Source organism: Triticum aestivum, chromosome 4A (assembly GCF_018294505.1).
Source record: "Triticum aestivum cultivar Chinese Spring chromosome 4A, IWGSC CS RefSeq v2.1, whole genome shotgun sequence".
NCBI classification, from domain to species: domain Eukaryota; kingdom Viridiplantae; phylum Streptophyta; class Magnoliopsida; order Poales; family Poaceae; genus Triticum; species Triticum aestivum.
The window spans coordinates 212,284,868-212,356,956 of record NC_057803.1 but is presented as its reverse complement, the minus strand read 5'-3'; the positions used below and the strand labels follow the sequence as shown (position 1 = coordinate 212,356,956).

At 44.9% G+C, this 72,089-nt stretch overlaps 1 protein-coding gene across 3 annotated transcripts; it reads right to left on the bottom strand.

Annotated features, from left to right (window-relative positions):
* Positions 1 to 13,627: 13,627 nt before the first annotated feature.
* On the bottom strand, positions 13,628 to 26,012 carry LOC123085853 (ubiquitin carboxyl-terminal hydrolase 5). 3 transcript variants are annotated; one of them, XR_006440025.1, is made up of 14 exons: positions 25,583 to 26,012; positions 24,429 to 24,671; positions 20,449 to 20,593; positions 20,176 to 20,235; positions 19,972 to 20,091; positions 19,409 to 19,822; positions 18,538 to 18,678; positions 18,293 to 18,463; positions 16,964 to 17,221; positions 16,725 to 16,873; positions 16,057 to 16,536; positions 15,482 to 15,582; positions 15,312 to 15,398; positions 13,628 to 14,214 (listed from the first exon to the last, which is right to left on the bottom strand). XR_006440025.1 is itself a non-coding variant. In XM_044507567.1 (13 exons), the coding sequence occupies exons 1-13, from the start codon at positions 25,711 to 25,713 to the stop codon at positions 14,032 to 14,034; spliced, it is 2,766 nt and encodes a 921-aa protein (XP_044363502.1). In that variant the 5' UTR covers positions 25,714 to 26,011; the 3' UTR covers positions 13,628 to 14,031. The 3 variants fall into 3 exon arrangements, 2 of the variants coding, with proteins under 2 accessions (XP_044363502.1, XP_044363503.1); XM_044507567.1 differs by having other exon boundaries at positions 15,312 to 15,582; positions 25,583 to 26,011; XM_044507568.1 differs by having other exon boundaries at positions 15,312 to 15,582; positions 19,996 to 20,091; positions 25,583 to 26,011.
* Positions 26,013 to 72,089: the final 46,077 nt, after the last annotated feature.

Genomic DNA, 72,089 nt, shown 5'->3' with positions numbered 1-72,089 from the left:
AGAATCCATCCGGTGGCTTAATACGGATGAACTCCTCTTCCTCTCCCTTATATAAATCGGACAGTATTTTCGCCAGAGCGGCGGCGGTGTCCAGACCTTTACGGCCGCAGCGGGTGGCATCGTCTTCTCAATTGAAATGCCACATGGGTTCTCCTCGATATTGAAGTGGCGCACCCCCCGCATTATACATATTGACATAACCTCGATTAGTGTCAGTCCTGATTACCAGTGTCTTTATCCGGTTCATCAGGTAAAGGACTTCTCTGTTATCTTCCTCCTGGGGGCTCCGAGGGTGCCAGCTACGGCGTTTCTTCAAAGGGGCGTTGTTGAACTCAGGAAGGCCCATCTGAATAGGGTCTGGGAGGGGAACGTCCTCCATATAAAACCACTCCGAAGGCTAGTCTTCGGATGTCTTCTTTGGAGTACCGACAGGTATCCGGTCCCGGCGATGCGCCATATTTCGGCTCCGCCCACTTGAAATATTGACCCCTTCTGTGTACGGGGCACGAGGTAGAATAGCCTCAGCCATAGCTCAAAATGAGCTTCGCATCCCAGAAACAGCTCGCAAAGGGCAACGTAGCATGCGATGTGTAATATGGAGGCGGGAGTAAAATTATGCAGCTGGAGGCCATAGAACTCCAGGAGCCCACAAAGGAATGGATGGATTGGAAATCCTAGTCCCCTCAATAAATAAGGGACGAGGCATACCCGCTCCCCCGTGGATGGGTTGGGAAAGCTTTCTGTTTGCTCCCCGCCATTATAAGTGGCTAGTCCGGCTCGGGCGGGGACCATGTACGCAGGAGGGAGAAACCCCTGGGTATGCAACTCTACTAGTTGGCTATGGGGAATAGAACACTTCTCCCAACTACCTGGCTTAGGGCTACAAGGGCGAGAGGAGGAGCTGCGGTGGTCGGCCATGATGGAATGGATTTTTCCGGGCACGCTCCGATGGATACTCGTTGTGGGAAGGTGGTGTCATCTAGATCTGAAGATCCCCGACTGTTTAAATAGATGATTCATCTACCTAGTTAGGGTGGTAAATGTAAAACACCACGACCTCTCGCATTCGCTCGACACGTGGAAGATAGCCATTATTAAGGCACAGAAGCCGAGGAGTGCAACATGAAGAAAATATGCCCTAGAGGCAATAATAAATGTTATTATTTTATTTCCTTATATCATGATAAATGTTTATTATTCATGCTAGAATTGTATTATCCGGAAACATAATACTTGTGTGAATATATAGACAAACCAAACGTCACTAGTATGCCTCTACTTGACTAGCTCGTTAATCGAAGATGGTTATGTTTCCTAACCATAGACATGTGTTGTCATTTGATTAATGGGATCACATCATTAGGAGAATGATGTGATTGACATGACCCATTCCATTAGCTTAGCACCCGATCGTTTAGTATGTTGCTATTGCTTTCTTCATGACTTATACATGTTCCTATGACTATGAGATTATGCAACTCCCGTTTACCGGAGGAACACTTTGTGTGATACCAAACGTCACAACGTAACTGGGTGATTATAAAGGAGCTCTACAGGTGTCTCCAAAGGTGAATGTTGGGTTGGCGTATTTCGAGATTAGGATTTGTCACTCCGATTGTCGGAGAGGTATCTCTGGGCCCTCTCGGTAATGCACATCACATAAGCCTTGCAAGCATTACAACTAATGAGTTAGTTGCAAGATGATGTATTACGAAACGAGTAAAGAGACTTGCCGGTAACGAGATTGAACTAGGTATTGAGATACCGACGATCGAATCTTGGGCAAGTAACATACCGATGACAAAGGGAACAACGTATGTTGTTATGCGATCTGACCGATAAAAGATCTTCGTAGAATATGTAGGAGCCAATATGAGCATCCAGGTTCCGCTATTGGTTATTGACCGGAGACGTGTCTCGGTCATGTCTACATTGTTCTCGAACCCGTAGGGTCCGCACGCTTAAGGTTTCGATGACAGTTATATTATGAGTTTATGAGTTTTGATGTACCGAAGTTAGTTCGGAGTCCCGGATGTGATCACGGACAAGACGAGGAGTCTCGAAATGGTCGAGACATAAAGATTGATATATTGGACGGCTATATTCAGACACCGAAAGTGTTCCGGGTTATTTCGGAGAAAACCGGAGAGCCGGAGGGTTACCGGAACCCCCCGGGAGAAGTAATGGGCCATATGGGCCTTAGTGGAGAGAGAGAGGGGCAGCCAAAGGTGGGCCACGCGCCTCCTCCCCCCCTGGTCCAAATTGTACTAGGAGAGGGGGGCGGCGCCCCCCTTTCCTTCTCCCTCCCCACTTCTTTCCCCCTCCTAGTAGGAGTCCTACTCCTACTAGGAGGAGGACTCCTCCTGGCGCGCCAATAGGGGTCGGCCGGCCTCCTCCCCTTGATCCTTTATATACGGGGGCAGGGGGCACCCCTAGACACACAAGTTGATCCACGTGATCATATTCTTAGCCGTGTGCGGTGCCCCCTTCCACCATAATCCTCGATAATATTGTAGCGGTGCTTAGACGAAGCCCTGCGACGGTAGTACATCAAGATCGTCACTACGCCGTCGTGCTGACGGAACTCTTCCCCGACACTTTGCTGGATCGGAGTCCGGGGATCATCATCGAGCTAAACGTGTGCTAGAACTCGGAGGTGTCGTAGTTTTCGTGGTTGATCGGTCGGGCCGTGAAGACGTACGACTACATCAACCGCGTTGTGCTAACGCTTCTGTTGTCGGTCTTCAAGGGTACGTAGATCACACTCTCCCCTCTCGTTGCTATGCATCACCATGATCTTGCGTGTGCGTAGGAATTTTTTTTGAAATTACTACGTTCCCCAACAGTGGCATCCGAGCCTAGGTTTTATGTGTTGATGTTATATGCACGAGTAGAACACAAGTGAGTTGTGGGCGATATAAGTCATACTGCTTACCAGCATGTCATACTTTGGTTCGGCGGTATTGTTGGACGAAGCGGCCCGGACCAACATTATGCGTACGCTTACGCGAGACCGGTTCTCCCGACGTGCTTTGCACAAAGGTGGCTAGCGGGTGACAGTTTCTCCAACTTTAGTTGAACCAAGTGTGGCTACGCCCGGTCCTTGCGAAGGTTAAAACAACACCAACTTGACAAACTATCGTTGTGGTTTTGATGCGTAGGTAAGATTGGTTCTTGCTTAAGCCCGTAGCAGCCACGTAAAACTTGCAACAACAAAGTAGAGGACGTCTAACTTGTTTTTGCAGGGCATGTTGTGATGTGATATGGTCAAGACATGATGCTAAATTTTATTGTATGAGATGATCATGTTTTGTAACCGAGTTATCAGCAACTGGCAGGAGCCATATGGTTGTCGCTTTATTGTATGCAATGCAACTGCGCTGTAATGCTTTACTTTATCACTAAACGGTAGCGATAGTCGTGGAAGCATAAGATTGGCGAGATGAGAACGATGCTACGATGGTGATCAAGGTGTCGCGCCGATGACGATGGTGATCACGATGGTGCTTCGAAGATGGAGATCACAAGCACAAGATGATGATGGCCATATCATATCACTTATATTGATTGCATGTGATGTTTATCTTTTATGCATCTTATCTTGCTTTGATTGACGGTAGCATTTTAAGATGATCTCTCACTAATTATCAAGAAGTGTTCTCCCTGAGTATGCACCGTTGCGAAAGTTCTTCGTGCTGAGACACCACGTGATGATCGGGTGTGATAGGCTCTACGTTCAAATACAACGGGTGCAAAACAGTTGCACACGTGGAATACTCAGGTTATACTTGACGAGCCAAGCATATATAGATATGGCCTCAGAACACGGAGACCGAAAGGTCGAGCATGAATCATATAGTAGATATGATCAACATAGCGATGTTCACCAATGAAACTACTCCATCTCACGTGATGATCGGACATGGTTTAGTTGATTTGGATCACGTAATCACTTAGAAGATTAGAGGGATGTCTATCTAAGTGGGAGTTCTTTAGTAATATGATTAATTGAACCTAAAATTATCATGAACTTAGTACCTGATAGTATCTTGCTTGTTTATGTTTGATTGTAGATAGATTGCCCGTGCTGTTGTTCCGTTGAATTTTAATGCGTTCCTTGAGAAAGCAAAGTTGAAAGATGATGGTAGCAATTACACGGACTGGGTTCGTAACTTGAGGATTATCCTCATTGCTGCACAGAAGAATTACGTCCAGGAACACCAAATGTTATGAACGTCTGGCAGAGCAAAGCTGATGACTACTCGATAGTTCAATGTGCCATGCTTTACGGCTTAGAATCGGGACTTCAATGACGTTTTGAACGTCATGGAGCATATGAGATGTTCCAGGAGTTGAAGTTAATATTTCAAGCAAATGCCCGGATTGAGAGATATGAAGTCTCCAATAAGTTCTATAGCTGCAAGATGGAGGAGAACAGTTCTGTCAGTGAGCATATACTCAAAATGTTTGGGTATAATAATCACTTGATTCAATTGGGAGTTAATCTTCCAGATAATTGCGTCATTGACAGAATTCTCCAATCACTACCACCAAGCTACAAGAGCTTCGTGATGAACTATAATATGCAAGGGATGAATAAGACTATTCCCGAGCTCTTCGCAATGCTGAAAGCTGCGGAGGTAGAAATCAAGAAGGAGCATCAAGTGTTGATGGTCAACAAGACCACTAGTTTCAAGAAAAAGGGCAAAGAGAAGAAGAAGGGGAACTTCAAAAAGAACAGCAAACAAGTTGCTACTCAAGAGAAGAAACCCAAACCTGGACCTAAGCCTGAAACAGAGTGCTTCTACTGCAAGCAGACTGGTCACTGGAAGCGGAACTGCCCCAAGTATTTGGCGGATAAGAAGGATGGCAAGGTGAACAAAGGTATATGTGATATACATGTTATTGATGTGTACCTTACTAATGCTCGCAGTAGCACCTGGGTATTTGATACTGGTTCTGTTGCTAATATTTGCAACTCGAAACAGGGACTACGGATTAAGCGAAGATTGGCTAAGGACGAGGTGACGATGCGCGTGGGAAATGGTTCCAAAGTCGATGTGATCGCAGTCGGCACGCTACCTCTACATCTACCTTCGGGATTAGTATTAGACCTAAATAATTGTTATTTGGTGCCAGCGTTAAGCATTAACATTATATTTGGATCTTGTTTGATGTGAGACGGTTATTCATTTAAATCTGAGAATAATGGTTGTTCTATTTATATGAGTAATATCTTTTATGGTCATGCACCCTTAAAGAGTGGTCTATTCTTATTAAATCTCGATAGTAGTGACACACATATTCATAGTGTTGAAACCAAAAGATGCAGAGTTGATAATGATAGTGCAACTTATTTGTGGCACTGCCGTTTGGGTCATATCGGTGTAAAGCGCATGAAGAAACTCCATACTGATGGGCTTTTGGAACCACTTGATTATGAATCACTTGGTACTTGCGAACCGTGCCTTATGGGTAAGATGACAAAAACACCGTTCTCCGGTACTATGGAGAGAGCAACAGATTTGTTGGAAATCATACATACAGATGTATGTGGTCCGATGAATGTTGAGGCTCATGGCGGATATCGTTATTTTCTCACCTTCACAGATGACTTAAGCAGATATGGGTATATCTACTTAACGAAACACAAGTCTGAAACATTTGAAAAGTTCAAAGAATTTCAGAGTGAAGTTGAAAATCATCGTAACAAGAAAATAAAATTCCTACGATCTGATCGTGGAGGAGAATATTTGAGTTACGAGTTTGGTGTACATTTGAAACAATGTGGAATAGTTTCGCAACTCACGCCACCCGGAACACCACAGCGTAATGGTGTGTCCGAACGTCGTAATCGTACTTTACTAGATATGGTGCGATCTATGATGTCTCTTACTGATTTACCGCTATCGTTTTGGGGATACGCTCTAGAGACGGCCGCATTCACGTTAAATAGGGCACCATCAAAATCCGTTGAGACGACGCCTTATGAACTGTGGTTTGGCAAGAAACCAAAGTTGTCGTTTCTGAAAGTTTGGGGCTGCGATGCTTATGTGAAAAAGCTTCAACCTGATAAGCTCGAACCCAAATCGGAGAAATGTGTCTTCATAGGATATCCAAAGGAAACTATTGGATACACCTTCTATCACAGATCCGAAGGCAAGACTTTTGTTGCTAAATTCGGAAACTTTCTGGAGAAGGAGTTTCTCTCGAAAGAAGTGAGTGGGAGGAAAGTAGAACTTGACGAGGTAACTGTACCTGCTCCCTTATTGGAAAGTAGTACATCACAGAAACCTGTTTCTGTGACACCTACACCAATTAGTGAGGAAGCTAATGATAATGATCATGAAACTTCAGAACAAGATACTACTGAACCTCGTAGATCAACCAGAGTAAGATCCGCGCCAGAGTGGTACGGTAATCCTGTTCTGGAAGTCATGCTACTAGATCATGATGAACCTACGAACTATGAAGAAGCGATGGTGAGCCCAGATTCCGCAAAATGGCTTGAAGCCATGAAATCTGAGATGGGATCCATGTATGAGAACAAAGTATGGACTTTGGTTGACTTGCCCAATGATCGGCAAGCAATTGAGAATAAATGGATCTTCAAGAAGAAGACTGACGCTGACGGTAATATTACTGTCTACAAAGCTCGACTTGTCGCAAAAGGTTTTCGGCAAGTTCAAGGGATTGACTACGATGAGACCTTCTCACCCGTAGCGATGCTTAAGTCTGTCCGAATCATGTTAGCAATTGCCGCATTTTATGATTATGAAATTTGGCAAATGGATGTCAAAACTGCATTCCTGAATGGATTTCTGCAAGAAGAGTTGTATATGATGCAGCCGGAAGGTTTTGTCGATCCAAAGGGAGCTAACAAAGTGTGCAAGCTCCAGCGATCCATTTATGGACTGGTGCAAGCCTCTCGGAGTTGGAATAAACGCTTTGATAGTGTGATCAAAGCATTTGGTTTTATACAGACTTTTGGAGAAGCCTGTATTTACAAGAAAGTGAGTGGGAGCTCTGTAGCATTTCTGATATTATATGTAGATGACATATTACTAATCGGAAATGATATAGAATTTCTGGATAGCATAAAAGGATACTTGAATAAAAGTTTTTCAATGAAAGACCTCGGTGAAGCTGCCTACATATTGGGCATCAAGATCTATAGAGACAGATCGAGACGCTTAATTGGACTTTCACAAAGCACATACCTTGACAAAGTTTTGAAAAGTTCAAAATGGATCAAGCAAAGAAAGGATTCTTGCCTGTGTTACAAGGTGTGAAATTGAGTAAGACTCAAAGTCCGACCAATGCAGAAGATAGAGAGAAAATGAAAGATGTTCCCTATGCTTCAGCCATAGGCTCTATCATGTATGCAATGCTGTGTACCAGACCTGATGTGTGTCTTGCTATAAGTCTAGCAGGGAGGTACCAAAGTAATCCAGGAGTGGATCATGGACGGCGGTCAAGAACATCCTGAAATACCTGAAAAGGACTAAGGATATGTTTCTCATATATGGAGGTGACAAAGAGCTCATCGTAAATGGTTACGTTGATGCAAGCTTTGACACTGATCCGGACGATTCTAAATCGCAAACCGGATACGTGTTTACATTAAACGGCGGAGCTGTTAGTTGGTGCAGCTCTAAACAAAGCGTTGTGGCGGGATCTACATGTGAAGCGGAGTACATAGCTGCTTCGGAAGCAGCAAACGAAGGAGTCTGGATGAAGGAGTTCATATCCGATCTAGGTGTCATACCTAGTGCATCGGGTCCAATGAAAATCTTTTGTGACAATACTGGTGCAATTGCCTTGGCAAAGGAATCCAGATTTCACAAGAGAACCAAGCACATCAAGAGACGCTTCAATTCCATCCGGGATCTAGTCCAGGTGGGAGACATAGAGATTTGCAAGATACATACGGATCTGAATGTAGCAGAACCGTTGACTAAGCCTCTTCCACGAGCAAAACATGATCAGCACCAAAGCTCCATGGGTGTTAGAATCATTACTGTGTAATCTAGATTATTGACTCTAGTGCAAGTGGGAGACTGAAGGAAATATGCCCTAGAGGCAATAATAAATGTTATTATTTTATTTCCTTATATCATGATAAATGTTTATTATTCATGCTAGAATTGTATTATCCGGAAACATAATACTTGTGTGAATATATAGACAAACCAAACGTCACTAGTATGCCTCTACTTGACTAGCTCGTTAATCGAAGATGGTTATGTTTCCTAACCATAGACATGTGTTGTCATTTGATTAATGGGATCACATCATTAGGAGAATGATGTGATTGACATGACCCATTCCATTAGCTTAGCACCCGATCGTTTAGTATGTTGCTATTGCTTTCTTCATGACTTATACATGTTCCTATGACTATGAGATTATGCAACTCCCGTTTACCGGAGGAACACTTTGTGTGCTACCAAACGTCACAACGTAACTGGGTGATTATAAAGGAGCTCTACAGGTGTCTCCAAAGGTGAATGTTGGGTTGGCGTATTTCGAGATTAGGATTTGTCACTCCGATTGTCGGAGAGGTATCTCTGGGCCCTCTCGGTAATGCACATCACATAAGCCTTGCAAGCATTACAACTAATGAGTTAGTTGCAAGATGATGTATTACGAAACGAGTAAAGAGACTTGCCGGTAACGAGATTGAACTAGGTATTGAGATACCGACGATCGAATCTCGGGCAAGTAACATACCGATGACAAAGGGAACAACGTATGTTGTTATGCGGTCTGACCGATAAAAGATCTTCGTAGAATATGTAGGAGCCAATATGAGCATCCAGGTTCCGCTATTGGTTATTGACCGGAGACGTGTCTCGGTCATGTCTACATTGTTCTCGAACCTGTAGGGTCCGCACGCTTAAGGTTTCGATGACGGTTATATTATGAGTTTATGAGTTTTGATGTACCGAAGTTAGTTTGGAGTCCCGGATGTGATCACGGACATGACGAGGAGTCTCGAAATGGTCGAGACATAAAGATTGATATATTGGACGGCTATATTCGGACACCGGAAGTGTTCCGGGTGATTTCGGAGAAAACCGGAGAGCCGGAGGGTTACCGGACCCCCCCCCCGGGAGAAGTAATGGGCCATATGGGCCTTAGTGGAGAGAGAGAGGGCAGCCAAAGGTGGGTCGTGCGCCTCCTCCCCTCCTGGTCCGAATTGGACTAGGAGAGGGGGGGGCGGCGCCCCCCTTTCCTTCTCCCTCCCCACTTCTTTCCCCCTCCTAGTAGGAGTCCTACTCCTACTAGGAGGAGGACTCCTCCTGGCGCGCCAATAGGGGTCGGCCGGCCTCCTCCCCTTGATCCTTTATATACGGGGGCAGGGGGCACCCCTAGACACACAAGTTGATCCACATGATCATATTCTTAGCCGTGTGCGGTGCCCCCTTCCACCATAATCCTCGATAATATTGTAGCGGTGCTTAGGCGAAGCCCTGCGACGGTAGTACATCAAGATCGTCACCACGCCGTCGTGCTGACAGAACTCTTCCCCGACACTTTGCTGGATCGGAGTCCGGAGATCGTCATCGAGCTGAACGTGTGCTAGAACTCGAAGGTGTCGTAGTTTCGGTGCTTGATCGGTCGGGCCGTGAAGACGTACGACTACATCAACCGCGTTGTGCTAACGCTTCCGTTATCGGTCTACAAGGGTACGTAGATCACACTCTCCCCTCTCGTTGCTATGCATCACCATGATCTTGCGTGTGCGTAGGAAATTTTTTGAAATTACTACGTTCCCCAACACAACATTCATGGGAGGCCGGACACAACTCGTTACGAGAGGTGCTCAGGATTTGGAGGAGAACCCGACTTGCAATGCCGAAGACAATATGCGCGCCGGACTCATCGTCATTGAAGCCTGGTTCGGGGGCTACTAAGGGAGTCCTGGATTAGGGGGTCCTCGGACAGCCGGACTATATACTTTGGCCGGATTGTTGGACTATGAAGATACAAGATTGAAGACTTCGTCCCGTGTCCGGATGGGACTCTCCTTTGCGTGGAAGGCAAGCTTGGCGATTCGGATATGTAGATCTCCTCCCTTGTAACTGACTCTGTGTAACCCTAGCCCCTCCGGTGTCTATATAAACCGGAGGGTTTTAGTCCGTAGGACAACAACAATCATACCATAGGCTAGCTTCTAGGGTTTGGCCTCTCCGATCTCGTGGTAGATCAACTCTTGTAATACTCATATCATCAAGATCAATCAAGCAGGAAGTAGGGTATTACCTCCATCGAGAGAGCCCGAACCTGGGTAAACATTGTGTCCCCCGCCTCCTGTTACCATCCGCCTTAGATGCACAGTTCGGGACCCCCTACCCGAGATCCGCCATTTTTGACACCGACACTCGGTCCTGGACGCAACGCGCTCTGCATCCGGCTGGGCCGGTGCCGTGGTGATGAGCGGTACATCCACCAGCGGGCGCGCTGCCTGGGGTTGGGGGAGCGCTGAACCTCGCGCATTGCCCATAGGAGGATGGTCGCCGGAGGGACGTTGAAGCCGGCGGGGAAGGCACGGAGCTTTTCAGCATCCGTCATCACCTTGACGAGACCGTGCGCATGGATCCTCATCATCTGAACACTTTGGAACCACCGCGTGATCTCCCTGTATTGCGCGCGTATCTCCTGGTTGTCGCCGGCCAGCTCTTCGACGGCCTTCTGCCAGCCGAGACTCTGGTCCATGGCGGCGGCGGTGGCGTGGTCGTCGAGACGCGTGTCTTGGGTGGTTGGTAGAGGAGAGTGGGGGAGGAGTGGGGTGTGTGAGAGGTGAGTGGGGAGGGACAATGGGAGGTTGCCACGTCTTAAAGCATGGGAAACCGAAATGACAATGGTATAATGCTACGCACGGTCGTCACACAGCGGCTGTAACGCACGCTAAACTGCATGGCCCACTATCTAATAATGTTAAGATAAGAAGGTGTACAACAAATCAATACTTCTATCCCATTGGCATTGCACGCAGCGTTATAAACCCCAGGTCCTGGGTTCGAGCCCCAGGCCATATTTTTTGGTTTTCCATTTTTTTTTGCACTACAGCAGTCAATCAGATTCGGTTAACTAGAACAGCAGCCAAAAAAATTCAGTTAACTAGAACTGGCCAATATGCACTAATCTTCATTCTACATTACTACCCCCCCCCCCCCTTGAGGAACTTCCCTCCAAATGTTAAGTTTACAAAAAGGGCAATGAATGCCACTGTTTTGCCACAAAAATAGGCAAAGCTTACCACTTGATGCCACTATTTGGCATCCTTAACAGGCCAGTCATTAAGTTACATCACTCTATGCCTTTACAAAAAATGTCACTAGCAATAGCCAGATAATCAGGGAGCAGGTGCATTGACATCTTCAGGAGGAGCATTGAGATCAGGTATTTGGCTAATCATGTCATCTCCAAACAGCAGCCAATATGCCCTCTCACCTGGAATACCTCCTCTCCCTGCAGTAGCTGGACCTGCACCTCTTCTTGTGCTTGTAGCTGGACCTGCACCTCTTTCTCTGCCTGTAGCTGGAGGTGCACCTCTTCCTCTCCCTGCATTTGGAGCTACTCCTCTTTCTCTGCCTGCATTTGGAGCTGCTCCTCTTCATGTGCCTGCATCTGGAGCTGCACCTCTTCCTCTGCCTGCATATGCATTTCTTTGTCTTTTACTTGCTCTTCCTGCAGTAGCAACTTCTTCTCTGTGAGCTACTTCTGTCCCATCAACTGAAACCTCTGAAATTGGATCTTCAACATTCACAGAAATGATGCTGTGAGTAGATGTTGCACTGCTTGCACCAACAATTGAGTTGGCCATTCTAACAAGACTTTCAGCAGATGGCATCTTCAATATCAAATCTTCTCTAAAATTGTTGATGAAGTCTGGATGGTCAACCATAATTGCAAGAACTTTATGCTAAGCACTAGCTGTGATAAGATGTTGCAAATCTTCATCACCTCTAATTATAACCAACCCATCTGAAATTGTTTTCTCAGGTAAGCACCAGTAAAGTATGTGCTCATTGGCAGGATATCCCAACCAATTTAGGTGCTCTTCTAAGACTGCATATGAAAATGTGCAAGCATCAAAATAGTCAAAGACCTCCAAAGAAGAGTTATGGTACTCTAGGGCACTGATAGGTCCATAGAAAATACCACCATATTCCGGCTCTAGTGTAAAGAAAGGAGTGTGAACACTCTATCCCATTGCTGAGTCACACACTGCATCCAAAAAGGTCAGAAATTCGGTGCAAAATTTAGTTAACTTCATATAACACTGACCAGTTAACTGCACAAATTCAGTTAACTGAATATAACACTGACAGTTCACTATGATTCGAAATCCAACACTACAGGGATTGTAAGCGAATCTACACAAAACAAAATACCAAATTCACATAAGAAATACAACATAGGGTGCTTCCACGCAACAGCACTATCTTCATGCCTGAAACCCAGAACTTTCTACATAAACCCTAGACTAAATGCATCGCTCAAAACCCTAGCTTGCTTTCATGGTAAGAATGTCACATTGCAAGATCAAAGCAATTCAGAACCTTGAATCTGCTTCCAAATCGCACGGATCCGGTGTACTAGGCCGTACTTGGCCGGGCACATACAAGAAAAGGAACATGGAAGAGGAGATGCAGGGCAGAGGACTGCTCGCCATAGTCTGGAGGAATGACAGCAGGCGGCCAGACTAGATGAGCGGAGGGAGGCGGCACTAGACCGCCAAAGAGCTCCGGCGAGGCAGCCATTGTTGCTGACGTTAGCAACAGCCACGCGTGCCCCGACAGGGGGAATGATGGAGAAGGGGGGCAAGTGGGGATAAGCTACAGGAGTTCCCATCGACATAATTGTTGCTGACGTCAGCAACAGCTGCGCATGCCCCGACAGGGAGAAGGATGGAGAAGGGGGGCGAGTGGGGATAAGCTACAAGAGTTCCCCTCGACATAATAAATTCAGGTGCTCCCCCGTTGCTGTCCAACCTGTACTGCGGGTTGATTATAAGGAACGGCAGGGGCTCTTTGCAAAAACGCACGCGCTGACCGGCTTGAGGCCAGTTCACTTGTCGCTTTGTGATTGGTCCAGAAACTAAGTTGCACATTGGGCACAAGTTCTGAAACTAGATAGGGTCGTTTTGCAAGTTTTAGGACCAAACCATCACATTGTGAGAAAGTTGAGGGACTTCCAATGCTTTTAACTCTTTTAGATACGAGAACTCCAACGTATCATTGCAATTTTGTAACCATCAGGTTTTACATTATGGGTTGAACTTTCGCCATCGATATTAACTAAGAAAATATGAGGTATATGCTAAAAAGGAATACTATAGGATTTGTATTCAAGAGATCTACCGTACAATTTTTGTGACATGCTAGTTTATATTTCATTTGCTAAACTTAAGATGTAGGTTTGACACAAAAGACAAGGGGTCCAATAAACCAAGACAAAGGGAGCAGAATTGCAGAAACGACAGCTTACTGTAAAAATAGGACTAGATAATAATAATTCAAGGGAAAAAAAAGAGTAATGCACCAACTTCTCCATGGCAAATTCACGGTTCCACAGATCAAAAAAAAAATTGTACCTCAAACAAGCATGACACAGGTAAAACAATGCCCTGTGGCATAGCATTAATGATAAAAACAGTAAGGTGTACACTAGCTACGTACATATAACTGAAATATAAAACTCTAATCAACTTGAACAAGGCGGTGCAACCTAATGGCCCATCTTTCATTTCTCTTCTAGGCAGAACTAGAAAGATGAACATGGCAAGCAAACCTACACTCTGTCCAAGCTATATAGCCGCAGCAATATCCACCTAGTTAACCATTCGCTATGTTCTCACCATTCCCCATCTGTATTGACAGCCAACTTCTAATGGTATTCCTCCCGTCCGCTGTATAGCCACAATATCCTATGGTCTCACACCGAAACCTTGCAATTCCACACACAAAAAAGGAACCCAAAGGGTTCTTCTAAAATTGCAAAGCTATGCAACAACTCAGATTATCTTTGGCTAGATCTGCGGCTTCGTTTCACACATGACTGGGTTCCATTGCTTGCTGCTCCATCTGCTTCTCTAACTCTTCTGTAGAACAGCACGTAAGCTGCACCTGACTTCACTTCTTCTTCATTGATGGCAGAAACATGGCTATCATCAAAATTGTACCACCTGTTCTCATCCAAGAGCTGCACAAAATACAACTCCCCATTAGACTTCTAGATTAGAGCCAACACACAGGCAAATAAATAGCTCTACAACACAATAAGTAGAACTAGGAACTCTGGAAGACAATGTGGTACTATAAGTTTCTATAACCAATTTCTCCTTTCTGACAATGCAGATTAAATGAATGTATGTGCTTAGGCAGCATAGCTAGCAAAGTCTGCTATATATCCAATAACGAGATTGAAAGAGCAACTAAGTAAGGGGGTGTTTGTTTCCAGGGACTTTTTTGTGTAGGGACTAGAAAAAGTCCCTCTTAGAGACTTTTTTACCAAACGGGAGGGACTTTTTAGGGACTAAACTAGGCATTTGGGACTAAATGAAGAAGACTCTCAAGGAGAGTCTTTTTTGGGACTTTTTGGGACGTTTCCAACAATGCCCCTCCATGCATTTAATGGCCCGCCACCCCATGGTGTTGTTTGATTGTTATTTTTCTATATACTAGGGGCAATATGGTCATTTAATAACCCCTAGGAAGGGACTAGGGACTTTTTAGTCTCTGCAAACAAACAGGGAGGGACTTTTTAGGGACTAGAGACTTTTTAGTTGGGACTAGAAAAAGTCCTAGGACTTATGAACCAAACAGGGCCTAAGCATTGCAGGAATAACTGCAGTTAAAGATAGAACACCAACAATTTAAAACAATGCATTAGTATGATACTTCGGCCCCTACTTCCAAATACATAAGGACATGCAATAACAAGTTGGAGGTCCTAAGAAGCTACCACTGGTGTCCTTCAGAGAAATAAACTGAAATTGCGGAAGCAATATTACTCCCTCTGTTTTTGTATACAAGGCCACTTTGTTTTCATGTCATACTTTGACTTATAATTTTGGTCGACAAAATATGGCTTATATGTCAACAAAAATGTATCATCGGAAGGTTATTTGAAATGTGTATCAAATGGCATGCTTTTTGTGGCATACAACTCACATTTCAATAAAATGGTCAAAGTTAGACATAAAAATATGAAGTGGCCTTGTATACAAAAACGGAGGGAGTAGAATTTGAGAAATTAACCTTTTTTAGAATAATTAAAAAAATGAAGTAGAAAATAACCTTTATGTAAGCAGTATAATGCCCACTCGCCATGCTGCCATAATGATTGCTAACAGCATACAGCTCATAAGTTTGACGCTGAGGTATCTTGTTAGCAATATAGTTTGTCAAATCCAAGTCATGTATTGGGAAATTAACAAAAGTTTCCAGCTTATGCTTAGTTGACCTACTAAATGAAAATCTCTTCAAATGAATAACTAACACTTCTGGTAGTCTCCATAAATCAAGCTTTTTACTAGCTTGCCTTTGCTCCTTGCACCTTGGACAGTACCTAATTCAATTAACATAACTCTGTTAAACTAAAATGTAAAATTAAAGTTCTAGGCACTTGAAAGGAACAGTTATAGCATGTGCCTGTTATAAGATATTTCTAATAATCTGTAATGGGCTAAAAGTGATGCTTTCAAGATCAGTGCACAGGAAAATAATATAACAACCATGCAGCGCCATTATTTTCTGCATCGAAGAGGACACTGATATTTTGATTTTCCAGTTCTTTCTCATTTACATAGATTCATATTTAGCAATGCAAGGTATCCATGAAAATACTAAATCCTAAGCCTACGAGTGAGATTATATCAAGTGAAATGCAAATGCAGATAACATAACTACTACTTGACATACTGTAACCCCTATGTTGACTGAAACTGAATATCAGCTAAGCTAGAGTTAGCAACACTTGCATGAACAACATATTTGCAAACATCAAAGGTATCTTCAGGGGGGGGCAGTATTGAATACTAACCACATTTCTTCAGGAACAAGTGGTTCTTCTCTCAAGAAAGCATCCAAGCATGCATAGAGTGAGAGAGGTTCACCACGGGTTCTCTTGGCGGGAGGAGCATACTTAAACACCTCTGGAAGGTGATGGTTTGTGTTCAACTTTTTAAGATCTAACTTGGACCAGTTGACAAAAATAACAGTTGCAACCGAAGACTGCGGAACCCTGATAACATAATCAGTTTGCTCAATCACTGTGTTGCTATCATCAATCAACTGTAGCTGAAATTTGCTGCTGTCGGTGTGATAGCTTTGTGTTCTTGTGGAAAGAGAACTTTGAACTGCCGAATGTTGTGCCACATGATTTCTGAACATGGGCACAAGCATTTTACGGGCCATCTCATGGATATCAGAACCGGTGACAGTTTCATTGCGAGATATTTGTGCAAGAAGAGGAACACCATATGGCTTCCAAGAGGTTGAGCTGCTATTGTTTCCAAGGTCCCTACAGAAGCAAAGCTATTATTTAAGAAGAATTTGATGCACAAGAAGTGCTTTCCCACTATTGCATGTTAACAGTTAATGGAAATGGCATATGTTGTGTTTGTTGTTATATACAGCAAGCAAGTTACTAAAGCTATCGCCCTAGCAGAATAAAAATGCAACTTATGTCTTTTTTGTCTCTTTGCTTACAAGTCTTCACGGCGATGCACAAATTGAACATAACTTGCCCTTTTTTCCAATCTTGGAAGCCTATAAACTGCCAGGTGATCATCATCTTTAATTGTAGAAAGCTGGAGCACTGGATCCTCGAGAATAAGATGGATCCTATGATTACGTATCTGCAAATACAATACAAAGAAAATAGATTTACTAACACGATGAAATACAGCAGCATATGCTTGTTAAAAAATGGGTATTTTGTAACAAACCTCGGCAATTAGAAGTCTCTCTTCATTTCTAAGCGAGCATGCGTTGCTGAGTGCTTGGATAAGGTCCCTGCACCTACCTTGCTTGGGTACACTTACAGTGTATGGTATTGGTGGAGCACTCCCATCACAAGTGAAAACCACAACAGTCATGCTCCGCGTTGAAGCAAATTGTAGAGGTAAGGAAAGATACATGAATGGGTCAAATGTCACTGAAACCTTTCCACATACTGGACAGACCAAAGTTGACTTGTACTGCCCCTGGAAATTAAAAGGTAACATTTAGCAAAAATACCTCTGCCCAGAAGTCAGAGATCAATACACCATAATTTCATGCTAGACGTCTCAACCTTGTACTATTTCACAAGGCTTTTTTAAGCGCTGGGCGCTGGGCGAGTGTTCCACCTGGCCTAGTGCAATGACAGCTTAAGAGGCGCCTATGCACGCTTAAGCATTTTGTACGCATAAGGCAGCAAGGGGCGGCTGGGTGCATTTTTCAGAGAATACAGGCTCTAAACTCTGCAACACTAGCCCAATAAGGCCCATTATGGAACCCTAGCTTGCAAACCCAATCCGAACCATGCTCTAATCTGAACCATCCGTCTATACTCCTCTGTCTCTTTCCCTTGCCTGATCCCCTTCCAGACACACACCAATGGTGGCGCTGCAGCTCCTCCACTGCCTACTCCCGTCCAGGCACGCGTCAATGGCGGCTGCAGCTCCTCCTCCGCAACTAAATCTGTTTCCCCACCTCAGTCCCTCTTTCCCCATAGCTGCCTCTCTTCCCCATGGTCGTCGCCTCATCAGCGCTGGAGTACCTTGTCAGCCGCCTAATTCACTGCCTAGGGCCAAAACAAGGCGTTTTACCTCCGCCTAGCGCCTAATCGTGCGCCTAGGAGCACCTAATTTTTCCACGATATTTCATTCTAGCAACATACTGCATTGGCTAGCAATGGAAAGCATTTGACCGTCAACAACATAAAACATAACAGCCAATAAGAGGACTGTCACATTTATTGCAGAACTCCCATCTCATACGCGGAAACAGTGGAGCATACATTAAACATGGGTGTCTTTCTGCTACCTTGCTGCATAGCAGAAACACAAAAACTGCAAGAACATGCACTAGCATCAGTTGTTTTTCCATGTCTGTTTTCACTATCATGGGGTCATCCAAATTTAATCAAAATATCACTTTAAACTGACAAAGGTACAAAAAATACATAACGACTGCAAGAAACTAAAACATGACCAGAAGGCCATGAACCACCTCTTTACAGCATCGAACAAAGCGATTCGTACAGATTTGGCCATTTGGGAGTTGAGACTAACCTGGCATACATCAACAATGATAGAATCATTTCTGGCAATGTGATTTGCCCAATACTCATCAGCAACCTCTTCATCTGATCGTCCCTCAGCATCTTTGGATTTTAAGTAAGGTCTATGTTTCACACGGTTCAAGTCTTCATGCAGTCCATCCAGGAGGAATGCCAACAGCTCCTGGAAGTATCAAGATACAGATTTTTGAGAAAAACTGCAGATGGATAAGGAGCTGTCTAACGAAAGAATCAAACCTGTGAATCGTGTTGGTTGTATCCACTGAACTGAGGTGCAAACCGAGACAACTTTGTTTTGAATGGTCGTGGAGACACTGGGGTGCGGCTAGGAGCCCAAAGTTTTCTCAGTAGCTCTCCAAAAGCTAATGCAAGTTCACCCTACAAGACTACCATCAGATCTCAGTAAAATTAATAGGACACATAGATGCAAATGATCATGAGGTCATAAAAAATATAGCCATTGTTACAAAAAGCAAAGTTATTTCTGTATTAACAAGCAACATTGATGCATTAAAACTTCAGCATGTTCCACAAACCTATTTATACCAACTGTAATGTGTAAAGATGTGAGATCTCAATGGAAATACACATGAGATTTTGTCTCTCCAGCAAATAAACTACTTCTGGTTTAAACACAACTATGTATGCAATAAAACTAGACAAAGCTGCTGTAACAACAGAAAGGGTGCACTCTGCCAGATGCGATGATGGTATACAGAAACACACAAATTTCATCCATATTTAAGATAAACTGACAAATTTGTTTTAGTGAAAAAATTATGAATCTGAACCACAATAAAGATGAAGGTACAGGAAACAATAAACGATAGCAGTAAGACTACAGTGGTGAAGGTACGCAATGCCCACAGAGATTCAAGGTAAAATTAACTGAATCTAAAAAATCTAAACAAGACGCAATTTTACTTCTGTAGCACATTCAGTATCTGACATTTTTATGGTTGTTACATCAACACTAACAAGTATTTCTTACAAATATAATCATGCTCACAAGTTATACTGAATGCATAACAGTATGTCCAGTTGCTTCACCAGATAAGGGCTAAGTAAAGCATCAAGATTTCAAGGTCGCGCTAGAGAGAGTACTTACCACCATACCCAGAGGATTGTGCCAATTAATTTCACAGTGGTAATCTTCACGAAAATATCTAGCAAACTCTGGTGTGTGCACAAGACATTGTACAGCACTGTTCATGAAACATGTGTTTCCCAAGTTAAGTAGCCCAGTAAGACCTGACGGAGATCCCCTGGTGGTCACACCAACAGTACCAGGAACATTATCCAAGTCACCACTGGAAGAGCGCAGGTACTGGCTTTGCATAAGACTCGAGCTGTAGCTTCTGGAACCATAACAGAGTGATGCTAAATTCTCATTTGAGAATCCTGATTTCGAAGCATCTGTCATCAAATAAGTTGATGCGCTTCCAAAATAATCTTCTTGGATCGAACTCATGCACGCACCATCCAAACTACCATTTGCATCAGTGGCGACTTCAACGAGAATCTGCCATAATAATATAAACATTTCGTAGTTAGGATCATTTACTCTGGAAACGGACAGACATAATTGCCCTACAAATTAGTGTCATTACCACCCAGCAGAAAGTGACAAGAAGTCAAAAAATATTTTTAAAACAGCTCACGACTACCAACAATGATGTAAAGTCCAGTTCTCACATCTTGATCCATTTGAATGTTGGCATCATCAAGAGTTTTCTCCAAGTTATCCATCAAAGCATGCTTTGTTCGACCATAGTAGTCCCAAATGCACACCTACCAATAACAACCATAATGAGTAAGCAAAACTTATACGTGCAGTAAAATCCATAGGAATAGACATTCGAATACAACAGCTACCTCATCTGGTACCAGATCAAAAACCTCACACGCCTTCTTACGGAGCTCATCAACTGTAACCTGCATGAATTTTCAGATTATAAGTTTTTACATTAATTCACAAGGGTTCATCTAGTCTACTTCTACAATGAGTAGTGTCATTACACGAATTCTACAGAAATGTTTCTGTATAAAGGATCTATCGTCTCATAATTTACATAATTCATTACTATGAATAAATGGAAATGAAATTATTTTATATATTTTACAGTGGACAAAGATATAAGGGCGTACCTTCTTGCTTATCCTTACTACAGCTTGCTCTCCTTTCGGCATCAGAAGTAACTGCAGACGTAAAGGATAAACTTCTATGGCTAGATCAGTTTGAGACAAGCCAGTATTGATTGCCTTTCTTGGTAGTGTTGGCCCTCCGCCATACCTGTTAACGGGTTTTGATAAAAATGAAAAGGTTAAGCTAAGTTAATATGAACAAGATTTCAAAGTTTACAGTGTCAAGCAAGCAAACGAAAAAATGGAAGCTCCGCTTGCCAGAGAAGATTTCAACTTCTTTTGTCGGATAGTTATCCACCACAGGCTGTGAAATATGTCGCTTCCAAAACAATCGTTCTACGGATAACAATGCCTTCTAACAACAACAACAACAACAAAGCCTTTAGTCCCAAACAAGTTGGGGTAGGCTAGAGGTGAAACCCATAAGATCTCGCAACCAACTCATGGCTCTGGCACATGGATAGCAAGCTTCCACGCACCCCTGTCCATAGCTAGCTCTTTGTCGATACTCCAATCCTTCAGGTCTCTCTTAACGGACTCCTCACATGTCAAAATCGGTCGACCCCGCCCTCTCTTGACATTCTCCGCACGCTTTAGCCGTCCGCTATGCACTGGAGCTTCTGGAGGCCTGCGCTGAATATGCCCAAACCATCTCAAACGATGTTGGACAAGCTTCTCCTCAATTGGTGCTACCCCAACTCTATCTCGTATATCATCATTCCGGACTCGATCCTTCCTCGTGTGGCCACACATCCATCTCAACATACGCATCTCCGCCACACCTAACTGTTGAACATGTCGCCTTTTAGTCGGCCAACACTCCGCGCCATACAACATTGCGGGTCGAACCGCCGTCCTGTAGAACTTGCCTTTTAGCTTTTGTGGCACTCTCTTGTCACAGAGAATGCCAGAAGCTTGGCGCCACTTCATCCATCCGGCTTTGATTCGATGGTTCACATCTTCATCAATACCCCCATCCTCCTGCAACATTGACCCCAAATACCGAAAGGTGTCCTTCCGAGGTACCACCTGGCCATCAAGGCTAACCTCCTCCTCCTCACAGCTAGTAGTACTGAAACCGCACATCATGTACTCGGTTTTAGTTCTACTAAGCCTAAACCCTTTCGATTCCAAGGTTTGCCTCCATAACTCTAACTTCCTATTTACCCCCGTCCGACTATCGTCAACTAGCACCACATCATCCGCAAAGAGCATACACCATGGGATATCTCCTTGTATACCCCTTGTGACCTCATCCATCACCAATGCAAAAAGATAAGGGCTCAAAGCTGACCCCTGATGCAGTCCTATCTTAATCGGGAAGTCATCGGTGTCGACATCACTTGTTCGAACACTTGTCACAACATTATTGTACATGTCCTTGATGAGGGTAATGTACTTTGCTGGGACTTTGTGTTTCTCCAAGGCCCACCACATGACATTCCGCGGTATCTTATCATAGGCCTTCTCCAAGTCAATGAACACCATATGCAAGTCCTTCTTATGCTCCCTATATCTCTCCATAAGTTGTCGTACCAAGAAAATGGCTTCCATGGTCGACCTCCCAGGCATGAAACCAAACTGATTTTTGGTCACGCTTGTCATTCTTCTTAAGCGGTGCTCAATGACTCTCTCCCATAGCTTCATTGTATGGCTCATCAGCTTAATTCCACGGTAATTAGTACAACTCTGAACATCCCCCTTGTTCTTGAAGATTGGTACTAATATACTCCGTCTCCATTCTTCTGGCATCTTGTTTGCCCGAAAAATGAGGTTGAAAAGCTTGGTTAGCCATACTATCGCTATGTCCCCGAGACCTTTCCACACCTCAATGGGGATACAATCAGGGCCCATCGCCTTGCCTCCTTTCATCCTTTTTAAAGCCTCCTTCACCTCAGACTCCTGGATGCGCCGCACAAAACGCATGCTGGTCTCATCAAAGGAGTCATTCAGTTCAATGGTAGAACTCTCATTCTCCCCATTGAATAGCTTGTCGAAGTACTCCCACCATCTATGCTTAATCTCTTCGTCCTTCACCAAGAGTTGGCCTGCTCCGTCCTCGATGCATTTGACTTGGCCAATATCCCTCGTCTTCCTCTCCCGGATCTTAGCCATCTTATAGATGTCCCTTTCACCTTCCTTCGTGCCTAACCATTGGTAGAGGTCCTCATATGCCCGACCCCTTGCTTCACCAACAGCTCGCTTTGCGGCCTTCTTCGCCATCTTGTACTTCTCTATGTTATCTACACTCCTATCCAGGTATAGGCGTCTGAAGCAATCTTTCTTCTCTTTAAGCGCCTTCTGGACATCATCATTCCACCACCAGGTATCCTTATCTTCGCTTCTCCTTCCCCTGGACACTCCAAACTCCTCCGAGGCCACCTTACGAATGCAAGTCGGCCATCTTCATCCACACATTGTCCGCATCCCCTCCCTTCCTCCCAAGGGCCCTCCTTAAATACCCTCTCCTTGAACACCTGAGCTACCTCCCCCTTGAGCTTCCACCACTTCGTTCTAGCGACCTTGGCACGCTTATCCCGCTGGACACGAATCCGAAAGCGGAAGTCAGCAACCACCAGCTTATGCTGGGGTACAACACTCTCCCCAGGTATCACCTTACAGTCTAGGCACGCACGCCTATCTTCTCTTCTCGAGAGGATGAAATCAATCTGGCTAGAGTGTTGGCCACTACTAAAAGTCACCAGATGTGATTCTCTCTTTCTAAAGAGGGTGTTAGCTACAATCATGTTGTAGGCTAGAGCAAAGCTTAAGACATCTTCTCCTTCTTGATTCCTGATGCCATAGCCAAAGCCCCCATGCGCCCCTTCAAAACCTGTGTTAGATGTACCCACGTGGCCATTGAGGTCTCCTCCTATGAAGAGCTTCTCACCAATCGGTACACTCCTAACCATGTCTTCCAAGCCTTCCCAGAACTCCCTCTTGGTGTTCTCATTGTGGCCTACTTGCGGGGCATATGCGCTGATAACATTGAGAACCAAGTCCTCAGCTACCAGCTTGACCAGGATAATCCGGTCCCCACGTCTACCACTCCATACTTGAGGCTCTTGTTGATCAAGATGCCTACGCCATTTCTGTTTGCAGCCGTCCCCGTGTACCACAGCTTGAAGCCAGTATCCTCCACCTCCTTCGCCTTCTGTCCTCTCCATTTGGTTTCTTGGACGCAAAGGATATCAACACCTCTCCTCACTGCTGCATCAACTAGCTCCCGAAGCTTCCCTGTCAGAGACCCTACGTTCCAGCTACCTAAGCGAATCCTCCTAGGCTCGGCTAGCTTCCTTACCCTTCGCACTCGTCGAGTCAAATGCGAAGACCCTTGCTCATTTTCCACTACATCCGGGCGCCGATGTAGCGCGCCACTAAGGATGCGACGACCCGATCCTCGCTCACTTGCCACCGTATCCGGATCAAGATACGGCACGCCACTTGGGGGGTGACGGCCCGGCCCTTGCCCATTTTCCACCACACCCGGGTTCCGATGTGGCGCGTCGCTGAGAGGGTTACGCCCCAACGAAAATCTTTTGGGTAGATAACAATGCCTTCTGTTCTCAAGAATTTGCGCGACTAGGATATTGTGACCAAAAACCATTTGTTCACCAGTATCTTCATACAATCATTTTAGAAAGAAATATATTTGGTTATGTAACAAATAGTTGAGTCAAAAAGGGAGTCATAATATAACTTTCTAATATAATGAACCGAAGTTTGATGCTTCACTTAGCATGACAAATAAAGTGAATGAATTTAGTTTACAGTAATACAGGTAAATGGACTGACTGTAAACAGCCCGATGAACAATTAATCCATAGAATCAAATAAGGTGGCACAAGAGCGATAGGTCCATATTTTCAGACAGAGACACGTTGCTTTGTTGCTACCACAAGAAAAACAGTATCACGTAATTAAATGCACAGTGGCATTAGATTCTCGGAATCAGATTCGCATTCTGCACAAACGAGACATACCAACCATGCAGCTTTTCCCAGACTTGCTGAGGGAGCAATATATAATCACGGCCTTCAACCAAGGTATCATGTAGCTCAATCTGCATGTCGGAGACTTCAGATGCCATTTCATCCAACAAATTTGTATTGTCAATAGCTCCTGGCCTTCTAGGAGTATTTGAACCAAACTCATGATGATGAGAACCATTACTTGGTACACCAGCCAAATCTTGAATAACATAATCAATCCAACTTTGCCACCACCTATTTGAGTCAACCAAGAAACATATATGTCTAAGATCCAAAAGAAGAATACAAAAATGACACAGCAGGTCAGGATCAGTCAAACATAAGATGTGAATGCTATGTAAATCTGTATTTCAGATGACGCCTACAGAAACATAGTTTCGATGACATCTATCTACACTGTACAGCCAAGTATTACCTCCGTCCCAAAAATCTTGTCTTAGATTTGTCTAGATACAGATGTATCTAACACTAAAACGTGACTGGATACATCCATATCTAGATAAATCTAAGACAAGAACTTTGGGACGGAGGGAGTACATAACACACAAATCAAAGGAACAGCTAAAGCAATTGTATATCAGAATGAAAGTTGTCAGAAGCTACCTGTCATTCAGCAAGGGTATAATCTCATATGTTATATAGGCATCTTACAAGCAGCCTAAACTATACTAATGTCGGAATAACATGACAACAGATCAGAAGATAGCTAACGCAAAAAATTGGGTGCTGGCCAAGATTGAAAAGGTAATAAAATGAACCAGCTCACAACGGATTGCCAGGTCATAAAATGTTCAAACTAGCAATCTTGCACACTATAGGACACCAGTACCAGACTAAAAATCCTGCCAGTAGCACTAAAAGCAAGGAGCGCCTCCCTCGAATCTGCAGCAACTATGCACCCTAGACGGACAAATCCAGCAGCAACTAGCACCGGCAAGAATCACCAAATCCAGCTCCTGTCCTCATCCAATATACCTCAAATCGCTCTCCATAAGGACCTTCCGTCCACCCAAACAGTAGCAGCAAATGAATCTAAAAGAAACAGTATCCATCCTTGCGCACAGCGTCCCTCAAAACAAAGCGAGAGACAGACGGCTGAACCCGAGACCGGATCGAGAAGCGGGAGAAGGAAGCGGGCAGGGGACCTGTTTGTGATGAGGAAGAAGATGTCACCCTCCTTGGCGTGGGCCTCCGAGGCGGCGGTGATATCTCGGATGAGCGCCATCTCCTCCTCCGCGGGAAGCTCCGGTGCCGGCTCCGACTCAGTAGTCTCCATCGCCGACGCCGGCGAGGAGCCCTCGGGCTAGGGTTAGGGTTGGGTTCGGCTTTTCCTCGGGCGCCGCGGGTCGAAGCAAAAGGTTCGGCTTCTGGGGACGCTTTTGTTTTATGGGAGTAGAGTGGAGGCGGCGGCGGCGGCGGCGGCGGTGAACGGCTATGGCTACGGCGAGCGATGGTCGTGGAGAAGCGGAACTGGTTGCCTTTTTTTTCCCGGCCTCCAGCGAGCGAACATTTGGTCTGGTCACTGAGGTTGAGGGCGTGTTTGGTTGCCCGTCCACCCCACGCTGGCTCAATGAGGGCAACTCCAATCGCACAACCCTAAATGGTCCGTTTGTATTCGTTTGGAGATGAACGGAAAAAGCAGGCCCTCCAAGTTTCAATGCGCGGCCGCGAATAGACCGTCGTCCATTTTCTGTCCGTTTTTAACTCATTTCCATCCCAATTTTGAGTCGAGTTTGCGGCCGAATGAACACGTGCGGACGCGAGCAGCGCATGCCCTTGTCCTGCCCTAGCCCGCTGAGGGAGTCCTGGATTAAGGGGTCATCAGGCGTCCGGCCTGTGTGACATGGGTCGGACTAATGGGCTATGAGATACAAGACAGAAGACTCTCTTCTGTGTTCGGATGGGACTCTCCTTGACGTGGATGGCAAGCCTGGCGTTCGGATATGAAGATTCCTTTCTCTGTAACCGAGTTTGTACAACCCTAGTCCCCTCAGGTGTCTATATAAACCGCAGGGTTTAGTCTGTAGAGGGAATCATAATCTGACAAGCTAGACTTCTAGGATTTTAGCCATTATGATCTCGTGGTAGATCAACTCTTGTAATCCTCATACTCATCAATAACAATCAAGCAGGACGCAGGGTATTACCTCCATCGAGAGGGCCCGAACCTGGGTAAAACTCCATGTCGCATGTCTCCTATTACCATCAACCTTAGACGCACAGTTCGGGACCCCCTACCCGAGATCCGCCGGTTTTGACACCGACACCCGCCCGTCACGGACACAGACCCTCCCTTCTCTTCCTATACCTCCCTTCGCCCCCCGACATTGTCGCCGCCACCACCCTCCTCGGTCGTGTCGTCTTCCACAAGGGTCGTTCCAACCACCACCACGCCATGCCATAGTTGTCTCTGCACCGACGTTCTGGAAAGCATTTTGTCAGCGTTCTCCTTGTTACCGGTGGGAGAGAAACTACGGCCGCTGGCATTGCCCGTCGTCCCCAACCTCTTCCGGTCGGCCATTCGTTGCCACAGGGAACCCACCAGCACCACCGACCCCAAAACCTTGCTTTGCTTCCTGCGAGGGGAGCGGGACGTGCACTATCCAGTTGCGCCTCCAGCACGACCGCAAGGTGTTCGACGGTTTGCTCACAAGGTACAATGGATAGCGGTGATGAGTTTTTGCTTATCGGATGATTCGTCCTCCGATAATGAAGAGTTGGTGGCTACGTGGGCCGTACATGAACACATTAGTAGGAAGTGGCCTCGGTTCAGGGGATCAATCCCCGGCCATGCTCCGCAATAGGAAGAAAGGCCATACCCTTCTCTATGTCGTAATAAGACTATTCGTGCAAACAATTTTCAACTGGATTATAATAAAACTATTTGATATTATTTTTAATTCGATTCGGTTGTAATAAGACTATTTCGGACGTGCAACTATTGCCATGTTTAATTTTGAATATTTGTTTATATTCTCGAACGAACGAGATGCGACCGAAATGCGACCGTGCATTGGGCGCACGGTCGGCGCATCCACAAATCCGGGCAGACACGACCCCATTGTCATCCCCAAACGGACGAAAAACGGACGTTCGTTTGGTGTCATGCGTTGGAGTTGCCCTCGGGCTCAATGAAGAGTATAAACAACCTAAAAGCCAACATCTACAATTTGTTTGGTTGCATGTATCTTGATTACTTGCATTAGGGGGTAGCTTTATGCACGTTGTTTGGTTGCCTGCATTGTTTCAACTCACACATAAGCATGTTGTTTGATTGCATACAGGATGCTGAAAGTGTGTTATATCGACTAGAGGGGGGTGAATAGACGATTTTTATGAAATTCTTCACTGAGGAATTTGCCGATGAGGAATTCTTTACTGTATTCCTTAGCGAAGAACTACTAGCAGCGGAATAAATACTCAAAGGTAAACATAACAGAATACAAGCATAGTCGTCATGATAAAATGAAGACAGACACAGAGTACAGGAAGCGTAATCACAGGATAACACAGGATGAAGACAAACAGACTAAAAAAATTGAACTGAGGAAATTGAGAAAGTCTTCAGTCAAAGTCTTCAAACACAGATATGAACAAACATACAGCATAGTTATGAGGAAATGAAAGAGTTGAGAAAATAAAACCAGTAAGCTCGGTGAAGACAATGATTTGGTAGACCAGTTCCAACTGATGTCTCAGTTGTACGTCTGGTTGGAGCGGCTGAGTATTTAAACTCGAGGACGCACAGTCCCGGACACCCAGTCAAGGACACTTAGTCCAAGACACCCAATCCTCACTGTATTCTCCTTGAACTAAGGTCACACAGACCTCGTCCAATCACTCGTGGTAAGTCTTCAAGCGACTTCCAAACCTTCACAAACTTGGTCACCCGGCAATCCACAATTCCTCTTGGATGCTCTAGACCATGACGCCTAACCGTCTAGAAGAAGCACAGTCTTCAAAGGTAACAAGCGTCGGATCCACTCAGGATCAATCTCTTCAGTGATGCTCAATCACTTGGGGTTTGTAGGTGTTTGGGTTTTGGGTTTTTGGTTTTTCCTCACTTGATGATTTTCGCTCAAAGTCCTCGGAGGATGGGTTGCTCTCAAATGACAAGTGTCGGTTTCTCTCGGAGCAGCCTTTCCCAACTAGTGGTTGTAGGGGGCGGCTATTTATAGCCTAGGGAGCAACCCGGCATGATAAGACATAAATGCCCTTCAATGATATGACGTTTAGGTGGATAGATATTTTGGAACAGCTGGCGCATAGCACAGCAACGGGCGGAATTTTGAGTACCAAAATCCTCAGGGCTATCATGTTCCTCACTGTGTAGGCAATCCGCACTGGCGAATTCCTAACTCCTCAGTCAGGACAAATTCCTCAGAGACCAGAAGAACTTCGTCTCTGTCACTGAAGAAATTGACTGAACTGTATGAGATTTCCAATGGCTTCACTCGAAGGGATTGGTAGGTGTAGGATTTTGAGTTGAGCATCACATGGAAATTTTTCCTTAGTATTTCCTCGACCCCCTTTAACAGTACGGTGTTTCCTATGACTCAAGAAAGAGAAAAACAAAACTATGAAAACGAAAGTCTTCAAGCTTCATATTCCTCGCATGAATATCAAGTCTTCACGGACACACCAATTTCTTCACTTTCAAAGTCTTCATGAAAGTCTTCAGAAATACCAAAATCTTCAGTCGAAGATATTCATTTTTAGGGGTCGACTTTTCCTGTAAATATCAAACTCCTCATAGACTTATAGACCTGTGTACACTCACACACGCATTAGTCCCTTAACCTATAAGTCTTCAATACACCAAAATCACTAAGGGGCACTAGATGCACTTACAGGTGCGAGGTGTGCTAATCTTGCACCCTATGTGGTGAGGTTATCTTACACACGATCATAACTACCACACCAACACCACAACACTACAATGGCGACGAACTCACGATGATGATCAAAGTCTTCACCCCAAATTGTGGTGCCGTCTTGCCAACTTCAACCTTGCATGCCTGCTTTCGCACAAATTTGGCGTAAGCATCTTCTGTCGCCTGCCTAGTCTTAAACCCTTTGTGGCTGTTGTCGTTGTACCCTGAAACTTGTTGGTTGCGAGCTTCCCATGAACTGTAAACCCCTAGTGCTCTCCCAACGAACACCGCGTACCGCTTGTTCTAGCAGTGCATAAAGAGCAACAGCTGGAGTAGCAAGCAATAGAGCAATCAAGCAGCAAGTAAGCAATCAAGCAGAAAGTAGTGGAGCAATCAAGCAGCAAGTAAGCAATCAAGCAGAAAGCAATGGAGCAATCAAGCAGCAAGCAATAGAGAACTACTAAGCATGCATGATCATATGGCATAACAATTTCAACCTAGCACTATTACAGTGTCATCCTTATACGTCTCCAACGTATTTATAATTTTTTATTGTTCCATGATGTTATATTATCATTCTTGGATGTTCTACAATCATTTTATAGCAACTTTATATCATTTTTGGGGACTAACCTATTGACATAGTGCCCAGTGCCAGTTGCTATTTTTTGCTTGTTTTTTTACTTCACGGAAAATCAATACCAAACAGATTCCAAACACGGCGAAACTTTTTGTAGAATTTTTCTAGGCCAGAAGACACACGATGGGCCAAATAAGTACCAGAGAGGTGCCCCGAGGGGGCACACCTAGGGGCCCTGGAGTGCCCTGGTGGGTTGTGCCCACCTCGGTGGCCTCCCGCACCACCTCTTTGCTCTATAAATACCCTAATATTTCAGAAACCCTAGGGCAGTCAACAAAAAACAATTCTAGCCGCCGTAAATTCCAGAAACCACAGATCCAATCTAGACACCATCACCGAGGGTGTCGTGGATTTGTCACGACAGATGTCCTTAGTGTGAGGACTTAGTCGTGAGGCCAACACATCTATGTGGTAGCTTTAGAGGGGTTGAGCGGGACGAGAGACGCGAGGTTTTACCCAGGTTCGGCCCCTCACGGCAGAGGTAAAAGCCTACATCCTACTTCATTGATATTGATGATGATGATCACAATTACAAGGGTGCTCTATCTTGAGAGCTATTGACTTGTTTGTCTAAATCTAACTTGTGAAACTTGTCCCTCTTGGGGTGCCCTGGCCCTCCTTATATAAGTTGGAGGGGCGGGTTACATGACTAGTCCTAGTAGGATTAGGACTACTCTATTACAAGAGGAGTCCAAGTCTTGCTTCCTTTGTAGGAGAATATTCCTTATGCCTTTCATCTTAAGCCGACCTACCATAACGTAAGCCAGCCTTCTGGGCCTTGAGCCTTCTGGGCCTCCGGGTCTTGTCGGTCCTCTAACTCGCCTATCGGGTCACCAATGCGTCACCTGGTTCGGCCGGGTCATCAGTGAGTGGAGAGATCCGAGCGGGTCACTTAGTGAGTCGCCAAGTCAGGGCGGGTCACTAGTGAGTCGCCAAGTGCGGCCGGATCATACATCCGGCCGGGTCATACCGCGGGGTATATCCCCGACATTAGCCCCCAGTTTAGCTTGGATTTATCCATGGTAAACTTATCCTGCAAAACAAACACAAGAACAAATTTGACAGGTTGTGCTCCGGGTTAACAGTTCTTGAAAGCCGATACCTGATCACCCTTAAGTCCTTGTTATTTCCTCCTTCTGGAAAGTCCGGGTCAATAGACCAGCTTCATAATCAATTTGCTGACATTGGTTTCTCACAAAAATATTGTGAAGAATAATTTACTTGATTCAGCTCCCAATGCTTAAAACTATTGGCCTTGAAATACTTATCTGATTTTCAGCCGGCTTGAAGATGTAGATCTTGCCAATGTATGATTACCAAAATTGCCGGGTTATAAACAGATGATGCCGAGTCATAATTGTTGCCGACGCCGGGTCATAATTATTGGTGACACCGAGTCATGATTGTTGCAGACACCGGGTCAATCTGGTTTGCTAAAAACTGAGAATTTGAAGATATTTTCCCTTATATCCATATTACTTGTAGCCCCCAAGTCTTGAGCAGAGCAAAGTGATGACTTAAGACTTGCTTCAATATAAATACTACCACTTGAAGAAATCCAGGCTGTTCATCTCAGTCACCAGTCAAAACTGAATATTCCATATATGTAGCCCCCAAGTGCCGGGTTGTCATGCTTGCAGCAACCTGGGACTTGTAATTGCCTTATGCTCATAAAAATTTCAACTAGTGTAGATCCCAAGGACCGGGTCATTATGCAATAATGAGTAGGGACTTTATAGATATGATCATGTAAACTTGAACAACAATGTGTAGCCCCCAAGGACCGGCTTAGTAAGATAATACTGAGCTAGAACTTCATTGAAAATAACATTATATGATGTAACTTCCACCATGGGGCTTGAACCCACGTCCACAAGGTTAAGAGCCTTGTGCTCTACCAACTGAGCAATGGATCCTTCAATATAATGGATTAAAACTTGTGTACCTTGAATTTTTGACAGAAGCAATTGGCAGCCCCCAAGGGCCGGCTCATTACAATGTGATGAGTCGGGTCTTCAATAAGGCGAGTTAAGAATGACTTTGCATTAGCCCCCAAGTGCCATGGTGCATGCTGGCAGTGACATGGGACTTATGTTTTTGATGTAATCTCAATCTGAATAATGTAGCCCCCAAGTGTCGGGTCATAAGCCTGCATCGACTCGAGACTATTCCTTTCATTGTAGAATAAATCATATCCATTGATAAATAATAGCCATTGCGCTGAAGCGACTTTGAAAACCTTAATCATAATACTGGTTATTGATAACCATAATAAAAATCCAGCCATGTTGGCTATTAAAGATTTGAATAATATAACCCATTTTGAAAACCGGTTCCTGCAATATAAACCAGTATATCCATGCATATATGATGCATGCTATGCTGATGCAATGATAATGCAATGTATGATGATGATGTATGATGATGCAATGTATGTGTATGATAACAGAATACTTCAATAAAACTAGCATGATAGCCATTGGAGTATCCTCGCTTTCTGTAAGTCGGCTCTCACATGACCCAATCGATGTTTGAACCTGGATAAGTCCAGATATGACTTATCGAGAGTACACGAGGTCGGAGTAGCATCAAGCAAACAGGCAGGTTTAACCAAGTTTCAATGAAGGCGGCTTAGTAGCATGGGTTCATCCTCGCTATCTGTAAGCTGTGCCCTCACATGGCAATCCAGCGTTTTAACTTAACAAGTTCAGATAGAACTGTTAAGAGTTCGGTGGGTCAATCAGGATTACCTGATGGAGAAGCAGCTGACCTATAGGCAGGATGACCCGAAAGGGTTACGTCCTCTTTGGTGAATACACCTATGTTTGGACAAGATAACCCCATCAAGAGGGTAGTAACGCTATGTTCTCTTTGGTGAATACACCTATGTTTGAACAGGAAGCCCCCAAGTGACATATTCGGTCAAGAGGGTAGTAACGCTATGTTCTCTTTGGTGAATACACCTACTTTTGAATAGGAAGCCCCCAAGTGACTTGTAAGTGCGGCGTATGAGCCGATCAAGAGGGGTATTCACAGCTATGCTCAATGAGCAGGAAGCCCCCAAGTGACCATAATAAGATAAGTCCATAAGTCAGGATACCCATGTTTGAACCACGCATCATAGCTGCAAGTTCTCTTTCACAACCTTTAATTTTTTTCTGAGAACTCGAACTTTGCAAGAGATAAATTCTTTTGAGCCAGAATTTTAAACCGGATATTGAGAGCTTCAGCGCGTTGTGGGAGACAGATTTCCCTTGAGCCGGATTTTGAACCGGAATCCTTCTTTTTAAGCCGGAAATTTTCTGACGGTCTTTTAAATTTTCACCAATAGGGCAGTGGCCTCCGGGGCCAGGTTATTTTTCCCTTCAATGACCCAGAGTTCTTGAATTCACTGAAAACCAACAACATTTGCTGAGTCATGTCATCGTAGCCCCCGAATCTTAAGACGACTGAAGGAGTTGTCTTGAGATTCTCCATATTTGACCGTGATATAAACCGGTATGAGTCATTCAATAGCTTAGTGATATAATAGTCCCTTTTGCAGTAAACAACTTGTCCTGCATTAGAGAGCTTGCAATCGAGAGTAATTGCTCTTTTAAAGAAAGTAATATGTAGTATAAAAACATACTGGATGGATTTCACCTGATATGTTAGGATAGAAATTATCCACCACGGAATTGATGATCACCACGGTGAAGTTGAAATCAATCACGGCCAAGTCGGCTGTGGGAACAGACAGATGAGTCGACTGCGGTGTTGTAAGTCGGCGCAGACGGGCGAGTCAATCATCGGAGCGGTAAGCCGCGCGGACGACGAGTCAATCTCGGGCATGGTCCCAATGAGTTGATGTAGATTGAGTTGCACGGGTGGCGGCTTGTGCACACCCGTTCAACAGCAAGCGGGAGCGGATGCCGGTGCATGATGATGCTAACGCACACTTCATCGGCACAGTATGGCACCACCTTTATAATGAATCATTATCCTGCACATAAAAATACACAGACCAGAGTATTGTTCTAGGAAATAATAAATATGTGCAAATAAAATAGATCGGATGGATATCACCTGATTTAATCGTATGACAAATGATCTTTGCGCGTCCATAGTTTAACTGGGATACGGAGTCCTAGCGGCAACGTGAACGAGCTAATCTGTGGATCTAGCATTCCGTCTGGTCTAATATCTGATGAGTCAGTAGTATTGATTTCTCCACCACGTGATCTCTCATGAGTTTGAGAAAATCAACTTGATCTTGAGAGGTGTGCACATACTACTAGTAGTAGATGATCACGGGTGCTAAACTGTTGCCAATAATCATCGATGTATCATGTCATGAGCTTTGTTCCTTCCTGACGAACAAGCTGTTTGCTTCTTTCTTTTACTGTTCAATCCCGATAATGATCGACATATCATTTCTTTTGCAATCAGTTGAGCAGGTCGGCCGCATCCGCTTCTCAGCCATAGTACAAAACCGCAAAGAAGCTTGCTCGAAGCGGAGCAAGTCATGCTAAGCCACGGCGACGCACGCGTTGGGCAGTGGGCGGCGGCTCGGTGCTTGGCCATGGAGGCGAAGAAGCGCCGGCGACTTAGCACAGGGGTGTGAGGCCAGGTAGGGGATGTAGCACCAGCCGTGGGTGCAAAGGCGCCTCGAAGACTCGCCCAAAGATGGGCGACAGAGGCCGGCAGAACCATGACATCAATGGAAGCCAGCGGCTGAATGAGGCAGTGGCGGCTCTCGACGGGAGGCTCCGTGCGAAACAATGACCGGCGACTCAAGGCAGCCGGGGCCGGCCCGTGGAGGCGCCGGCAAGGCGGTTCGCGGAGGCGTAGCGACCCCTGGCAGCGACGGGTTAGCCGAAGCGAAAACGGGTGAGGGCGAGGTGGAAACAGCGGCTTACGGTCGGCGATGAAGGCGGCTCGCTCCGGAAACGAGGCGAGGACGGGGCGGCCTTCTGGGTCTTGAGCCTTCTGGGCCTCGGGGTCTTGTCGGTCCTCTAACCCGCCTGCCGGGTCACCAATGCGTCACCTGGTTCGGCCGGGTCATCAGTGAGTGCAGAGATCTGGGCGGGTCACTTAGTGAGTCGCCAAGTCAGGGCGAGTCACTAGTGAGTCGCCAAGTCCGACCAGGTCATACATCCGGCCGGGTCATACCGCGGGGTATATCCCTGACAGAGGGGTTCATCATCCTCATTGGTACCTCTCCGATGATGCGTGAGTAGTTCATTGTAGACCTACGGGTCTGTAGTTAGTTGCTAGATGGCTTCCTCTCTCTCTCTCTCTCTCTATTTTCAATACAATGGTCTCTTGGAGATATATTTGATGTAACTCTTTTTGCGGTGTGTTTGTTGGGATCCGATGAACTTTGAGTTTATGATCAGATCTATGTTTTTATCCATGAAAGTTATTTGAGTCTTTGGTCTCTTATATGCATGATTACTTATAGCCTCGTATTTCTTCTTCAAATATTTGGTTTTGTTAGGCCGACTAGATTAATTTTTCTTGCCATGGGAAGAGGTGCTTTGTGATGGGTTCGATCTTACGGTGCTCGATCTCAGTGACAGAAGAGGAAACAACACATATGTATCGTTGCTATTAAGGATAACAAGATGGGGGCCATTCTTATATGAGTAGATCTTGTCTACATCATGTCATCGTTCTTATTGCATTACTCCGTTTCTCCATGAACTTAATACACTAGATGCATGCTGGATAACGGTCGATGTGTGGAGTAATAGTAGTAGATGCAGGCAGGAGTCGGTCTACTAATCTTGGACGTGATGCCTGATCATTACCTGGATATCGCCATGAGCTCATGATTATTCGAAGTTCTCACTACTAGGGAAAACCCTAGTAGTAGCGTTGGTTTTATAGCTACTAGTACCAGTAAGGCGCTACAGCTAACTGATAGCAGTAGCGCTGGAAGCAGTAGCACTTGGCAGGAAAAAGCACTACTGATAATAGTAAGTAGCAGTAGCGTTTCTTTTGGAAAGCGCTACTGCTAAATTTTCCTGTATTTTTTAAAATGCATCTTATTGTCGCTGTATTTGTATAGGTTTTATATACAATACTTTCATCATATGATTTTATGACCATGATTAGTTATTATATATAACAGTGGGTGAAATGAATGTGGATTAGATTCAAGTGGAGGCAACATGTGTATCATAATAATAAACAACTCATCATGTTCATATATAATAACTCATCATGCTCATATAACAACTTAGCATCATGCATCATCATAATAATAAATAACTCATCATTGGTATCATAATAACAAGTCCTACTCATCATCATCATCATACAACTTCTACTCATTATCATAATAACAAGTCATACGCATCAGCATCATAGTCATGTAACCAACCCTACTTAATTGTTCTTAGCACATGATCATGAGTATTAGCTAGGACCTAACTACCCTCTCTAAGGTAAAATAGCATAAAACAAGATAGGCCCTGACTCTCCATTATGGAGAATGGAGATTATCATGTCTCCAATTCTTGCGCTTCGCACAATGTTGCTTCCAAGTAGCTCCCTATGATTGTCCATACATTTTTCCAATCTTTGATTGTCATGTCTTCATCGGTTGTAGAAATCCAGTATGAACAATAGTGAAGCCTAGGATGACCTGCCATAAGCTCATAACATCAAGGCGACCTTTCGGAAACATTAGATGAGGCACACAATCCTTCGGGATTTTCTGTTGAAAAAATAATAATAACATCATAGTTAGCAATGCAGGTGTGTAAGTGCATCTAGTGCCACCCTTAGTTGGTTTTGGAGTATTGACGACAAACTTGGTTGAAGGACTAATGTGTTTGTGAGAATTGCAGGATAACATAGGTAGTAGTCCCATATTGATTCGGTTTACCTACCAGAGATGACCCCTAAAAATGTGTGAAGACAATGGTGGTTTGTGAAGATATTCATAGTGAAGATTATGACATGAGAAGACATTCACATGAAGACTATGGAGCGCGAAGACATAGTTGTTTCGTAGTTTCCATTTCTTCTTTGTTGGGTCATAGGAACCATTATACTGTTAAGTGGGGTCCAAGTGAACAAAGTCAGAGTGACTGATGTGATGCTTAATCAAATCCTATGTCTTCGAGCAAAGACAATGAGAGAAAATCTTATCCAGAGCTGGATGAGTCAGCTTTACTTGTAGCCCAAGTCAAGCTGTCGCGTGTGTTTGAAATCTGACCATTGGACACGTGTAAGTTCCTTAGTGACCCAGGGTCATTTCGGACAAATCAGGTCGGGTTGCCTCCTGGCTATAAATAGCCCGCCCCCTACACATTAAATCGGTGGCTGCTCAGAGTTAGTGCACAGCTTTGGTCGTTTGAGAGCAACCCACCTCTGAAGCCTTCGAGAGAGAGATCCTTGCGAGGACAAAGCCCAAAACACCCAGAGCCAAAAGAGTGTTAGGCATCACTGAAGTCTTTCTGTCCGCATGACCTGAAGACTTGTTACACTTGAGGACTGTGAATCCTCCAGCTGGTTAGGCATCGCGTTCTGAGCATCCAAGAGTCATTGTGGATTGCCGGTGAACGAAGTCTGTGAAGGTTTGGAAGTCTACCTTGAAGACTTACTAGAGTGATTGGGCGAGGACTGGGTGTCCTTAGCTCAAGGGGAATAAGGTGAAGACGCGGTCTTCTGAGTTGAATCTCAACCTCCCTAACCAGATGTATAGTTGTCCCAGCAACTGGAACTGGTCTACCAAATCCTTATCTTCACCAAGCAACTGGTTCTATCCTTCACTTTTCTTTACTTTACAGTTTGTCTTCATGAAGTCATTGTTTGCCTGTATGATTTGATTGACTTCACTGAGTGAAGACTGTTTACTGTTTACTATTTAGCATCATACTATCTTCCATCCTGATCCATAGTACCTAGCTGCTCGTAGTCTTCGTACTTTCACTTCATTTCTTACTTGACTATGGCCTGTCTAGCACTAGTACGCGTTGGTCCTAAACAAACGGTTTTTAACCCCTTTCTGCGACGGCATTAGGAACCGTCGCCAAGTGAGTGTGGGCGATAGGGGGGTCCTTCCCACACGACCCAGAAAACGTTGGGGATATGCCCTCCTGGCACATACGCTCAGCAAAATTAGGTCATGTGCGACCGGCGAGCGCTCAAATACAGAAATACGTACAGTAGTGCTAAAAATACAATTATACGGCGAAATTGTTTTCAGTCGCAAGTACATCCCACACAGTCAGTCCCCGCTAAACGTTTCCGTTCGTATATACATCCCACACAGTCGCTACAAGGAAAATGTTTGCGCAAGGTGGCGTAACGCAAATAGTTTTAAAAAGAATATCGTGTGTGATTGTTCATTGATCCAACACGGTTTATTCCTAGAAACTGTGTGCGTTGCCTGAGGTCATCGCCCACAGTGTTTTCTCATTAACCGTTTGCAATAGGAAAACCCAATTAGCAAGCTAATTGGCCAATTAGCGGGCTAATTGCCCTATTATTAATAATCCATTTACTAATCTAATTGACATTCATATTAAGCACATAATATATTCCATTTCCATATTAAGGAAGCAGGATTTCATAATTGAAATACATTGGAGTACAAGATGATATAGCTTCAGCACTCAGCTACCCCATTACACAACCGCACCAGCAGCAAGTTTCACATGCAACATCTAGAACCTTTTGAAATTAGCATCATAGACGGTACATAGAGAGATGCATCTCATCTAGAAAACTGCTGAAGCGGAAGGCGAATATTGAGCCTTCATTCACGTTGAAGGTCTTTGCAACTTTAGGCCAGTGCCTGTGGATGATTGACCATCCATCCTTCGACCTCTTCAGGAACACTTCAATATTGAACCATGGGTGTTGTATGAAAACTTTCCTCGCCTCCTGACCACAGAGGTGGTTTGAGAGGTAATCATCAGTGAACACTGAAAACAAGGATGTGCATAAATATCTTCTCTATACTGGAAACGGGGCAAAGGAATAAAAAAGGCAAGGTATAATAGTTAGTACCATCTTGTAAACCTCAGTGCTTCCCGTTGTTTCCTTGCAACACATATAAGGTAGTTAGTCATCAGGTTAAGTAAGGGTTCACATGCTATCAGTAAAATATGTTGATGAAAAATAGGCACATTGCAGATTCATCAGATTAATTCAAGCCACATAGAAAACCCATTTATGCAAACCAAGCATGATTAAGAACTAGGAAATATAGCACTTGTATATGTTTCTCATGTATTAAGTGCAGCCAAATTCAATTTATTCCTCACATGGTATATAATAACAGAATGTAGCCACAATAATTGAACATCGCATTGCAGAATTGAACCAATTAGTTAACTAAACACCACAACAAATGAACCAAATGTTAACTGAGCACCACATTGCACAATATAACATACTCCTAATAGAAGATCAAACAGTTAACCAAACCAAGCATGCTTAACAACTTGGAAATATAACAATTGTATTTGTTTCTCATGTGTTTAGTACAACAAAATTTGATTTATTCCTCACATGATATACAATAATAGAATGTAGCCATAGTAATTAAACATCGCATTGTAGAATTGAACCAAGCAGTTAACTAAACACCACAACAAATGAACCAAACGTTAGCCGAGCACCACATTGCACGATATAACGATACTCCTAATAGAAGATCAGACAGTTAACCAAGCCAAGCATGCTTAACAGCTTGAAAGTATAGCAATTGTATTTGTTTCTTATGTATTTATTACAACCAAATTCGATTTATTCCTCACATGGTATACAATAACAGAATGCAGCCATAATAATTAAACATCGCATTGCAAAATTGAACCAAGCAGTTAACTAAACACCACAATAAGTGAACCAAGCCACAACAAATGAACCAAGCAGTTAACTAAACACCAATTGAACAATATAACATACTCCTAATAGAAGATCAGACAGTTAACCAAACCAAGCATGCTTAACAACTTGGAAATATTGCACCCTGAAGAATTGAACATCATATTTGCAGAATTGAACCAAGCAGTTAATTCAACACCACATTGCACGACATATAGAACATATACCCTATAGCAGAAGATTGCATGGTAAAAGTAGATAGCACAATTCACTAGAATTTGATAAGGAAAGGCAATAGCTAGCAAACTGAACATGGGTCCTTATAGTGAGCTAATAAGACAAGCTACTCCTCATTGTCGGAGACATCGATGACGATTGGCTCCTTGGACATGGAAGAGGGCGAGGCCTCTACATCGTGGGTGCCCACGTTGTAGTGGTGAGTTGCCTGAGCTGCTCCGAGCACCAACCTGCTGGCTCTCGAGATGAGGTAAGCACGTGCACGCTGAGAAAACACCTCATAGTCTTCGTTGAAGGCACCAACAGTGGCCTCGAGAAAACGCCACGAACTGTCGTTTAAAGTAGCCAACTGCGTCACAGCATCGGCGCGCGAGGCGTCAACGGTGGCCTCGATGGCGAAGTGCTCCTCCAAGATCTGGGGGTCGGCATGAATGGCAGCCATCGCGACTTCATCCGCGCGTGCGGCCGCGATTTGCTTCTCCGCTGCCAAATGCTCCTTGAGGTCCTGGCTATACTGCATGCACCATGGCTTAGGCCGGCGCTTATTTGGTGGAGGGGTCGGGGATTTGGGTGGAAGGTATCGCGCTCGCGCCGGCGGTCGGGCATGTGGGATGTGGAAGGAGGAGGAGGATGGGGTCGGGTGTGGATTACCTGCCTGGATAGTGGAGGCCGGGCAGCGTGAAGGAGGGTCGCCGGCGTGGAGGCGGCGATGCTGCAAGCAAGAGTGAAGGTTTCAACTTGGAAAAGAAGGCGGAAATAGGGGAAATGTGGCTTTTGGTAAGGGGAAGGGGGCGGGGAGGTAGATATTTTTGCGGAAGCCGAAAATTTGGAATCGCTTCAGCCAAAAAACTGGCACGCAAAGTGTCATCAGACATGGTCCCTTATTCAGACATGGTCTGAAGATATTTTGTGCAGCATCTCACACGGTTGGTTATAATAATCTGTGAGGGATCTACTTGATTTTTCATCTTGATTTGAATTCCATAATGGGGTCAGAGCGGCCATGGACGGTGTTTGAATGGCTAGACCTTTTATCTGCAGTGATCATGCAACTATATGTGTGTCATAAAAGAATTGGAATTATGCATGGTTCGTTTGGACATTTTTATGCATTAAGTGAGTTTTAAATGCATTTATGTGCATAATTCAAATTTGAACTACACGCACATGCTCCAGTGCATATAAATTGGTTGAAAAATCAAATCTTTGTCCTTGGGTGCATGCTTAGGTCCCATGCAAGAAATGGGAATGAATTTCAAACACCAGGGCACCATTGATTGCCGGCAAAACATTGAGATGCATGGTTCTTAAATTCTAGTAAATCCAAAACTCGTCTGAAATTCATAAAACTTGGCATGCTACCATGGAGCGGCATCAACATGCCGTGGTAATTTTTTTATCTCATTTGGGGCAGGTGTAACACCCCGGATACAACTTTCCATATTTGTAACTCCGACTCTTGCCTTTTCCGGAGAGGTGTTGTGAGATTCCGTTCGTGGTTGGGTTTTGTCTTTGTTTTGCTTTTGTCCATGTCATGCATTTCATATCATGTCATCATGTGCATCTAATTTGCATACGTGTTCGTCTCATGCATCCGAGCATTTTCCCCGTTGTCCGTTTCTCAATCCGACACTCCTACGTCCTCCGACGCCCTCTTTTGTCTCTTTTCCTGAGCGGGTGTTAAACTTTCTCGGAATGGACCGAGATTTTCCAAGCGGCCTTGGTACACCACCGGTAGACCGCCTGTCAAGTTTTGTGCCATTTGGAGTCTGTTTGATACTCCAATGGTTAACCGAGGAACCGTAAAGGCCTCGTGTGTGTTGTAGCCCAACACACCTCCAAAGTGGCCCAATAACCCATCCAAACCCCCTCCATCCTCTCGGCCGTTCGATCATGATCGCGTGGCCGAAAACTGCACTCCATTTGGACATTTCTCCCTCCCTCTGCCTATATATATGTGTCTCCCTCCAAAATTCGCGGTCTAACCCTAGTCTTCTTCCTTCACCACGCATCCGGACGCGTCCTCCGGGCCGGACATGTCCACCGCGCCCCTCCATGTTGCTCCGACCAATGGCGTCGCGCCACGTCACCTTCGTCGCCGTACTCAGCCTACCAGAGCATGCCACGTCACCTCGCCGGCTCCCCCGCAGCCGCTGGGCCCGCAAGCCTAGATCTGGCCCGCCCGGCCCGATCCGCCGCCGCCGCCCGCCTGCGGGATGCCCGCCCCCGAGCTCGAGGTCGCCGGCGCGCCTCCACTCCGGTGCCGGCTGCCTCCCGCCTCCGCCCCGACCTCATGCTCCGTGCAGCCGCCGCTCCGCCAGGCGCTCTGCCGGTGCCGCACCGCCCGTCCCCGCCTCGCGCCTCGCCGCGCGCCCCGCTCTTCCCGCCGATGAACCTCGCCACCGGCGCCGCCATGCCTCGCCGGAGAGTGCCGCCTCGCCCCGCCGCCGTCCTCCTTCTTCATCTCCGGCTCCAACTCCGGCGAGCCCGACTCCGCCTTGGAATCCGCGCCCAGATCCAGATCCACACGAGGTTGCCCCGATTTTCACTAAGTTCCGAAAATATTTGCACTATGATGCTCACTTCATCATGCCATAACTTTGTGCTCGGTGGTCCGTTTTGTGCATATGATATGTCGAAATGTTCATCATGACGTGCTCTTCATTTTTGTTCCATTGTGCCATGCTTGTTTGAGTCCATCTTGATGCCCAAATGGCTGATGCAAGAGTGCTATAAAATGTTAGATGCTGATTCTAATCAGAGTATGAGCATTTGTCATTTTTGCTACAATTATTATGTGCTGCATATGGGCATGAGCTCTACATGTGTTTTGGTCTATGCCATGCCATCTTTACAGGGTTGTATGCCATGTTTTTTGTGATCAATGTGGTGACTAGCACAAGCATGCAGAGTAGCTCTCGTGATATTGCTGATTTCAGGGACTTCCTGCTGTTATTTTTATGCCATGTATTCATGTTGCTACAGTGAGATCCATGTTTATTTTGAGTATGTTCAGTAAGGATGATTTTGACATATGGTTATGCTCTATCCATTCATGCCCCTGTTTGCAATTATGGAGTGCCCTAGCATGACTTAATCTTGCTCTACTTTTGCTATAAAATGTTCCTGACAGATTGTTTACATGTTAATCAATTTTGCCATGGTTGTTGTGGTTGATCCAAGCATTCTTTAAACTTGTTCTTGCCATGGTTAGCTTCATGAACATATCTTATTGCTGGTTATATGCTTATCTTGTCATGCAATGCCTTGTGTTGAGTGAATCGAGCTCGCAAAGATGCCTTCATAACTCTGTTTATGCCTTGCCCAGTTTTCTGCTAAGTCTGAATCTGTTAACGAAACTTGCTATGTTTACATGGGTGCCATCATATCTTCTAATCATTTTTGGCTTATGATTAGTAAGGGACTTTTGTTCTAATATTTGAGTATATTCATGCCATGCCTTGTCTTGCTATGATATGTTCCTGTAGCATGTTGTTAGCTTGCTCTAAACATGTCTTCCTGATGTTAACTCCCGGCATGTTGTTATTTTCACTAAGTGTGTGATGCTGATATCTTTTGCACTTTTGCCATGCTTTTTTGAACCTCCTATTGTGTGAATTAGCCACAGCTCAGTGTTCATCTTTTGTCAAGCATCTTGAGTAGATCACTGTCATGTGCTTTGTTGTTATGTTGGAGTGTCGTAGCTTAGTTTCTTGTTGCATTCTAGATGGCATCGTGTTGTTAATTGCAGAATTGTGCCATTCTTGTTTTGCTTGCCATTTGCAAACCGTTCATCCTATTTCGGTGATCTTTATATCGATTTCGACCAAAATCAACTCATCTTTCCAGCGGCGCACTTGGTTTGCCAAGTTGATGCCTTGTTCAATCTTTCCCTTCCGGAGCACGCATATGCATTGCATACCTCATCCCGCATATCATGCCATGTTTTGCATCATGTTGCTTGCGTATTGCACCGTGATTTATTGTTGGTCCTTTGCTTGTGTTCTTGCTTTGGGTAGAGCCGGGAGACGAGTGCGTGATCGAGGAACCCATTGAGTACGCTTACGAGGATCAAGCTTTCGTCAACTCGGAGAACTTTGCAGGCAAGATGACCATACCCTCGAAATCACTTCTATCTTTGCTTGCTAGTTGCTTGCTCTTTTGCTATGCTGCGATACCTACCACTTGCTATATCATGCCTCCCATATTGCCATGTCAAGCCTCTAACCCACCTTCCTAGCAAACCGTTGTTTGGCTATGTTACCGCTTTGCTCAGCCCCTCTTATAGCGTTGCTAGTTGCAGGTGAAGTTGAAGTTTGTTCCATGTTGGAACATGGATTTGTTGGGATATCATTATTATATCTTGTTTACTTTAATGCACCTATATACTTGGTAAAGGGTGGAAGGCTCGGCCTTATGCCTGGTGTTTTGTTCCACTCTTGCTGCCCTAGTTTCCGTCATACCGGTGCTATGTTCCTTGATTTTGCGTTCCTTACACGGCCGGGTGTTATGGGAACCCCTTGACAGTTCACTTTGGATAAAACTCCTCCAGCAAGGCCCAACCTTGGTTTTACATTTGCACTAACAACCTATCACCTTCCCTTGGGTTCTGCAGACTCAAGGGTCATCTTTATTTTAACCCCCCCGGGCCAGTGCTTCTCTAAGTGTTGGTCTGAACTAGAGTCCTTTGCAGCGCCACCTCGGGGAAACTTGAGGGCTGGTTTTAGTTGTACGGAGCGCTCATCCGGTGTTACCCTGAGAATGAGATATGTGCAGCTCCTATCAGGATGTCGGTGCATCGGGCGACTTTGCTGGTCTTGTTTTACCATTGTCGAAATGTCTTGTAACCGGGATTTCGAGTCTGGTCGGGTCATCCTGGGAGAAGGAATATCCTTCCTTGACCGTGAGAGCTTGTGATGGGCTAAGTTGGGACACCCCTGCAGGGTTTTGAACTTTGAAAGCCGTGCCGGCGGTTATGGGTAGATGGGAATTTGTTAATGTACGGTTGTAGAGAACTTGACACTAAACTTAATTAAAATGCATCAACTGCGTGTGTAGCCGTGATGGTCACTTTTCGGCGAAGTCCAGGAAGTGAACACAGTTTCGTGTTATGCTTGAACGTAAGTAGTTTCAGGATCACTTCTTGATCATTTTAGCCTCTCAACCGTGCTTTGCTTCTCTTCTCGCTCTCATTTGCGTAAGTTAGCCACCATATATGCTAGTGCTTGCTGCAGCTTCACCTCACTACCCTTTCCTACCTTTAAGCTTAAATAGTCTTGATCGCGAGGGTGTGAGATTGCTGAGTCCCCGTGACTCATAGATTACTACAAAACAGTTGCAGGTGCCGATGATACCAGTGCAGGTGACGCAACCCAGCTCAAGTGGGAGCTCGATGAAGATCTTGTTCGTTGTGTTGTTTCGTTTCCTGTTGATCAGTAGTGGAGCCCAGTTGGGGCGATCGGGGATCTAGCATTTGGGGTTGTCTTTCTTTATTTGGTTCCGTAGTCGGACGTTAATTGTATTCTGGATGATGTAATGCTATATTTATGTATTATGTGAAGTGGCGATTGTAAGCCAACTCTTTATCCCTCTCTTATTCAGTACATGGGATGTGTAAAGATTACCCCTCTTGCGACATGCCTACTATGAGGTTATGCCTCTAAGTCGTGCTCCGACACGTGGGAGATATAGCCGCATCGTGGGTGTTACAAGTTGGTAATCAGACCCTTCCCTGACTTAGGAGCCCCCTGCTTGATCGAATCGCTGACGTTGTTGAGTCTAGAAAAAATGTTTTGAGTCTTATAGGATTATATATATCGGAGAGTAGGATTCTTTTTATTCCTCAGTCCCTTCGTTGCTCTGGTGAGGCCTCCTGGCATAGAGTTTTGACTCTTATCTCCTCAAATTTCACTAAAAAAATTTAGGATCACGTGGGTATCTTGGAATCGTTCCAATGGTTTTGTGACAAGAACATTGTTCTTGGTGCCTCCTGACATTTAGGGGTTGTGGCAGTGTCCTGGGGAGTTGAGCTCCGAGGTGTTGTCGTCACAATTTTATCGTTGCAGTTCTGGAATACCTAAGTTTCGCCGACATCGAAAATCTCCTTTATGCAGTTCTTGGTGAGATAACCTCGATGCCACCCAGTACTGGGGCGGGAGTTTGGGAGTATTGCCATAACTCGTATAACGGATGCTTTTCGAAGGTTGAGGTAAATGATTTTCGAAGGTTTCTTGGTTATGTGTTGAAGGATGGATACAACTGGATGTAGGATTTGCTAGTTTTGGGTGAGATATTATGCTTCCCTGTATTCCCAACACCTGATTGCATAACTAGAAAGTTTCGGGAGTTTATAAGTGGGAATTCAAGTATCACGTAGGATATCTTTCCAATAGACACATGATACGATATGGGATCTATCATATGTTTGTTTCCAGCTTATTCTGCAAGCCAATCCTTGTTCTGTTTTGAGTTGTGGTATTCGAGTTGCTTCGATGTCAAATGTTGATTCCATGCCTCTTTTTAAGCGGTGTTCTCATATTTCTATGTGAGTACTAATCCTTCATGATAATCGAGATTTTCATGTCAATCCTTTTCAACCGGCGCGCTTCTCGTCAAGTGGATCCGATCATTTCAACATTTGTAAGATTCAATCTCAGTTTTTGTCAATGGTGTTTGTTTCATCCGTCTCTAAGTTGCCTTTGTTTTCCCGCCCACCCACCCTTTTTGTTCAAGGACTCAGATTTCTTAATCAAGTATCCATGTTATTGATGTGAAGTCTCTCCATTCTTTTCCGTCAATGTTCTTACCCGGTGGTTCTCGTGAAGATGCTCTACAAGTTCATCATTCTTCGTTCTCTTTCTTCTCTGGTGAATTCAATTCAAGCTTTGTCGATCATATCTTTTCCTCGTTTCAAATGTTTTCTCATGTAGGTGCACTTCTTAATCATCCACTTCTCGTTATTCAATTGTTCTGGAGTGCTGAAGATATCTCAGAAGACTCACAGTTACATTCTCGATCCATTCAAGTTATTTCGAGGTTGTTATCTCATTCAATCCAGTTAATTCAACCGGTGCGATCTCTCTTCAAAATCATTCCAAAGGTGTTTCTTTTGAGTGGGCCCTAACCCATAGGTCTTTTCCCAGGATCTTACCTGACTCTTCTAATCTTCCCGGAGTTACTCTCAAATTATTTTCCAAGTTTGACGTAAGAATGAATTATCATCAGTCATATGTATTTCTCCAAGTTCAGTCAAATTCTTTTCATCGTTGGCTCAACCTCTTCGCTTTTGATTCTTCCGGAGTGTATAAATAATTCATGGTGGTGTTTCTCGTTGTAATTCTCAGATTTTGAAGACCAAAGAAGAGTTTTTCCTCCATATCTTTATCCATTCTCTTCAAGATTCATGGTGCTAGACTTATGCCATCTTCTCATAATTGTTTTTGATTGTGACAATTCTTTTCACCCATCCGGAGCAATTCAAGATTCTTTCCAGTTTGATTATCCGAAGGCCATCATTTCGAGTTTATTCATTCTCAGCTTTCAACTCTCATCCTCCAGATCATACCGGTGCATCATGCAAGTATTATCTAATCAACTCATGATATCTTCATTCTCTTGTATCTAAATTTCTCCAAGTATCTTTGTTCATTTTCAAATTCTTACCGGCGATTCATCCCTTTACTTCGTTCGTTTTCAATCCTACCGGTGGTTCGTTGAAGACCTTCTCAAGTTTAAGCTATACCTCTCTTTAATCCTTTCCACAAACATAAGTAGTATGCCAAATCCGTTGATTGTCATCAATTTAAATTGGTGAAGGATAAGCATAATGTAATTCTTATTCTTGTTTAATCCAAGTGATTAATTCCTTTATTCAGAAGGTTCATCAAAATTCTTTATTTCATTTGTTCATCTTTCTTTCCCGGAGTTCCAAGTTATCTAAATTATATCATTTCAAAGCTTCTTCTAATCATTGCAAGGCTTCTCCCGGAGTCCTTTTCAACTTTCCCTTTCGTTTGATCATTCTTTTATTACCGGAGTTCTTCTTGGAGGTTCTACATTGGTGGTTCATCAAGGATTTAATTCCTTCTCGAAGTGTTCATGAAGATTCTTTTCAGAGGAGCTCAAGCATTCTTCATCTTGCATTCCGAAGTAAAATTCCTTCTACCTTATCTTTTCAGGTGGTGTTATGTCATTCTTGACAATTTTCCCTTCGTGTTTCATGATTCGCAAGTTGTTAAGAATGAGATATTTTAAACCCATCATTTAATCTTCATTTAGGAGATGCTTTGCAACCCGTCAACCTCTTCATTGGAGTTATCTTGGGTTATAATTCACCTAAAGCCTTCCCTAAGGAATGTTGCTTATTGTGGTGTCAATCAATGATCCAAGTTTTTTTTCTCCTATCCTCTCGGCGAAAGGAGTTATCATCTCCTTGTTCAAATCAATCCAATATGTCGTTTCCGTTAGTGGCAGAATTTCACCTCAAGATTCTGAGATGTCTTCCTTAAGCCCACATCAAGCTTACTCTTTTCGTTGTTGGTTTTCCAACAACTCCGTTCGACCCTTCTCCTAAGGATGCCTTTTCAAGCTCATTTGAGGTAGAAGATGTTGTTTTCTACTCCGTTCTTTTAATTCCTTTCTTACATTTGTTCTGGAGACATTGTGATGTTGCTCTCTTCAACCCATCTTCTTTTTTTGTCAAGATCATGTTCAATTCCTTCCATTTACAATCGGAGTGCTGCCCAAATTATATCAATCTTATTCCTTCTCTATCTAGTTTTAACTGGAGTGTTTTCAATATTTATCTTATCACTAAACCTCTTGGTTCTCGTCGTATCCCATGTTCCTCTTTTCTAACGGAGTGTTTTTGAAAGTGTTTTTGGTAATTCATAACAACATATAGCTCATTGAGCTAATGCTATTCCAAGATGATTATTTCAGGAAAGCTCAATGATTGGCATGGCATGGATGTGAAAGTGGAACCCTCAAAATGCTAAGGAAAAAGGATTGGCTCAAGCTCAAAAGCTCAAGACTCTTCATTTTATATTTTAGTGATCCAAGATCACATTGAGTCTTTAGGAAAAGCCAATACTATCAAGGAGGGATGAGGTGTTGCTTAATGAGCCTCTTGCTTCATATGCTTAGTGATATGCTCCAAAAACCCTCAACTACTTTCCCATATCCACATTTGACCTAAACCCTAAGCCAAACTCGGTCCTACCGATTCTTCCTATCCGGCGCCACCGAGTTTCACTTGTCATAAGCCACTGCCAAACCCTAGCAATTCGGTTCTACCGATAGGGATCTCGGTCTCACCGAGATGGGATTGCAAACTCTCTGTTTCCCTTTCGTAACTTTTCGGTCTCACCGAAAGAGCGAATCGGTCCCACCGAGATTGCAATGTAAATTCAGTGTTTCCCCTTTGTAACTTTTCGGTCTCACCGAAAGAGCAAATCGGTCCCACCGAGTTTGCCTGACCAACTCTCTGGTTAGCTAATTACCAAATTCGGTCTCACCGAGTTTGTGTAATCGGTCTCACCGAGATTACGTTATGCCCAAACCCTAACCATATCGGTCCTACCGAGTTGCATGTCAGTCCCACCGAAAATCTCTAACGGTCACTAGGTTTACATTTTCGGTCCGACCGAGTTTGTTGATTCGGTCCCACCGAGATTGGAAAACTGTGTGTAACGGTTGGATTTTGTGTGGAGGCTATATATACCCCTCCACCTCCTCTTCATTCGAGGAGAGAGCCATCAGAACACATACACCATTCCCAACTCATATGTTCTGAGAGAGAACCACCTACTCATGTGTTGAGACCAAGATATTCCATTCCTACCATATGAATCTTGATCTCTAGCCTCTCCAAGTTGCTTTCCACTCAAATCTTCTTTCCACAAATCCAAATCCTATGAGAGAGAGTTGAGTGTTGGGAGACTATCATTTGAAGCACAAGAGCAAGGAGTTCATTACCTACACACCATTTGTTACTTCTTGGAGAGTGGTGTCTCCTAGATTGGCTAGGTGTCACTTGGGAGCCTCCGACAAGATTGTGGAGTTGAACCAAGGAGTTTGTAAGGGCAAGGAGATCGCCTACTTCGTGAAGATCTACCGCTAGTGAGGCAAGTCCTGTGTGGGCGATGGCCATGGTGGGATAGACAAGGTTGCTTCTTCGTGTACCCTTTGTGGGTGGTTGCTTCTTCGTGGACCCTTCGTGGGTGGAGCCCTGTGTGGACTCGCGCAACCGTTACCCTTTGTGGGTGGAGCCCTATGTGGACTCTCGCAACCGTTACCCTTTGTGGGTTGAAGTCTCCATCAACGTGGATGTAGGATAGCACCACCTATCCGAACCACGGGAAAAACATCCGTGTCTCCAATCGCGTTTGAATTCTCCAAACCCTTCCCTTTACATTCTTGCAAGTTGCATGCTTTACTTTCCGCTGCCAATATACTCTTTGCATGCTTGCTTGAATCGTGTGATGATTGCTTGACTTGTCCTAAAATAGCTAAAATCTGCCAAGAACTAAAATTGGGAAAAGGTTAAGTTTTTATTTGGTCAAGTAGTCTAATCACCCCCCTCTAGACATACTTTCGATCCTACAAGTGGTATCAGAGCTTTGGTCTCCATTTGCTTTGATCTCCATAGCTTTGGTGATCATAGCCTTGGTTTCACAACCTAGGAGAGTATGGCGTCTAGCGAGGGAAATTATCACCGTAGAGGTCCCTACTTTGATGGTACTAATTTTGCTAGTTGGAAGCATAAAATGAAAATGCATATTCTTGGACATAACCCCGCCGTTTGGGCTATTGTGTGTGTTGGTTTGCAAGGTGACTTCTTTGATGGGAGAGAACCAAACCGTGAAGCTACCGCGGATGAGTTGAAGATGTTGCAATACAATGCTCAAGCTTGTGATATTCTCTTCAACGGATTGTGCCCCGAAGAATTCAACAAAATCAGCCGTCTTGAGAATGCGAAGGAAATTTGGGACACTTTGATTGATATGCACGAAGGTACCGACTCCGTCAAGGAATCCAAGTTGGATGTGCTTCAAAGTCAACTTGACAAGTTCAAGATGAAGGATGGTGAAGGTGTCGCTGAAATGTACTCTAGGCTTGCTCTCATCACAAATGAGATTGCCGGCTTAGGAAGTGAAGAGATGACCGATAGATTCATCATCAAGAAGATTCTAAGAGCCTTGGATGGAAAATATGATACCGTGTGCACATTGATCCAAATGATGCCCAATTACAAAGATCTCAAGCCAACGGAGGTGATTGGAAGAATTGTTGCTCATGAGATGTCACTTAAGGATAAAGAGGAACTTCACAACAAATCAAGTGGTGCCTATAAAGCCTCATGTGAAGCCCCTACATCATCAAGTGAGAAACAAGACTTCAATGAAGAATTGAGCTTAATGGTGAAGAACTTCAACAAGTTCTACAAGAGTAGAAGCAAAGATAGAAGCTTCAAGTCAAGGTCCTACAATGACAAAAGATCTTCTAGTCGAGAGCGAAACTGCTACAGTTGTGGAAGACCCGGACACTATTCCAATGAGTGTACGGCTCCCTACAAGAGAAGAGAAGATTCTCCAAAAAGAAGAAGCAAAGAATCACCACCAAGAGAGAGAAGGAGTAGAGATGATCGTTATGAACGAAGATACTCACGGAGAAGCAAGGATTCGGAAAGGAAGGAAAAATCATCAAGGAGCTACACAAGACGAAGACATCAAGCTCATGTTGGTGAATGGGTATCCGGCTCCGACTCCGACAGCCACTCCGAGAGAAGTTATCACTCCGACTCCGAAGATACTCAAGATGAAGGTGTTGCCGGTCTAGCACTTGTGTCAACCAACTCCTACGACATATTTGACTCACCAAATGAAGGAATTGGAAGATGCTTCATGGCCAAAGGTCCTAAGGTAACACATCCCGAGTATGTTGATTTCAATAGTGATGAAGATGACTTGTTAGGTGATGATTTGCTTGTTGACAACTCTAGTGATGAATACTATGATGAAAGACCAATTAATCATGCTAATCAAGATAAAACGAATGACAATGATAAGGAGAAGATTGAGGCTCTAACTAAAGAATTAAACACTCTTAAGTTAGCTCATGAAACTATCTTCGAAGATCATCGAGAACTTTTAAGAGCTCATGAGAAATTACGCTTTGAAAAGCTCAATCTTGAGCAAGAGCATGAGTTCTTAAAAGCAATCAATGATGATCTCCGCAAGAAAAGTTCTTCTCACATTGCCAAGCGTTTACTCTTATCCACTTACATGCCTCAAGTCAAGTCTAGTAACAAGAACAAGAAAGATTCTTCCTCTAGCAGTAACAATGATCATGCTAAATCCAATATTGTTGCTTCTAGTAGTTCTCTTGATTCCACTAATGATTCTCTTAGCCAAGTTACACTTGAGCAAGAAAATAGTTTATTGAAGGGAATTATAGAGAAAGGAGTGTACAAAAGCCTTGCCGGGAGTAAGCAATTCGAGGAAATTGTGCGCAAGCAAGGAATGCACCGGAAGAATCAAGGTGTTGGTTTTGAACGAAAGTTCAATGCCAATGGAGTTGAGTGGGAAGAAGATCAATACCCCAAGACAAAGTTTGTTCCTCAACAAGAGAAGTATGATACTTCTTTCAAGGGGACACAAGCTCAAGATGATCTTCCACCACAAGACTACAAGCAAAAAGGCAAGGACAAGCTTCAAGAGGAAATTGATGCATTTGAAGAAGCTCCTAAGACCTTAGTCAAGTGGATTCCCAAGACTACTTCAAGTTCCACTTCATCAAGTACGACTACAACTCCAAGGATTCCCATCAAGATGGTGTGGATCCAAAAGAAGAAGAACTAGAGAGTTCTTGAGGGTGACTCCGCCAACATACTTCACTCTTATCATTTTGGCAAGAACAAGTGCAATCAACTTCCACATCTTGCACTAGTTCAAGGAGTCACAAACCCTCTTGTTGGTAAGACAAGGGACAAGGTAACCTAAAAGTTTTCATGGACATCATCTTGTGTGCATCACTCTATGTCTATGGATATCCTTGTTTGTTCCTTGTGGGACTAACCCATGTAGGTATTGAAAGTGCAATTCACTCAAATGGATAGCTCCAAGTGATCTACATCAACATTGAGCATCCACATCTTCAACATCTACATGAAGTCATCATCGACAAAACCCAAGGTTAGTTCATCCCTCTTAGGGGGGATATCACATCTAGGGGGAGCTTTACTCTAAGACTTGAGCTAAAGCAACTCTAAAGATGTGAACACAACAATGCTTTATGTAAAAGTGGTAACCCCACTTGAGCTTAAACGATGAGTATGACCTATGATCAAGTGCTCTCACTTGACTCCTAAGTCAATATACTCATATATAGATGACCCTAGTCATCGCAAATTGCTTGATAGATGCTAGAATTGGTTGTGCATGCCTTGCCACATATTTCATTTGCCATCTTATTGTGTGAGCATGCTGGTTGCATATTTTACTCATTCGAGGACATCCACTTGTTGTTTTGATTGTTTGGTTTTATTTTCTTTTGCCAAGTGGATGGACAAGAATGCCTAAGTACCTCCTCTAGCTATCTATGCTTTTCTCGTCTCAAACTCTATTCATGCTGCATCACAAAATTTGATCAAGTCAGATTCGAACCACTCTGTGTGAGGAGCGCTCGGAGTCCCCGATTTGTCATAGACTTAAACTTCCAAAACCTCTTTATGATTCTCGGTCTGACCGATACCCCACTTTCGGTCCTACCGAGATCATTAAGTTGATCTAGGTTTTCGATCTCGGTGCAACCGATTTGAACATTTCGGTCCCACCGAGTTTCAGTAACTGCCTGCAGTTATGAATCTCAGTGCCACCGAGTTGTTCCACTCGGTCACACCGACAGGGTCGGGCTATATATAGTCACGGGCAAAATTTGGAAATTTCTCCGAACCCCTTTGCCCGCGCGATAGCCTGCTCTGCCAACGTGGTCTCCGGATCGTCTTCTCGCCGCCAGCCGCCTCCAGTCGCTGGTCTCCGTCGCTGTCAACGGGAATTCTGCCCCGCCGTTGCCGCCGTAGCGAGTCTCCGCCGAACTAGGGTATGGACTCGATCACAGTGCTATTCCCCGTCCGATTCCTAGCACATTGTGTTCTTCATGATTCTTGCCACGATTGAAACACTCCTATCCAGTCAATACGCCCGTAGATTAGCTTTGATTCAAAAATTTTAGGGTTAGGTTTCCGCCGAAACCATCTCGGACCCACCGAGTTGAAAAACTCGGTCCCACCGATTTGGCTTATGCCATTGCACAAGTGAGACTCGGTCTGACGAGAATTACTTATCGGTGTGACCGATTTTGGAACTCTGTGAAACCCTAGCAGTCTCGGTGCCACCGAACTGTGACTCGGTCCTACCGAGTTCACTAGTTTAGGTTCCAAAACTACTTCGGTATCACCGAGTTTGAAAATCGGTAGATCCGAGATGATTTCAGTAGGAAACTAAAACTAAGTTTTTGGATCATTCTTTTTGCAAAAATCTCTGCATTTTGTGATGCTCATCTTTTCTACCTCATCTATAAACTGTTCACAGGGTCAGCAATTAGAGTTTGGAGCATGTCTGATCAAAGTGACAGCCAGAACATGTCAGAGCAGCAGGTGCACATGAGTGAGGGCACTAGTCCCTCCAGCTCTTCAGATGAGGGCAGCAGAAGTACCCCAAGCAATCTGCCAAAAGCTGCCACCAGACAGAAGAAGAAGAGAACTTCTAATTCCAAAGATGAAGATTATGTGGCAGAGGAAGAGGCCACATCAAAGAGAGTTGAGCCAGCTCAAGGCACAAAGCCAGGGCTGAAAATCAAAAGGCCAGCAGGCAGGCAGCCAATGTCAAAGGCCAGAATGTCAACTGAGAAGCCCATAGAGCCAGTTGCAGCTAAGGGCAAGAAAAGAAAGGAAAGGGTGAAGAAGACTGTGGCTAGAGTGCTTGGCAAAGCTTCCATCATGGAAGATGAGGAGGAAGAAGAAGAGGTAGCTGCACCAGCACCCAAGGCACCCAAGCTAATGGGAGATGCCATAAAATCAGGGGGAGCTGCTTCCAAGGCCAAGCCAGCTCCAAAGCCAAAGCCAAAGAGGAACACAAGAAGCATCCCAGCCACTGAGAAGAACAAGGCCCCAGTGCCTGAAGCTACAGAAGAAGAGGAAGAGAGTGTTCTTAGAAAGCTCAAGCCCAAGATCCCAGACCACAACGATGCTCATCCTGTGGCTGAGGATATGAAGCTCAGGAGAGATTCAGGGCTGAGGAAGTGGAGAGAAGCAGACCCGTATGCTTCAAGGAGAAGGACAACAGTTGACTACATGTTTCACACCAAGGAGCAGCAGGATTTTTATGAGACAGTGCTGCTAGATAAGAAGCCCATTGTCTGTGATATGCGATGGGTTGATTGGCAATACATTAAGGACAACGAAGAGTACTACCCAGGAGTTCAGGACAGCTTCAAGGCGTGTGGAGTAGAGGACTTTGTTGGGAAGAAGCTCACAAAGTGGAACGAGGAACTCATCATGCAGTTCTACTCCATAGCTCACTTTTATCCAGATGGTAGGATAATTTGGATGTCAGAGGGTACGAGGTACCAGTCTACAGTTGCTGAATGGGCTCGGCTGATTAATGCCCCGGAGGAGCATGATGACTTGGACATTTATGCCAAGAAGAAGATGGACCACAACTCAATGTCTAACATGTACAAGGAGATCCCAAATGAAGCACTTGATACTTTCAAGTTTGGCTCAGTGCATTATCTTCTATCAGGTCTGCCTATGATCAATTGGATACTAAGGCACACCCTACTGCCCAAGTCTGGAGATCACAAGATGATTAGAGGCCATGCTATCAACTTGCTACATGTATTTGATGTGCCTCAGAAGTTCAAGGTGATGAGCCTCATAGTGGAAACTATCAAAAGGACTGCAGCAGATCAGAAGAGGAGTTGCGGATATGCCCCTCAGATCCAGGAGCTCATTAACTCCAAGATGGGCACGGGCATATATTTATTGGACAAGGAACACCTGCCTATCCGTCCAGATTTTGAGGACAATCAAGTTGTCATGACTGAGAACGAGCCATCATCTGCCCAAGCATACGCAAAGAAGGAGAAGGCAAGGAAGGAGAAAGCTGCCAAGATGCCAACTCAAGAGGAGGCATCAGAGTATTTCTTGAAGACCAAACAAGAGCAGCTTGGTTACCTGATTGCATCCACCCTGCGGATTGAGAAAGGACTAGCCACCCTAACTCAAAACCAGGCAAGCCTAGAGAGAATCATGGAACAAAAGTTCTATGACTTGGATGTCAAGGTGATAGAGATTCAGACTGTAGTGGAGCAGCTCCAGGATGACATGCAGGAGAGGAGAGGCAGGACTACCACTCATGCTTTTGCCAGAGTGCCACGAGGTCCGAGGTTGTTTGTCGTGCCAGTTGCTGACACAAGAGCCACCATCTCAGCACCAGCTACAGCCTCAGTTCCACCAGCTCCAGCATCTACTTCAGCTCCAACTCCAGCGTCCACTTCAGCATCTACAGAAGCCTTCGTCCTTGGAGTGATCCGGACTCCACCACCACCAGAAGATCAAGCCTGAGCGTCGATCTAGTACTATGCATTTTCTAGGAACTTTTTGGTAACTTGTTGCCAAAGGGGGAGAAAATGTATAGATCATAGGCTTCGAGAGAGAGAGTGTTGCTTTTCTCTCTTGCTTTATTTGGTGGGTTTTCAAACTTGTTTGCTTTTGAGTGCTTGAGATACTACGTCATTATTTGTGAGACATTGATGATCATGTGTTTGATCATAAGCTACACTTAATGCTTGCTTAATGCTATTATCTTATCTATCTTATGTGATCTTTCACTATTCTTGGTGATGAGTGCATGTATTTCATTCTTATCATTTTAAGTGCTCCACCAAGATGTATGTGACATGGAAGAGTAACCCATGACTCTAACTCCTTGTGCATTTGCAGTCCAAAGCAAATTTTAAATATGCACAAATTTAGGGGGAGCTCTTACTTATCACATACTTCTCAAAGCGACGATATATTTCATGCTTATTATCATTTGTCGAAGCTTTGATCTATATGTTGTCATCAATTACCAAAAAGGGGGAGATTGAAAGTGGTTTTGGTAATTCATAACAACATATAGCTCATTGAGCTAATGCTATTCCAAGATGATTATTTCAGGAAAGCTCAATGATTGGCATGGCATGGATGTGAAAGTGGAACCCTCAAAATGCTAAGGAAAAAGGATTGGCTCAAGCTCAAAAGCTCAAGACTCTTCATTTTATATTTTAGTGATCCAAGATCACATCGAGTCTTTAGGAAAAGCCAATACTATCAAGGAGGGATGAGGTGTTGCTTAATGAGCCTCTTGCTTCATGTGCTTAGTGATATGCTCCAAAAACCCTCAACTACTTTCCCATATCCACATTTGACCTAAAACCTAAGCCAAACTCGGTCCTACCGATTCTTCCTATCCGGCTCCACCGAGTTTCACTTGTCATAAGCCACTGCCAAACCCTAGCAATTCGGTTCTACCGATAGGGATCTCGGTCTCACCGAGATGGGATTGCAAACTCTCTGTTTCCCTTTCGTAACTTTTCGGTCTCACCGAAAGAGCGAATCGGTCCCATCGAGATTGCAATGTAAATTCAGTGTTTCCCCTTTGTAACTTTTCAGTCTCACCGAAAGAGCAAATCGGTCCCACCGAGTTTGCCTGACCAACTCTCTGGTTAGCTAATTACCAAATTCGGTCTCACCGAGTTTGTGTAATCGGTCTCACCGAGATTATGTTATGCCCAAACCCTAACCATATTGGTCCTACCGAGTTGCATGTCAGTCCCACCGAAAATCTCTAACGGTCACTAGGTTTACATTTTTGGTTCGACCGAGTTTGTGATTCGGTCCCACCGAGATTGGAAAACTGTGTGTAACGGTTGGATTTTGTGTGGAGGCTATATATACCCCTCCACCTCCTCTTCATTCGAGGAGAGAGCCATCAGAACGGATACACCATTCCCACTCATATGTTCTGAGAGAGAACCACCTACTCATGTGTTGAGACCAAGATATTCCATTCCTACCATATGAATCTTGATCTCTAGCCTCTCCAAGTTGCTTTCCACTCAAATCTTCTTTCCACAAAATCTAAGTCCTATGAGAGAGAGTTGAGTGTTGGGGAGACTATCATTTGAAGCACAAGAGCAAGGAGTTCATTACCTACATACCATTTGTTACTTCTTGGAGAGTGGTGTCTCCTAGATTGGCTAGGTGTCACTTGGGAGCCTCCGACAAGATTGTGGAGTTGAACCAAGGAGTTTGTAAGGGCAAGGAGATCGCCTACTTCGTGAAGATCTACCGCTAGTGAGGCAAGTCCTGTGTGGGCGATGGCCATGGTGGGATAGACAAGGTTGCTTCTTCGTGGACCCTTTGTGGGTGGTTGCTTCTTTGTGGACCCTTCGTGGGTGGAGCCCTGTGTGGACTCGCGCAACCGTTACCCTTTGTGGGTGGAGCCCTGTGTGGACTCTCGCAACCGTTACCCTTTGTGGGTTGAAGTCTCCATCAACGTGGATGTAGGATAGCACCACCTATCCGAACCACGGGAAAAACATCCGTGTCTCCAATTGCGTTTGAATTTTCCAAACCCTTCCCTTTACATTCTTGCAAGTTGCATGCTTTACTCTCTGCTGCTAATATACTCTTTGCATGCTTGCTTGAATCGTGTGATGATTGCTTGACTTGTCCTAAAATAGCTAAAATCTGCCAAGAACTAAAATTGGGAAAAGGTTAAGCTTTTATTTGGTCAAGTAGTCTAATCACCCCCCTCTAGACATACTTTCGATCCTACAGTTTTCAATTTCGATCATCTACGATGTATTCTTTCATTCAAGTTGTTCAACCTTTCAAGGTTCTTTGGTTTCACTCGTTTGTCGAAGAAGCAACTTAGCTTTACCTCTCCTCTTTCTCTTCCTTTTCCCTCCGGTGCCATCCTAGATCTCGGGACAAGATCCTCTCGTAGTGGTGGAGTGTTGTAACACCCCGGATACAACTTTCCATATTTGTAACTCCGACTCTTGCCTTTTCCGGAGAGGTGTTGTGAGATTCCCTTTGTGGTTGGGTTTTGTATTTGTTTTGCTTTTGTCCATGTCATGCATTTCATATCATGTCATCATGTGCATCTCATTTGCATACGTGTTCGTCTCATGCATCCGAGCATTTTCCCCGTTGTCCGTTTCTCAATCCGACACTCCTACGTCCTTCGGTGTCCTCTTTTGTCTCTTTTCGTGAGCGGGTGTTAAACTTTCTCGGAATGGACCGAGATTTGCCAAGTGGCCTTGGTACACCACCGGTAGACCGCCTGTCAAGTTTCGTGCCATTTGGAGTTTGTTTGATACTCCAACGGTTAACTGGGAAACCGTAAAAGCCCCGTGTGTGTTGTAGCCCAACACCCCTCCAAAGTGGCCCAATAACCCATCCAAACCCCCTCCATCCTCTCGGCCGTTCGATCACGATCGCGTGGCCGAAAACCGCACTCCATTTGGACATTCCTACCTCCCTCTGCCTATATATATGTGTCTCCCTCCGAAATTCACGGTCTAACCCTAGTCTTCTTCCTCCACCGCGCATCCGTACGCGTCCGCGCCGCGCCGGACATGTCCACCGCGCCCCTCCACGTCGCTCTAACCAATGGCGTCGCGCCACGTCACCTCCGCTGCCGCCCTCAGCCTACTGGAGCGTGCCACGTCGCCTCGCCGGCTCCCCCGCAGCCGCCAGGCCCACAAGCCCAGATCTGGCCCGCCCGGCCCGATCCACCGCCGCCGCCCGCTCGCGGGATGCCCACGCCCGAGCCCGTGGGAGCGCTCCGCCGCCCGCGCCCGAGGTCACCGGCGCGCCTCCACTCCGGCGCCGGCCGCCTCCCGCCTCCGCCCCAGCCTCATGCTTCGTGTCGCCGCCGCTCCGCCAGGCGCTCTGCCGGCGCCGCGCCACCCGTCCCCGCCGCATGCCACGCCGGCGCGCCCCGCTCTTCCCGCCGGCGCACCTCGCCACCGGCGCCGCCATGCCTCACCGGAGAGCGCCGCCTCGCCCCGCCGCCGTCCTCCTTCTTCATCTCCATTTCCTGTTGATCAGTAGTGGAGCCCAGTTGGGGCGATCGGGGATCTAGCATTTGGGATTGTCTTTCTTCATTTGGTTCCGTAGTCGGACCTTGATTGTATTTTGGATGATGTAATGCTATATTTATGTATTGTGTGAAGTGGTGATTGTAAGCCAACTCTTTATCCCTCTCTTATTCAGTACATGGGATGTGTAAAGATTACCCCTCTTGCGACATGCCTACTATGAGGTTATGCCTCTAAGTCGTGCTCCGACACGTGGGAGATATAGCTGCATCGTGGGTGTTACAGCAGGTTTGGGTATACGCTTCTCACAAACCAGAGCTTCTCACAACAAGCTTGATGGTTTCGGTAGGGAACGCCCCATCTTTGGGGACGAAACGATATCCATTGCCTCTTATTGCTTTCAAAATTTTTCTCGTGTCAACATAGAACAACAGGAGTGTTGTGTTATTTTTTCTGATTTTTGGGGTTTGTTTGGACATTTTATGCATTAATTGAGTTTTCAATGCATTTATGTGCATAATTCAAATTTGAACTACATGCACATGCTCCGATGCATATAAATTGGTTGAAAAATCAAATCTTTGTCCTTGGGTGCATGCTTAGGTCCCATGCAAGAAATGGGAATGAATTTCAAACACCAGGGCACCGTTGATTGCCGGCAAAACATTGAGATGTGTGGTTTTTAAATTCCAGTAAACCCAAAACTCGTCTGAAATTCATAAAATTTGGCATGCTATCATGGAGCGGCATCAACATGCTGTGGTAAACTTTTTGTCCCATTTGGGGCAGGTTTGGGTATGCGCTTCTCACAAACCAGAGCTTCTCACAACAAGCATGATGGTTTCGATAGGGAACGCCCCACCTTTGGGGACGAAACGATATCCATTGCCTCTTATTGCTTTCAAATTTTTTCTCGTGTCAACATAGAACAACAGGAGTGTTGTGTTATTTTTTGTGATTTTTCGGGGTGCGTTTGGACATTTTATGCATTAAGTGAGTTTTCAATGCATTTATGTGCATAATTCAAATTTGACCTACATGCACATGCTCCGGTGCATATAAATTGGTTGAAAAATCAAATCTTTTGTCCTTGGGTGCATGCTTAGGTCCCATGCAAGAAATGGGAATGAATGTCAAACACCCTGCCACCGTCACTCGGCCGCAAACATTGAGATGCCTGGTTTTTAAATTCTAGTAAATCCAAAACTCGTCTGGAATTCAAGAAACTTGGCATGCTATCATGGAGCGGCATCAACATGCCATGGCAAAAAATTTGTCCCATTTGGGACAGGTTTGGGTATGTGCTTCTCACAATCCAGAGCTTCTCACAACAAGCATGATGGTTTCAGATAGAACACCCGTATGCAAAGTGAGAGCAGGATTTGTGCATCTCTTGAACACTAACGGTTCTTTTGGATGACCCGTGTAAACCACTTACAAACAATTTGGTGTGATTTGCATCTGTCATATTGGGTATGTTGCCATTTGTCAAACTAGAAAGATTGACATTTTGCCAACCTTGTAACACTCTGATTTGTCAAAATATGAAGCTAAAAATCACTAGCAGTTTCTAATTTTGGCAACTAAAATTCAGTAATTAAGCATAGATGGTGGCGAGGAGGCGTGTTTAGCTAGGCGTGTAGCGGGCGGCGCAGTACTATTCGATTTGACAGCGGGCGGCGCAGTTCCTGATACGGCTTTAATGCAGACGAGGGAGAGGGTAGCTGTTCCCGAAATGTTGAACAACCAATGATGCATCCTCCTTTAATTAGCATCGTGTGAATGCATGAGGGAAATAATGGGAGGACCGGGAAAAGAGAGGCAGCACGATGTGAATGCAACGCAGTTTGCACGCATATAAAGGCGCCCCTCCATTCCAATGCATCTACCACATCGTACGCACCTAAGCATTTGCCTAAGCACCTACACTAATAGCGCAAAAGTGTCCACTCCAGACCCATGGCGGCGATGCGCGTGAGCAACCATCGGCTGTGCTAGATGGTTCACGACGCCGGCCTGCGGCATGGCACTGTGGATCGTCTCCATACGGTGTTGGCAACCGGCTAGTGGATGGCCGCCGTTGATGCCAGCTACGACTCTCAGTTGGACCAGATGATCATTCGCACCACCAACAGGTTCGCCGTCATCAAGAAGCTCGCGGACGACATCGCCGTACTCCTCCAGCCCGCACGCCCGGGCTCCTCATTGCCTGCCATCCTAACCGGCCTCCATGGTCGGAACCTCTTTCAAGCACCGGTGGCCCTGCGACTGCCCGCCGACGCCACGAAGAATGTCCACCTGGAGGTCACACTTTTCGCGAGGCGCCTCACCCTGCAAGAAACCGTCGACCTACACATCCATGTGTATGAGCGAATCGTGTACATAGGTATCTACAAGGCCAGTGAGGACGCTACGACGTTGGCCTTCTTCAGCCGGTTGGAAGCCTTGGATGCCTTTGTTGAGAAGCACCTTGACCTCGCCACAAAAGCCCACCCGGCGCACTGAGTTGAGGAGGAGGAGGTCATACGTTGATGGATGCATCTTTCTTCTCGCCTTCTATAACCACCACTGCGATCGCATCATCATGGCCTTAATTCTTATTTTGCTATTGCATTCTCGTTCCAGTCAATACAGACATGTGCGATCCCTTTGCTCAATATAGACATGTCCGTTCCAGTCTTATTTTGATTGGCTTGAATGAAGGTCTATCCCGCCGTTAGGCGCCACGGCGCGCTCTGCTCGCGTCCGTCGGTGCACTCGGCTTGTGGACAACTTTTCCTTGCGTGTTCAACTGCTATACGCGGAGCGCTTTGCGGAGCGCTCTGCTCGCGTCCCTCCACGTGCGCTCTGCCAGCGGTTGGGCCGCGCGCGTTGGGCGTGCGCACGATCACATCGGGGGCCCCATATGCATGCGGTTGCGCTGCGTGCGTTGCCATGCGATGCAGTTACGTGCGGCACGTTGGAGTTACGCGCTGCAAATTAGAACTGCCATCAGGGCCTGCCGATATTCCTGGCCGTCCGGCTTCCCCTTTAATTCCCGCGGCCATTATAACCTTAGTCTCTTCAACCTTTCGATTGCGCCCCACAACACAACAAGCACACCCACGACGACACGTAGAGAGGGGATGTCCGGTGACGCTCCAATGGAGTTCGGCGAGCATAGAGTGGAGACCCACGCGAGGGAGACGGATCTCTCGGTGGTGTACACTATTGACCTGGCCGTGGTGGACGACTACATCAACAACGTTGAGCAGTTGCTTGCTGGAGACAAGTACAAGGTGGTCGGCATCGACCTCCAGTACACCGCTGGTCGTCCCGGCATAGATCAGAAGGTTGTCGTCGCCCAGTTGTGTGTGCGCCATCATGTCCTCATCTACCACTTCTGCATGGCCACAGAGCCTTGCGACCGTTTCAACAGGTTTGTCAACAGCACTGACTACAAGTTCGCCACGGTGGATACCACCAACAATGTAGAAGCGCTCAGTGTTACGGGCTTGGCATGCAAGAACCTTATCGAAATCTGTGACTACTACAGGGTCTGGGGCAGCACCAAGAAGGACTCCCTGGTCGAACTTGCCTCGGCCATCATCGACCCCTACTACGAAAAGATGAAGCAGGATGCCCAGAGAACAAGTCCCGTATCCTGGCACGGGGCTTGGATGAACCTCACCTCGGGTTCGCGGCCAAGAGCGTGTACACATGCTACGAGATGCACAGGAGGATCGTTGACATGAGGAAGTGCCTCGTTACCAAAATCGACGAGCCCAGATCGAGCCACAAGTAGAGCAAGCGTCACAAGAAGTAGATGATGATCAGACGATCATTTATGCTAGTTAATCATGCATGTAATATATAGTTTACTTTATTGTTGGTGTGTGGAAATGTCATGTGTGTAGTAGCCACCTATGTAATTATGCATGTAATAGTTTACTTTGGTGTGTGCAAATGCCATGGTTGTAGTAGCCACCTATGTAAGTGGATGTTTAATTTGGTTATGTAAGCATGTCCTTATAAGTGTGTGTGTGTGTGTGTGTTGTTGTCCTGTATGCAATCCCATCACACAACACACACGTCTTGTTAAGTTGAACCATTTCTATTCTCTTGTGTCAACGCAAACAGTTTATCTAAGTGAACCGCATGCCGTATATCACACACACCTTGATCTGGCTGACCGTTTCTTTTGTGTTGCCTAATCACAAATAGTTCATCTGAGTGAACCGTATGCTGTATATCGCACACACCTTCATCTGGCTGCTCGTTTCTTTTGTTTTGCCTAATCACAAATAGTTCATCCGAGTGAACCGTATGTTGTGTATCGCACACGCCTTCATCTGGCTGCCCATTTCTTTTGTTCCTCCTCATCGCAAACATTTAATTGAACTTAACCGTATGCCCTTCATTGCACATGCAACTAAAATCTGAACCGTGTTTGATGCATCCTCCATCGCATTTTGCACCTTTTTTGATGGTTGTCATACACCACCGTTTGCGATTATTGCATTGCACACAGTTTCTCGAAGGGTCTCTGATTGTAGTGTCGTGTTAGCAGCATCCTGCAGTAGTGTAGTGTAGTCTACCTTCCGCTGCATATCAATAGGTTCATTTCTATTGTTTGTCTTCAAAGCCCTCGTGTTTTGAAGACTTTCATAAAAATCGCCTATTCACCCCCTCTAGTCGATAACTAGCACTTCCAATTGGTATCAGAGCAAGGTGCTCCCTTGTTATGTGTGGTTCGGTTTAACCATATGGAGTTTTAACTATGTCGACTGCAGGGATAATCAAGGTCTCCGCTGCGTGCCCTGTCTTCGATGGCACTGATTACCCCTACTGGAAGAATAAGATGCGTATGCATCTTGAAGCCATTGACATCGACCTCTGGTATGTCGCCAAGAATGGTGTTCCCAAGGTCAGTGAAGGTGTCACCGCTGCTGATGTCAAGAGGTTCATTCAACTGGACTTGACCGCCAAGAACATCATCTGTGGTCACCTGACCAAAGGACAGTACGGCCTTGTGAGTGCACTAGAAACTGCGAAGCTAGTTTGGGACTGGCTCTCCAAGGTCAACAAAGGCGTCTCAACCTAGAGAGACTCAAGGATTGATGTTCTTCGCATCCTCTTCAACCTCTTCAAGAGAAACAACAATGAGAATGTCCAGCTCATGTTTGATCGCCTCAGTGATATCACAAATGAGCTTCGCGCACTTGGCGCCACTTAGATCACCAAGCACGAAATCATCAAGAAGCTCCTGAGATCACTTGACAGCTCATTTGACACCCTGGCCCTGATGATTCAAGAATGCCTTGACTTCAAGACTCTTGATCCGTCTGACATACTTGAGAGGCTCAACACACATAAGTTCCAGTTATCTCAGAAAAGAGATATCTATGGTCCCAACTATGGCCGAACTCGCGCATTGAAGGCAAAAGTTGTTTCCTCATCTGAAGAAGAATCTGACTGCAGTTCTGAGGATCCTGAAGACATTGGAAAGGAGCTCGCTATGCTTGTGAAGAAGTTCTAGAAGTTCACCAAGAAGAAAGGCTTCAGAAAGTCTTCAAGATCCAGCTCAAGAAATGATGAAGCTTCCTCTCGTGACTACAAGAAGAGAACATGCCACAAGTGCAAGAAACCTGGTCACTACATCTCTGAGTGTCCTCAATGGGACAATGAGACCAAGAAGAAGAAGAAGAGCAAAGAATATGATTCTGATGACAACAAGAAGAAGAAATCCTCAAAGTCTTCATCAAGATCTTCATCTAAGTCTTCATCACACAAGAAGAGCTCATCAAGAAAGGCTTGTGCGTTTGTTGGCAAGCAGATGGATTCAGAGGAGTCTACTTCTGAGGAGGCAGAGGTGGAGTCTGAGGAGGAGTACGATTCAGGCGTGGCAAGCCTGGCTCTAGCATCAGCATATGTCGCCAAGTCCATCTTCAACATTGAAGACAATGGCCTCGTCACCAACGCCGATGCTGATGATGAGGATGACTATGCTCCCACCTACTGCTTCATGGCATGCGGTGCCAAGGTAAACTCACACAATGCTTACTTTCAAACATCAAGTGAAGATGACTCTGAATGTGAATCTAAACCTAGTCTTTGAAGGGTATCGAAAAGACGATCTGTATATGGTAGATTTCTCAGCAAGACCACAGTTAGCCGTATGTCTTCTAGCAAAAGCTTCGGAGTGTTGGCTCTGGAATCGGAGGCTAGGGCATGCCGGCATGTGGAACTTGTACACTCTCGTGAAGAAGAAGCATGTCATAGGCATCGAGGGCGTCAAGTTCAAGAAGGATCATCTATGTGGTGCCTGCGAAGCTGGAAAGATGACTAGGGCCAAGCATCCCTCGAAGACAATCATGACGATGTCCCGTCCCTTCGAGCTGCTTCACATGGACTTATTCGGCCCTACTCACTACTCTACACTTACTATCACTGCTTGCCTTTATGGTTTCGTCATTATTGATGATTACTCAAGATATACATGGGTGCATATAATCCTCTATAAGAATGAAGTGTAGGATGTGTTCAGACGATTCGCCAACCGTGCCATGACGAACTATGGCATCAAGATCAAGCACATCAGAAGTGACAATGGCACAAAATTCAAGAACACCAGCCTTGATACTTATCTTTATACATTGGGCATCGCTCATGAGTTCTCAGCTCCATACACACCTCAGCAAAATGGCATCGTGGAGCGCAAGAACAGAACCCTCATTGAGATGGCACAGATGATGCTTGATGAGTACAAGACTCCATGAAAATTCTGGCATGAAGCCATTAACACCGCGTGCCACGTCATCAACCATGTTTATCTTCACAAGCTTCTAAAGAAGACATCATATGAGCTACTAACTGGTAAGAAGCCAAACATCAACTACTTCGGAGTATTTGGTGCTAGGTGCTAGATCAAGGATCCACATCACACTTCAAAATTTGCATCGAAAGCACATGAAGGTTTTATGCTTGTCTACAAAAAGGATTCACACTCCTACAGAGTTTTCAACCTCTTTCACTATAAAGTGGTTGAAACTGTGGATGTGCGGTTCGATGAGACTAACGGCTCGCAAAGAGAGCACCTGCCAAATGTGCTAGATGAAGCCTCACCAAGTGAATCTATCAAGCTTATGGGTACTAGAGAAATCATACCTTCAGAGGCACAGGCTGAAGAAGAAATCATCATTTCTGCACCTAATCAACCTGAAGACACTGCTCAGCCTAAAGTTAATGCTGAAGATGAAGACAATGATCAGCAAGAGCAAAATCTTCGTCCAGTTCATCCTCGTGTTGCAAATGAAGTACAAATTGAGAAGATAATCGATAGCATCAATGCACTTGGTCCACTCACTTGTTTAAGAGAAACATAACTAGCAAATTTCTATGGACACTTTGCATTTGTCTATATATCGGAACCCAAGAAAGTTGCTGAAGCCTTCATGGAACCTGAATGGATTCAAGCTATGCAAGAAGAGCTTCAACAGTTCGAGCTGAACAATGTCTGGGAACTAGTAAAGCGTCCTGACCCTCGTAAGCACAACATCATAGGCACCAAATGGATCTATCCCAACAAACAAGATGAGCATGGCCAAGTCACCAGAAACAAGGCTCCTCTAGTTGCTCAAGGCTACACTCAAGTAGAAGGGATTGACTTCGATGAAACATTTGCTCCGGTGACTAGGCTTGAAGCTATTCACATCCTGCTAGCCTATGCCAACCATCACAACATCCTTCTGTATCAAATGGATGTAAAGAGTGCCTTTCTCAACAGCAAAATTGAAGAAGTGTATGTTGCACAACCACCTGGTTTCGAAGACCCAAAGCATCCTGACATGGTATACAAGCTCAACAAGGCACTGTATGGCCTCAAACAAGCCCCTCGCGCTTGGTATGACACACTCAAAGACTTCCTGAACAGCAAAGGCTTCAAACCTGGTTCCCTGGATCCCACACTCTTCACGAAGACATATGATGGTGAACTGTTTGTGTGCCAAATCTATGTGGATGACATTATCTTCGACTGCATTAACAAGAAATACAGTGATGAGTTTAGACATATGATGCAAGAGCAATATCATATGTCCATGATGGGTGAGCTAAAATTCTTCCTCGATCTTCAAATCCACTGGTAGAGCAACGACATCTTCATATCACAAGAAAAATACCTCAAAGATTGTGTGAAGAAGTTTGGAATGCAAGATTGCAAAGGATACACGACGCTAATGCCAACCAAAAGTCATCTGGGCCCTGACGACAATGGTAAGGAGTTCGATCAAAAGGTATACTGCTCCATGATTGGTTCTTTACTCTATTTATGTGCATCTAAGCCAGATATAATGGTTAGCATTTGCACGTGTGCCCGATTCCAGGCGACACCAAAGGAATTGCATCACTTAGGTGTGAAGCGAATTCTTCGATATTTGGCTTACACCCCAGCACTAGGATTATGGTATCCAAAGGGCTCAGAGTTTGATCTAGTTAGATTCTCAGATGCTGATTATGCTGGTGACAAGGTTGATCGAAAGTCCACATTAGCCACATCTCACTTTCTTGGACGATCTCTTGTTTGTTGGTCTTCAAAGAAGCATAACTGTGTATCTCTCTCCACTGTTGAACCTGAATACATTGCCGCTGGATCTTGCCGCGCTCAGCTTCTATGGATGAAGCAAACTCTCAAGGACTATGGAATTCATCTGAAGCATGTGCCCCTCTACTGTGACAATGAAAGCGCCATCAAGATTGCCAACAACCCAGTTCAGCACTCGAAGACAAAGCACATTCAGATCCGTCATCACTTTCTCAGAGATCATGTCATGAAGGAGGATATTGATATCATTCACGTCAACACTGAAGAGCAATTGGCAGATATCTTCACAAAGCCCTTGGATGAGAAAAGGTTTTGCAAGTTGCGGTGTGAGCTAAATATCTTAGAATCCTCAAATGTCCTGTAATTGGACACGCATCCTAGCGCTTATGCATGTTGATAACTTAGATGTGTAACACACGAAGTAACGTATATCTTTAATTAATGAAGACATACACTCTAAGTGTGAATACATTAACACAGAATTTGAATTCGGAGCGTCATGATAATTGTGCACCGTGTCTGGGTCTAATGCTTCCTATACGGTGGGTAACACCACCACCAAAATCTTTTTGAAGTGTTTCATTTGGCATCATAATTGCATAGTCTTCACATTTGGTTTGTCTTCAACATTGATTTGACTTCTAGGTTTATCTTTGCAATGTTGAGTTGGTCTTCTGCTGATATATATATATATATATATATATATATATATATATGTGTGTGTGTGTGTGTGTGTGTGTGTGTGTGTGTGTGTGTGTGTGTGTGTGTGTGTGTGTGTGTGTGCTGTCCTCTACAACATTCACTTATAGCTATGTCTTCACACTTGAATTTTTTCTGATCTACGTGAATGTGATCGGACCCTATCCCCCGTGTGTGCTTCTACCTCAAATTCTATCTATCCAAGTCATAAGCGTTCTGTTGAAACCTGTCGAATGTCTTCACTGAATCCTTTTCAGCTGAAGACAAAGAGACACACATTTAAAATCTATTTTAATGCTATATCCCTTTTCCCGGAATACTGGAGAAGCCAGAACGACCACCCGACAATCCAGGCGTGCGTGAGAGCATGGAACAACTTCCAATAAGTTGCATGCAAGCCACATGTCCTTCAGATGTGAACCACCAGGGGCACCTGCGTAATTACGCTGTGATGTCCCTTTCCTTATAAATACACACACCTCGCGGTCATTATACCCTCTTCCACCTTGCCACATCGCTCAAACCCTAGCGCCTCCGCTAGCTCGCGTCGACGCCGGTGACAAAGCGCTTAGCTACCGCAACTCCTTCGACGCCGTCCTCACGCCGGCCGCGGACCTCGTCCTCTCCGCCGCCGCCGTAGGTGTCTTCCGCCGCCAAGTTAGGGCGCGGGAGATTGAACTGCTCAGCTTCAAAACTCTGCCTCGTCTAGCAGTTTGTCAGCGGTAAATAAACCTCTCTTTTTACAATCTCTTGATCCCTCAAATCCATCCACTTCGACCAAAAGTGGTTTCTACACTTCCAAATTTGGATTTGTCTTTATCTGCATCTCATATTATGCTAAGGGTATTCACTTATGCTTCATAACTAGTTAGATTCCTCACTTGTACTTATTCCTAGATTCGTACAAATCTGGAACCAACTCTCTTCAAATAAGTGAATGTCTTCGCTCTATGAGGTCAATGTCTTCAAACTTATTTATCTTCAAAATCTTCCGAGAATGCATATGACCTCTTCCCCTTCACTCGCACCTTTAATGCTGTCACATGTACATGTCTGTGGGAGAATCCCTTGGTTCTCATAGTCTGCATTCATTTGCAGAGTTCTTACAGCATCATATTCACTCCCCCTGAAGCCAGTTCTTACCTGACCAGTAGACGGAAGCCTTTCACTGTTCTAAAGCCAATCAGTCTGAATATAATGGCAATAGAGAAATCAGCAAGGAAAGGTGGCAGGCAGAAGAGAGGCAACACAACTCTAGATCTACCTCCGGATCTGTATGAACTGTACAAGTCAAATCCTGAGGAAAGCTACAGCCAGCGCAAGACCCGAATCCAATGGATTCAAAGATATTGGGCTGAACAGTGGTTCAAGTATAACTTCGTAACCCCTGAATATGCAGAGAAGAATGCTATCAAGCACCCATCGGGAGATATTTTGTACAGAAATCTGCAGCCTAAGTCGAAGCCTGAAGCCATTGCTCAAGGCTTCTACCCATGCATGGTCCATGGACTAAAGCCTGAGAATGCTGACCCATCATCATTATTATGGTGTCGTGAAGACAATCTCTTTAAATGCAACTATCAGTTTGCCAAGGAGTTAGCTACAAAGAACAAGAAGGAACTTGGACTCAACTTCAACCCTGGTCCATCTGCACCTAGGCAGGATGGCACTCGCAATGCCAATCCTAATGTCATCGGCCCCTTCAATAGCTTCGATGGGCTTCTCTCTCACATTGCTGCTCAGAGGGCCACTGTGGAGCAATCAGCTGATGACGCATACTCCGAAGATGCGCCTGCTCCACCGAAGCAAAAGAAAAAGAAGTCGAAAGCTTCGAAGCCCTCTGCCACACCAAAAGCTTCGCCTGTGAAGTCATTGATAACTGCACCTCCTGAAACCAGTGTGCATTCCGAAGATTTGTCTTGTGTCTCCAGGAAGACCGAGAAGTCCAAGAAAACCATGAAGCCCAAGAAGATTTCTGGGCATGAACCGACTCCTGCTGCCGTTCTGCGCAATGAGGAAGACACCATTGATCTGTCTAGTGATGAAGATCTTGGTGATGATGCCCTTGAGATGCTGATCAAGAGTAAGCAAAAGGCGGAGATCTTCAACGATCTGCCCCTCTTTGATGTTGACATTCTGAACAACTTCATCGATGACCAAAGCATCAATATTGATGATCTTCAGCTACCTATGGACATAAGCATCACGTTTCACAGAGCCATTGCTAATGAGTTGGTCCTGGCTCAGAAAATTGTTGAACTCAAGAACAAGATTGATTATGAGAAGGCTCATTTCAAGAAGAATATGGCCAAGCTCAGTGTGGCTGATGTGCAGATCTTCAAGAAGATGCTACATGACCTCAAGGCCGAGTTTCACAAGAAGAGGGAAGAAGCCAAAGGCTCTCGTGAGTGCATGAAGTACTACACACAGAAGTGTGTTCAAGCACACAATGAAGCTGAAAAGTGCAAAGCTCTTGGACGTCCTGGCATCGACCACGGAATGGCTGCCAAGCCCAAGAAGAAGTCTGCTGAAGCCCAAACTGAAGTCCCAAGGCAGGAAGAACCTCACATTGTCTTCCCTGCCAGCATGACAGGCTCGAAGCCTAAGGTCACCCTAGTAGCTTCAGATATGAAGAA

What these genes read in the sequence shown, in the direction of transcription:
- LOC123085853 (XM_044507567.1), bottom strand. Translation starts at nt 25,713, where the DNA reads ATGGAGACTACTGAGTCGGAGCCGGCACCGGAGCTTCCCGCGGAGGAG. An exon ending in TTCTTCCTCATCACAAACAG is followed by an intron (nt 24,672 to 25,582) that starts GTCCCCTGCCCG and finishes TGACTCAAATAG; the next exon opens with GTGGTGGCAAAGTTGGATTG. An exon ending in ATTATACTGCTTACATAAAG is followed by an intron (nt 14,215 to 15,311) that starts GTTATTTTCTAC and finishes TATTTTGTGCAG; the next exon opens with CTCTTGGATGAGAACAGGTG.